At 46.6% G+C, this 60,948-nt stretch overlaps 4 protein-coding genes, 1 long non-coding RNA gene and 1 pseudogene across 9 annotated transcripts; 1 reads left to right on the forward strand and 5 right to left on the reverse strand.

Moving 5' to 3' along the window:
* Positions 1-9,499: 9,499 nt before the first annotated feature.
* LOC103634165 (serine carboxypeptidase 1-like) lies at positions 9,500-11,457 on the reverse strand (annotated as a pseudogene).
* A 1,909-nt stretch (positions 11,458-13,366) lies between these two features.
* Positions 13,367-14,804, forward strand: LOC109940948 (uncharacterized). Its single transcript, XR_002263733.1, has 2 exons — positions 13,367-13,656; positions 14,643-14,804. It is a non-coding gene; the product is annotated as an uncharacterized lncRNA (long non-coding RNA).
* A 25,181-nt stretch (positions 14,805-39,985) lies between these two features.
* LOC103632867 (serine carboxypeptidase 1) lies at positions 39,986-42,701 on the reverse strand. Its single transcript, XM_008654584.4, has 8 exons — positions 42,169-42,701; positions 41,947-42,054; positions 41,567-41,841; positions 41,093-41,338; positions 40,736-40,842; positions 40,544-40,630; positions 40,359-40,464; positions 39,986-40,272 (listed from the first exon to the last, which is right to left on the reverse strand). The coding sequence occupies exons 1-8, from the start codon at positions 42,548-42,550 to the stop codon at positions 40,120-40,122; spliced, it is 1,464 nt and encodes a 487-aa protein (XP_008652806.1). The 5' UTR covers positions 42,551-42,701; the 3' UTR covers positions 39,986-40,119.
* A 357-nt stretch (positions 42,702-43,058) lies between these two features.
* LOC100383183 (Serine carboxypeptidase-like 40) lies at positions 43,059-46,763 on the reverse strand. Of its 5 annotated transcripts, none has more exons than XM_008653478.4 (9): positions 46,238-46,763; positions 46,041-46,163; positions 45,658-45,938; positions 45,327-45,569; positions 45,080-45,186; positions 44,808-44,897; positions 44,588-44,696; positions 44,315-44,478; positions 43,059-43,532 (listed from the first exon to the last, which is right to left on the reverse strand). In XM_008653478.4, exons 1-8 carry the CDS (start codon positions 46,644-46,646, stop codon positions 44,320-44,322), a joined length of 1,521 nt encoding a protein of 506 aa, XP_008651700.1. In that variant the 5' UTR covers positions 46,647-46,763; the 3' UTR covers positions 43,059-43,532; positions 44,315-44,319. The 5 variants fall into 5 exon arrangements, 4 of the variants coding, with proteins under 4 accessions (XP_008651700.1, NP_001353741.1, NP_001353740.1 ...); NM_001366812.1 differs by having other exon boundaries at positions 43,221-43,532; positions 46,041-46,148; positions 46,238-46,739; NR_159463.1 differs by having other exon boundaries at positions 43,230-43,532; positions 45,658-45,945; positions 46,041-46,148; positions 46,238-46,679.
* Positions 46,764-54,373: 7,610 nt separating this feature from the next.
* Positions 54,374-54,866, reverse strand: LOC109940875 (serine carboxypeptidase-like 40). The gene is made up of 2 exons (XM_020541223.1): positions 54,765-54,866; positions 54,374-54,646 (listed from the first exon to the last, which is right to left on the reverse strand). The coding sequence occupies exons 1-2, from the start codon at positions 54,864-54,866 to the stop codon at positions 54,485-54,487; spliced, it is 264 nt and encodes an 87-aa protein (XP_020396812.1). The 3' UTR covers positions 54,374-54,484.
* Positions 54,867-57,860: 2,994 nt separating this feature from the next.
* Positions 57,861-60,165, reverse strand: LOC103632868 (serine carboxypeptidase 1). The gene is made up of 4 exons (XM_023300627.2): positions 59,611-60,165; positions 59,200-59,474; positions 58,093-59,102; positions 57,861-57,969 (listed from the first exon to the last, which is right to left on the reverse strand). The coding sequence occupies exons 1-3, from the start codon at positions 60,146-60,148 to the stop codon at positions 58,782-58,784; spliced, it is 1,134 nt and encodes a 377-aa protein (XP_023156395.1). The 5' UTR covers positions 60,149-60,165; the 3' UTR covers positions 57,861-57,969; positions 58,093-58,781.
* Between the last annotated feature and the right edge of the window lie 783 nt (positions 60,166-60,948).

Genomic DNA, 60,948 nt, shown 5'->3' on the forward strand with positions numbered 1-60,948 from the left:
ATGTTTGCGCTCGCATAGAGAACGATCCGGTCGAAGAGCCCGAGGAATTCGCAGGAGAAGCCCCTGAGCAGCAGTCGTTTGGTGGAGGCAAGTGTCCTTTGACCTATCTCTGTCCTATTCATTATTTAATTCACCTCCCGCATTACACCTTCATACCTAAGGATTGACTAGCTTTTGTTATCCATGTCCTTGTTTACCTATTTGGGTTGGATTATTACTGTTTAGCTTTATGCTATTGCTCAACTCTAATCAATGAACATGATGAGATTATCTATGATACGCTGTTTTCCCTTCTCTTATTATGATGTTGTACTTGTGACCTTCAAGGGGGCTCGAGCGGTTTCTCGAGTGCCTCTCCGTAAGGACCTGTTCTATGGATGACCGCCCGGGAAAACAGTGCAACCATGAGGGTGGAATGGGGTGCCCTTAGCTGAATAATTAGAGGATCCGGGGTGTAGTTCACTTAGCCGTCGTGCCGTCAATGGGGCTCGGTGTATGCGGCTCGCTCTGCCAAGTTTGGGTTCGCCCCTTGGGGAGGAGTGCGGTGCATTTAGGAAACCTAACGGGTGGCTACAGCCCCGGGGAATCTTTGTAAAGGCTACGTAGTGATGCCCTGCTAGGCCACCTAGGTAGTGGTCAATGGGGAGTAGCTCTCTCCGGGCAGAATGGGAATCACGGCTTGTGGGTAAAGTGCACAACCTCTGCAGAGTGTTTGAAAAACTGATATATCAGCCGTGCTCACGGTTATGAGCGGCCAAGGGAGCTCCAGTGATTAGTGGTACTTGATCAGAGATACTTTGGTACAGGTGGTTGTGAGAATCGATGGTTTTGGTTATGACTATGGTGCTGGTAAGTGGTATTCTTTCCGTTTGGAAAGGGTACATTGGGCTAATAACTTGGGTTAATGCTAAAACTTGGCTTTTTCTACTAGTAAATAATAATCTGACCAACTAAAAGCAACTGCTTGACTCATCCCCACATAAAGCTAGTCCACTACAGCCAAACAGGATACTTGCTGAGTATGTTGATGTGTACTCACCCTTGCTCTACACACCAACCCCCCCCCCCAGGTTGTCAGCATTGCAACCACTGCTCAGGCGAAGATGAAGCTGTGGAAGGAGACTTCCAGGAGTTCCAAGACTACGACGAGTTCTAGGTGTGGGTTAGCGGCAACCCCCAGTCGGCTGCCTGTGAAGGCCGCAGTTATCTACGTTTCTTTTCCGCACTTTGATTTATTGTAATAACTATATGGACGTCTCAGACGTAAGATGTAATCGACTATTATTCCCTTTTAATACTATTTTGAGCACTGTGTGATGATGTCCATATTATGTAACTGCTGTGTACGTGAATAACTGATCCTGGCACGTACATGGTTCGCATTCGGTTTGCCTTCTAAAACCGGGTGTGACATCCGCTCCGCCCGACCCCAGGGCTCGGACTCGGGCTAAGACCCGGAAGACGGCGAACTCCGCTCTGCCCGACCCCAGGGCTCGGACTCGGGCTAAGACCTGGAAGACGGCGAACTCCGCTCCGCCCGACCCCAGGGCTCGGACTCGGGCTAAGACCCGGAAGATGGCGAACTCCGCTCCGCCCGACCCCAGGGCTCGGACTCGGGCTAAGACCCGGAAGACGGCGAACTCCGCTCCGCCCGACCCCAGGGCTCGGACTCGGGCTCGGACCCGGAAGACGGCGAACTCCGCTCCGCCCGACCCCAGGGCTCGGACTCGGGCTAAGACCCGGAAGACGGCGAACTCCGCTCCGCCTGACCCCAGGGCTCGGACTCGGGCTCGGCCCCGGAAGACGACGAACTCCGCCTCGCCCAACCCCAGGGCTCGGACTCCGCCCTGGCCTCTGCCGAACGACTTCCGCCTCGCCCGACCCAGGGGCTCGGACTCGGCCTCGGCAACGGAAGACAGATTCGACCCCAGCTTCGGAGGAGCCCCCACGTCGCCCGGCCTCGGGCGCGGGCCCGCCACGTCAACAGGGAGCGCCATCACCACTCTACCCCGAGCCGACTCGGGCCTCAGAGAACAAGACCGGTGTCCCATCTGACCAGCTCCGCCAGATAGGCAATGATGGCGCCTCCCAAGCTCCATGACGGCGGCGGCTCTCAGCTCTCTTACGGAAGCAGGTGGACGTCAGCAAGGACTCGACTGCTCCGACAGCTGTCCTTCCGCCAAGCTCCGTTGCTCCTCCGACAGCCACGACATCACGCCAGCAGGGTGCCAAGATCTCTCCGGCTGCCACATTGGCATGTACTTAGGGCGCTAGCTCTCCCTCCGCTAGACACGTAGCACTCTGCTACACCCCTCATTGTACACCTGGATCCTCTCCTTATGACTATAAAAGGAAGGACCAGGGCCTTCTTAGAGAAGGTTGGCCGCGCGGGACCGAGGACGGGACAGGCGCTCTCTTGGGGCCGCTCGCTTCCCTCACCCGCGTGGACGCTTGTAACCCCCCTACTGCAAGCGCACCCGACCTGGGCGCGGGACAAACACGAAGGCCGCGGGACTTCCACCTCTCTCATGCCCGTCTCCGGCCACCTCGCCTCTCCCCCCTTCGCGCTCGCCCACGCGCTCGACCCATCTGGGCTGGGGCACGCAGCACACTCACTCGTCGGCTTAGGGACCCCCCGGTCTCGAAACGCCGACACCATTGCCATCTCTAAATGGCACAAGCAGCGTATCAAATATAGCTGATGTGAGTTCTTATTTATACGCTCAACACGCTCCAAATTGGGGGGCCTCGTCCATCATTAACAGTTGCTATTCTAGCAAAGGGAAGGTGTTTTTTTGGACCTTCGGCTTAAGGCCTTCGTCCATGTCGCAGTCTGAATTCGTTATCTTAAACAAATTAATACTGCGAGGGGCTACTGTTGGGGGCCTTCGTCCTCCGAAGGTCCTCAAAAACGTAATTTAACAATATCTTCCAAGTGTGACATATGAACAGGTACCTTCGGACTCGAGTTAAAAGCATATACGATGTAAAAAGCATAATTGTGACGAAGGTTGGAGTTGCTCCGAAGCTACACGCAAGGGAGCTTCGGCTAAATAGCGGAAAAAGGAACCGACTTAAAGGGGAAAAGGCTACCTAGTCCTCATAGATTTGTCTATAAGTCAATAGTAAATATAAAGGGCATGAATGTAATTTCTCACAGGCTGCGTCCTGTGCCTATAAATAGATGAACAGTACCCCCGTACTATTCACGCTGACTTGTATTCACTTGTGCGTCACGCTTGTACTTTTACCTTCTTTCAAGCCGAAGGTACATTTATAATTCAATATTGTTTCTACCTTTTCATGGTAATATGATGAGACTGAATTAATAATGTTATATGATTGTTTACGTTGTCTCTTATATTTTATATGCTTCTCCTTTTATTAACATATATCACAATCTACGAAGGTATGTCCTTCAAAACCTTCGTCTCAAGATCATTATGTCCTAAGGGAAATAATGATTTGAAGGACGAAGGGCATTAACGTTTAACATTTTGTGTTGCCTTGTTCTTAATTCATAGCATTTGAGAACAAGTCCCCAACACCCTGTCTTTCTCAAAATGAACATTGGTTAGTCCCAAAATGTGTTCTCCCTTTAGAAGCTTGTGAAGATTCTTCATTCCAACATGGGCTAGTCGGCGATGTCAGAGCCAACCCATATTAGTCTTAGCAATTAAGCAAGTATCGAGTTCAGCTCTATTGAAATCAACTAAGTATAGCTGACCCTCGAGTACTCCCTTAAATGCTACTGAATCATCACTTCTTCTAAAGACAGTAACACCTATATCCATAAAAAGACAATTGTAGCCCATTTTGCATAATTGAGAAACTGAAAGCAAGTTGTAATCTAAAGAATCTACAAGAAAAACATTGGAAATAGAATGGTTAGGTGATATAGAAATTTTACCAAGTCCCTTGACCAAACCTTGATTTCCATCCCCGAATGTGATAGCTCTTTGGGGATCATCGTTTTTCTCGTAGGAGGAGAACATTCTTTTCTCCCTTGTCATGTGGTTTGTGCACCCGCTATCAATGATCCAACTTGAGCCCTCGGATGCATAAACCTACAAAACAAGTTTAGGCCTTGTTCTTAGGTACCCAAACGGTCTTAGGTCCTTTGACATTAGAAACAAGCACCTTGGGTACCCAAACACAAGTCTTGGAGCCCTTGTGTTTTCCCCCAACATATTTGGCAACTACTTTGCCTGATTTGTTAGTAAGCACATAGGAAGCATCAAAAGTCTTAAATGAGACATTAGGTTCATTTGATGCAGTAGGAGTTTTCTTTTTAGGCAATTTAACATGGGTTGATTGCCTAGAGCTAGAAGCCTCATTTTTATACATAAAAGCATGATGTGAAATATTATGAGGTTTCCTAGCATGAATTCTCCTAATCTTATGCTCGGGATAACTAGCAGGATATAAAATATAGCCCTCATTATCCTGAGCCATGGGAGCCTTACCCTTAACAAAATTAGACAATTTCTTGGGGGCATTAAGCTTGACATTGTCTCCCTGTTGGAAGCCAATGCCATCCTTAATGTCAGGGCGTCTTCCATTATAAAGCATGCTACAAGCAAATTTAAATTTTTCATTTTCTAGTTCGTGCTCGGCAATTTTAGCATCTATTTTAGCTATATGATCATTTTGTTGTTTAATCATAGCAATGTGATCATGGATAGCATCAACATTAATGTCTCTACATCTAGTACAAATAGTAACATGATCAACACTAGATGTAGAGGGTTTGCAAGCATTTAATTCATCAATCTTAGCATGTAACATTGCATTTTCATTTCTAAGATTGGAAATAGAAACATTGCAAACATTTAAATCTTTAGCCTTAGAAATTAATTTTTCATTTTCATTTTTAAGGCTAGCAAATGATTCATTCAATTTGTCAATCTTAGCAATCAAACTAGCATTATCATTTTTAAGGTTGACAAAAGAATCATCACAAACATTTAATTTATCAAACTTAGCAATTAAATTAACATTCTCATTTATAAGATTAGAGATAGTGTCATGTCAAATGCTAAGCTCACTAGTTAATTTTTCACATTTCTCTACTTGCTGAGCATAAGCATTTTTTACTTTAACATGCTTTTTGTTTTCCTTAATAAGGAATTCCTCTTGGTTATCCAAGAGTTCATCCTTCTCATGAATAGCATCTAGATTTTACCTTCTTCTTTTTGTCGTCCTTTACCGTGAGGCACTTGTGGCCGACGTTGGGGAAGAGGAGGCCTTTGGTGACGACGATGTTGGCGGCATCCTCGTCGGAGGAGAAGTCGGTGGAGCTCTCATCGGAGTCCCATTCGCGACACACGTGGGCATCGCCGCCCTTTTTCTTGTAATACTTCTTCTTTTCCTTCCTCCTTCCCTTCTTGTCGTCGCCCCTATCACTATCACTTGATAATGGACATTTAGCAATAAAATGACCGGGCTTACCACACTTGTAGCATACTTTCTTGGAGCGGGGCTTGTAATCCTTCCCCCTCCTTTGCTTGAGGATTTGGCAGAAACTCTTGATGAAGAGCGTCATTTCCTTGTTGTCGAGCTTGGAGGCGTCGATGGGGAGCCTACTTGATGTAGACTCTTCTTTCTTCTCCTCCATCGTTTTAAATGCGACGGGTTGCACCTCGGGTGTGGAGGTGCCGCCTTACTCGACAATTTATTTGGAGCCTTTGATCATCAACCCAAAGCTCACAAACTTTCCTATAACCTCCTCGGGAGACATTAGCTTATATCTAGGATCACCACGAATTAATTGAACTTGTGTAGGATTACGAAAAACAAGTGATCTTAGAATAACCTTGACCATTTCATGGTCATCCCATTTGGTGCTCCCAAGGTTGCGCACTTGGTTGACCAAGGTCTTGAGCCGGTTGTACATGGCTTGTGGCTCCTCTCCTTGGTTGAGGATGAATCGACCGAGCTCCCCCTCGATCGTCTCCCGTTTGGTGATCTTGGTCACCTCATCCCCTTCATGCGCCGTCTTGAGGACGTCCCAAATTTCTTTGGCCGTCTTTAACCCTTGCACCTTATTATACTCCTCTCGACACAAGGAGGTGAGGAGTATAGTTGTGGCTTGGGAGTTAAAGTGCCAAATTTGGTCGGTCTCGTTCGAATCGTAGTTCTTGTCCCCTACCTTCGGTACCTGCGCTCCATACTCAACAATATCCCATATGCTTTTGTGGAGTAGGTGATGCCTCATTTTATCACTCCACATATAATAATCCTCACCATCAAAAAATGGTGGTTTGCCTAGGGGAACGAAAAGTAATGGAGTGCGTTTGGAGATGCGAGGATAGCAGAGGGGCATCTTACTATACTTCTTGCGCTTATGGTGCTTAGAAGTGACGGATGCCGATTCGGAGCCGGAGGTGGAGGGTGACGAAGATTCGGTCTCGTAGCAGACCATTTTCTTCATCTTCTTCTTCTTGTCACCTCTCCGTTGTGACTTGATGGAGGAAGAGGATTCCTCCTTGTGCTTGTGGCCGGACTCCCTCGAATGGGTTCTCCCCGAGCTTGCGGACTTGTCACCGCCGGTCACGATCTCCCTCTTGGCGTGATCTCCCGACATCACTTCGAGTGGTTAGACTCTAATGAAACATCGGGCTTTGATACCAATTGAAAGTCTCCTAGAGGGGGGTGGATAGGCGGAATCTGAAATTTACAAACTTAAGCACATACTACAAGCCAGGGTTAGCGTTAGAATTAAATCCGAGTTCGAAAGAGAGGGAAAACAAATCAACCAAGAAATAAAGCGGATGAACACGGTGATTTGTTTTACCGAGGTTCGGTTCCAAAGAACCTAATCCCCGTTGAGGTGGTCACAAAGACCGGGTCTCTTTCAACCATTTTCCTCTCTCAAACGGTCACTTAGACCGAGTGAGCTTTCTCCTTAATCAAACGGGTCACTTAGACCCTGCAAGGACCACCACACACTTGGTGTCTCTTGCTTTGATTACAAGTCACTTGAGAATAAGAATGGGGAAGAAGAAAGCCAACCAAGCAACAAGAGCAACAAAAGAACACAAGTCGATCTTCACACAAGTCCTAAAACTAGAGTTGAGTTGTGGACTTTGATTTGATCAGAGGCTTTGATTTGTGTCTTGGAGTATTGTATATTGCTCTTGTATTGAATGAGTAGTAGTGAATGCTTGGGTGTCTTGAATGGTGGTGGTTGGGGTATTTATAGCCCCAACCACCAAAACAGCCGTTGGGGAGGGCTGCTGTCGATGGGCGCACCGGACAGTCCAGTGCGCCACCGGACACTGTCCGGTGCGCCAGCCACGTCACCAAACCGTTGGGGTTCTGACGGTTTCGACCGTTGGAGCTCTGACATCTTGGGGCACCGGACAGTCTGGTGCCGCACCGGACAGGTACTGTTCACTGACCGGTGCGCCTTCTGGCGTTGCTCTGACTCTGCGCGAACTGTCCGCGCACTGTTCAGTTGTCAGTCGACCGTTGCGCTGACGAGCCGTTGCTCCACTGTCACACCGGACAGTCCGGTGACCCACCGGACAGTCCGGTGAATTATAGCGGAGCGCGGCCTCAGAAACCCGAAGGTGAAGAGTTTGAAGTCGATCCACCCTGGTGCACCGGACATTGTCCGGTGGTGCACCGGACAGTCCGGTGCGCCAGACCAGGCTTCTCTTCGGTTCCTTTTTCTCCTTTCTTTTGAACCCTAACCTTAATCTTTTTATTGGTTTGTGCTGAACCTTTGACACCTATAGAACATATAATATAGAGCAAACTAGTTAGTCCAATTATTTGTGTTGAGCATTTCAACCACTAAAATCATTTAGTAAAAGATTTGACCCTATTTCCCTTTCAAATACTATACTAAACTAGGGTATGGTTGGGTTCAATCACCCCATGTTCCAAGTTTAATCACTTTTATAGGAGCCCATGCATTCCCGGAGAAGGTAATGAGAGTACAGGTTGAATGGTTTCTCATAGGGTTTCTCGCCCTACGCTTCGGTCTTCTCTTGCATGGTGCCATGAGTCATCCTGTATCTTGTAGGTAGGATCCGACAATGTCGTTGCTAGTGTCTAACGACCAACAATCTTATTACGGGGTTACCCGGAGTAAGATTTGGTAGGTGTCGACGGAAAAGCAAACTCAATGATAAATGTGAGAATAATTTAGACATGTCTAAGGCATTGAATAGTGTAATACCTTGCATCTTGTATAACTATCAAAAAAACTATGTTCACTTATTTTAGAAATACTTCACTGTTATCGGAAATATTGTAGACAAAATTCACTATTTAAAAAAATAAATGAATTTGTGTCTAGCTATCGAAAAAACTACAAAATTAAATTACATATACCCCACTAAAATTTAAAAATACATAAAAATATAAGGCTCACATGACCAATTCAAGTCCTTATCTCAATTATTTTCTAGTACAGTTTGATCTTTTTATCTCAAAATTATCAACAAATAGTTTTTAATAAAACTTAGAGTTAGCTAGAAAAAAATCTAAAACTGGCATGGAAGCATATTTTGCATCTATACGGCTTTTTATAAAAAAATTTAAATGACTTTAATGAGGGGTTCTATACATCGTTCATAATGTGAGCACCTCGTTAGTTTTGAACTTAGGGCTAATTTAGAAACTTAAATCCATATGTGATCATTTTGCATCTATATGGTTTTTTATAAAAAAAAATTAAATGACTTTAATGAGGGGTTCTATACATCGTTCATAATGTGACTATGTGAGCACCTCGTTAGTTTTGAACTTAAGGCTAATTTAGAAACTCAAATCCCTATGTGATCTCTGTCTTTCTATAGGATGAGTAATTCTAGATAGTGTTATTTGAATAAAATATTTAGTTATTTATGGGAGGTTTTCCTTCCATCAGTTTGGCTGCCCTTGCTTTCAAACTAGCTCAAACTATGTATATTTAAACTAGTCCTAAGTTTAAAAGTGGTAAGGAACAATCTAAAAATTAGTTGAAGCATATTTTGTGTGTATATGCTTCCCATATATATTTTTTTTGAAATGACTTTATAACGGGGTCTATACATTGTTCAGAATATGGATACATCTTTATCAGTTTTGAACCTAAGCTTGATAACTAATTAACTCTATATGCTCCACATATACATCAGAAAATCAATTGTAAGGTTGGAAAATATGGAAGACCATCGTGCTTCATAATTCAATTATATATTTTTATTTGGTGGTGGAACCTTGAATCTGTCTCAAACTCTCAATACGGTCTGGGGAACACGGAGTAAATACACTTGAGATTACAATTGCCAATAGGGAGAACATGCTTTTATGAATTCACCTTTACTGTAAAATCATCGCATACAAAGACCTGTGTTGAGCATTTTTTGAAGCATCCAAGTATACAAATATAATAACCAGAATTGAGTTTAAAAGCGGTGCCACCCACACCATGCTCATGATATCCAGCTCCATTGTTGATTCATGCCCAAGCTTTCTTTCTATGGACTTGGGTACAAACTAGAAATCACTGTTCTTGTGTATAAGGAGGAATCACCCCTTTGAGGAAATAGTTGAGCAATATGAGTGCTCTCTCGGGCTGGAAAGACGGAACCATGTGGCCAGCGGCCCTCACAGTGATAAATGTGAAGCCTCCTGCGTACTGCTGAACATAGCCTCCCACCTGCAGCCATCGGCATAGTCCACCTATTAAGCAGAAACACCATGGAACGATGTTACTAATTAATCATGCATAGTCCACCTATTAATTACCTCCATTTTCGCTGTCCATGGACGCCATGGCGTCGTGACTGAGAGGCCCAGATCTTGGATCGAGTATCTCGTGGCGGTGAGCGGGCATATGGCGTCGAAATCGCCGCTGAAAATTTGTCGATCGTCCAAACAATTGTTATGACTCAACAGTCAGAACCGCATTGATTTTTTTTTGGATAATTTGGAGTTTTGGAGGCGCGTGAAGAGGATTTGATTACCTAAACAACCATACGGGCAGCCCATGCTTGATCAGCCACTGGAGGGTCGGCACCATGGAGTCTGGCGCATCTTTCCAATCCAGGCCCCTACTCTCCCAAACGAAGTCGCATCAGAAAACAGCCAACGTCGTCTCACACAGAAGAATGTAAAATGGTAGCTGGTTACAGCAGTAATTAAGGAATCTCACGAGCAGCCACTCCACTCTGTCTTTCTGGCGTGAAAGGCCTCTTGCACCACAGGGTCATTGAGATAGGTCACGGTAGGATAGTAGTCACACGCATTGTACCCCGGTAGCTGCATGCATACATAGGTATATACAGCAGCAGAGAGATCAATTTGGCTGCTTTAAAAAAAAATTATCAGTAGGGTTCTCTCTTACGTACGTAGCTGCTGGAGTTGTATGAGCCGTCAGGTTCGTCGACGCAAATGGGAGCGTAGATGTCGTAGGGATCAATGGGGCCGAAATCGTACCACCCGTATAAATCCGAGCAGAGTTTATCATCTGAAGGGCTGAAACTGCAGTGGTGGGTTATGTTGGCCATGTCCTCGTCGGAGAGCACCCCGTGGTTCCACAGGTACTCGAACCGCCCCTTCTGGTTCTTGTACCGGTCCAGGTATGGATTGCCAACCTGAAAGGAATTAATCAAACAAGACACAAAATTAATTACCGGCCGGCAAACGAACACATAGCAAAATACAAGGCATGCAGAGAGAAGAGAATTAATAGAACGCGGCGTTATATATTATTACCAAGATGCCTTGAAGGTTTACGATCGTTCTGTTGCTGTACAGGTTGTGGCTGAGGATGGTGGCGGCAAGCTGCGGGACGTAGTGGCCGGCATAGCTCTCGCCGGAGATGTAGAAGGCGCGCGTCTTGTACTCGGGGAACCTCTCAAGCCAGTTGACGAGGAAAGATGTAGGCGTCGTCGGCGGTCCTCGAGTCCCCGCTCTCCTCGTAGTCGGATGACGTGTTGGAGTAAGAAAACCCGACGCCGGCGGGCGACTCCAGGAAGATCACGTTAGCCTCTGTGGTTTTTTCATTGTTTTTTTTTAGGCATTTTTAGTATAAATTTCAAGTCAATGGGGGAGAATGAGCTTGTGCTACATACAGCGTGTGTACCTTTGTTCCAGGCGTACTCGTTTACTCTGAGTGTTGTGTTGTCGTTGTTCACGCGGAACGGGCCCAGCTCTAGCATGGCTCCGTACCCAAACGACGAGCACCCAGGCCCTGCAACAACAAAACAAGCTCAGAGGAACCGTCGGCCGTCGTCGCAACAAATGTAGTACAGTATATGGCATGCCAACGATGTTCGCTTCCAAACCTCCGTTGAGCCAGAGCAGGAGCGGCTTCGACGGCGCATCCTCCGGCGGCGCCTCCACCAGGTAGTAGAAGAGCGCGCGGCCCTTCTCCTCGTCGACGGTCACGTACCCGGCGTACTGGTCGAAGCCGACGCCGTCGTCCGGCTGCCCCGGCAGCGCCGCGATCTTGTCGGCCGCCTTCAGGGCGCTCTGGTCGGACTCGGAGCCCAGGTACGACCGTGCCTGGAGGCGCTGGAGGAGGCTGCTACTCGTCACTCCGACGCCAGGCTCGTGTGCGCTGGACTTGCTACTCCCGCTAGCAGCTCTGCCTTGCCGTGACAAGATGAATTTCTCGAGTTGAGCCTGCTGTGACGCGTGGCTGTGCAGCACGGGCACGGAGACGAGAAGCAGGAGCGTGAGGTGAGTGAGGCAAGCGTCGGTCCTCATCTTTTTGACGAGTAATAAAAAGACCATACTGTTCGATGTAAAATTAACGGTTTCTATACACACGTACATATAGGCACCAGGAGCTTTGAACGCGCAACTCCGGAACAAGCAACTCCGGCCGGAATGAGCATCTCCTGGGTAACAGTTTCAGAGTGACTGTATGAGCCGGCTCTTGTTGCTATTGTCGTACGCTTGTTCTTGCAAACTTTCGAACACACACACACACACACACACACACACACACACACACACACACACACAGAGAGAGAGAGAGAGAGAGAGAGAGAGAGAGAGAGAGAGAGAGAGAGTAGATGCTCTCTTGCAAACTTTCCAACACAGAGGCGCGATACGTTTGCTCGACCAGTTTGGCCGGCCGGCCGAATGGGGGTGAGGTTTGGCCATTTCGATATTTGCCGTTTACGAACATTTTATCCTTCATCGGCCGGTCTGAAATAGATTAGGCCATGGAACTGTTCCCAGAATTATTTCACATCACTGAAAAGTGCCCGTCGTGCAGCGAACAGATTTAGCTTTCACAGTTGATAGCACAAGCACTACTGTAGCGGTGGTCATGCCGTGCAGGTTTTTTTACATAAATGGACGGACTTTGTCATATTGCATTGGGACGGTATAACACTTCAAAATCTTATTTTAGGTAATGTAGTAAAATTTATTTTGTTACTCAAATAAATGTGTTCTCAAATAAGAGATTATATAAAAGATTCTTATTTGAATTTAATTACCCTTGGTTAACCTATATATTTAAGATCTATTCTCTAAAAAATAAGTTAAACTATCTTTTAAATAGAAATTTTACGTTAGGAGTTATATTATCTTAGAACAATTATGTGAAGTGTATTGATTTATTTTATTGTACTTATAGATTTGGCTACATATTTAAACTATTCTCCTAAATAAATACTGTGGTGAAGTTATTTCATGTGAATTATTACTTTCATGCATTATATACTTATAAGCATTTATCTAAATGAATATAGTTAATATAATATATATATATTAATAATAAGTATATATTGCATCATGTCAGGAATTTTTTTGTTTCCTGTATCTAATTTGAAATATGAAATTCGAAATCAATTTTGAATTTGAATTAAAATAGAAAACAAGAACTAGAAAAAGGGAAATAGAATAAGAAAAGAACAGACTCATGTTGGGCTAGATCCTCCCTGCCTCGGCCCAATACTCCCACAACACGAAGCCCACATCCCTTCCAATTTTTTAATTATTTATACAGTCGTCGCCGTCAGCATGACGCCTGGATTACGTCATCCCACTTCTTTTCTCTTCTTTCGTCGTCGTCGATGCTTGGACCCTTCCATCAGTATCAGCCCGACTTCCGATCGAAATTGTGCGCTTCTCGCTGAATGGCGGGGTCGCCTTGTTCTAGACGCCTTGTCGGAGTCGATCGCGACTAACAGAATCCTATCCGGATTTTACTCGCTAGCCGTTTTTTATTGCCCCGAGCTTTTTTCCTCCTTGACTAGTTTGGGAGCTACAAAACCGAATGGTATTGGAGGAGCAACAATCTCCTTATTCAATTTTGAATAAGAAGGTGATTCTAGTCCCTCCAATCCCCTTTGTTTTTCTGGCTCTTAAACTAGCCCTCGGGTTATATATAAACAGCCCCGGAGACCTCTAGCTCCCTTGAACCAAAACTTCGTGTGCTAGTCGAGGTTCCGAGCGCTCGTCGGTACCGAGCATAGGCCGAAAGAGAGAGGATAGGGAGAGGGACAACCACTCTAGCCATCTCATGATCATGCCATGGTTCAGACGTCGATTGGTGCCATAGAGAAGTCGTCGTCGCTTGAGAAGTTTGTGGGTAGCACTATGGGACGCGAGGGTCGACCAGAGTATGATGAGTTGCTTGCTGAAATTCGTCGAACCATGGTGCAACATCGCTGACACTCGTCGTTGGTTCAAACACCGGTGAGGATCCGTCGATCATTCTGTTTGCTTCTAAATCATATCTAGCGCGAGTAGTGCTTCGGATTTGTGTTTTGGGCACTGGGGATTGATCAGCGCTGTAGGCATGCCGCCAATCGATGGATCCGGACCATCGTCACTATTTAAGCCCCAAATAAAACCATAGGTAGTCAATTTTGGTGCACCGATAGTGGCAGCGGCCCTGCTGTGCGAAGAGGGGTCTCGGGTCGAGGGCAATTCCTCGTGTCGATCCAGCGCAGCTGCGGATCGGCCTTGCGCCATGGGCAGGGCTACATGTTGCACAAACCATCGGTTAGTCATCTCTGACGTGCTCTCCATGAGCCTCGCTACGTTTAGCGCCTTTAGTATCTGAGTTTTATGTGACGGAGCATCGGATGGTCGTACACCAGCGATGGCGCCGCCGTGAGCACCCTGTGCGCGGTTGGGATGAGGATGAAGGCGTGTGGCTGGTATGATCTCAAGTGAATGGTCTAGATTTTGTTATCGTATCCCTTCTCTGTATAAAATCTGGGACGTCTGAGCATAATATTGTCTACACGTTAATAACATTATTTTATCACGTAGCAAGTTTTCAAAATAATTAAATACTTGTTTAAACCTATGTTTATTAGGTTAACTTTTCTAATCTAAGTTATTTTAATATTTTAATTCAGTCCACGATACTAATTTGACTAAAATACTATTTCTAATCTCGTTATAATTCATATTAAAGTTAAATTAGTTATTTATTTGAGATATCTTTCTCACATTATTTATTTTAATCTAAATCAACTTAGAACATAGTTTTCCTGTTTAATCACGTAAATCTTCCGAAAATTATATCTTCGCAACCATAACTCCGTTTTACTGGTTTTCGAACCTACGGATTCATCTCGACGCGTAGAATATTATTACTCCATTTGTTTTCATGTTTAGTGTAATATTATTTTTATTTATTCTTTGTTTATATGTATGTATTGTTGAGATAGAAAAGCGAGGTTACGAGGAATCTGAAGTCCAAACTTGGAGAAGTGCTTGGAGTTAAGCCAAAAGGCAGTTGTGTCCTTTATCACATTCTTTGACCTTATAATATTACCTTTTATGTTCTCACCTAATTCACTGTTAAGTTAACTTGATGGGACCTTATGTTATTGAAAGGGAAATGTGCCCTTGGGCCATTTCTAAGTATTTTGGTGATTGAGTGCAAACACAAGGGCCTAAATGTGAATTTATGTACATGGATGAACAAGGTGAAAATCATGAAGTAAAGGTATGTTTCTAAGCCTTAGTACATTGGTTTTAAGTACTAATATATTTGTCTAAGTGTTAGAAACAGAAAGAAGAAGAATAGAGAAAAGGAGAAGGGACTTGGCTGTGTGCTGCCAAGACCCAGCTCGGTCTGGAGCACCGGACTGTCCGGTGTGCACCGGACAGTGTCCGGTGCGCCAGGCTGGCGCGACTCGAACTGGCCGCTCTCGGGAAATTGGCCGGCGGCGTACGGCTAAAATTCACCGGACTGTCCGGTGTGCACCGGACTGTCCGGTGAGCCAACGGTCGGCCAGGGCCAACGGTCGGCCGCGCAATCCGCGCGGGACACGTGGCCGAGCCAACGGTCGGAAGACGGCACCGGACTGTCCGGTGTGCACCGGACATGTCCGGTGCGCCAACAGCGCCAGATCTGCCAACGGTCTGCAACGGTCGTCTTCGCCGTTTAAGGAAACAAATCGGGCACCGGACAGTGTCCGGTGTGCACCGGACTGTCCGGTGCCCCCGACGACAGAAGGCAAGGATGGCCTTCTGGATTTGCTCTCAACGGCTCCTAGCTGCCTTGGGGCTATAAAAGGAGCCCCTAGGCGCATGGAGGAGACACACAAGCAACCTTTGAGCATTCTTGATCATCCACACTAAGTCTCTGCGCATTCGTTTGTGTTTCTAAGTGATTCGAGCTCTGTTCTAAGTGAGAACTCTGAGATAGTCTTGTGAGCTCGATTCTTGGCCGTGTGTGTGCGCTTTTGCTGTGGATTTGTGTGTTGCTTCCCTCCCTTACTCTGTGTTTCATTTGTGATCATATACTTGTAAGGGCAAGAGACTCCAATTTGTGGAGATTCCTTGCAAACGGGATAGTGAAAGGAAAACAAAACACCGTGGTATTCAAGTGGGTCTTTGGACCGCTTGAGAGGGGTTGATTGCAACCCTCGTCCGTTGGGACGCCACAACGTGGAGTAGGCAAGCGTTGGTCTTGGCCGAACCACGGGATAAAACCACTGTGTCACTCTGTGCTTGATTCTCTTGTGGTACTGTGTTTTGTTGAGATTGTTGAGACTTCACCTTAGCCACTTGGCAATAATCGTGCTAACACTTAACAAGTTTTTGTGGCTTAAGTTTGAAGTTTTTACAGGATCACCTATTCACCCCCCCCCCCCTCTAGGTGCTCTCAATTGGTATCGGAGCCGTTCTCTTCAAGAAAGGGACTAACCGCCCGAAGAGATGGATCCTAAGGGGAAGGGAATTGTGATCAACGACAAGGAGAAGGAGTCCTTCGTCAACGAGCCAAGGGATGACAAGTCCAATGACTCGGGCTCGGGCCACAAGCGAAGAGATGGGAAGAAGAAGAAGACAAGACGCATCAAGGAGATCGTCTACTACGACAGCGATGAGTCCTCTTCTTCCCAAAAGGACGACGACTACGACAAACAAAGGAAACCGGTTAATTCTAACTTTTCTTTTGACTACTCTCGTATTCCGCATAGTTCAAATTCACAATTGCTTTCCATTCCACTCGGCAAGCCCCCACACTTTGATGGAGAGGACTACGGATTTTGGAGCCACAAAATGCGTAGTCACCTATTCTCTCTCCATCCTAGTATATGGGAGATTGTAGAGAGTGGAATGCATTTTGATAGTTCGGATAGTCCCATGTTCATTAATGAACAAATTCATAAGAATGCACAAGCTACTACTGTTCTTCTAGCTTCCTTGTGCAGGAATGAATACCATAAGGTGAGCGGCTTGGATAACGCCAAGCAAATCTGGGACACCCTCAAGATTTCTCATGAGGGGAACGACGTCACCTTACTCACCAAGATGGAGTTGGTGGAGGGCGAGCTTGGACGGTTCGCAATGATAAGGGGCGAGGAGCCAACGCAAACATACAATCGGCTCAAGACCCTTATCAACAAGATAAGAAGCTACGGGAGCACGCGATGGACGGACCACGACGTCGTCCGCCTAATGCTAAGGTCATTTACCGTTCTTGATCCTCACTTGGTGAACAATATACGTGAAAATCCCAGGTACACCAAGATGTCGCCCGAAGAAGTTCTTGGGAAATTTGTTAGCGGGCGAATGATGATCAAGGAGGCGAGATATGTGGACGACGCCTTGAATGGTCCGATCAACGAGCCGCAACCTCTCGCTCTCAAGGCAACACGAAGCAAGGAGGCGCTACCTAGCAAGGTGGCACAAATTGAGGCGGCCGGACTCAACGATGAAGAGATGGCTCTCATCATCAAGAGATTCAAGACGGCGCTAAATGGTCGCAAGGGACAGCCAAGCAAGACCAAGACCAAGGGGAAGCGCTCATGCTTCAAATGCGGTAAGCTTGGTCATTTTATCGCTAACTGTCCCGATAATGAAAGTGACCAGGAAAAGGGGAACAAAAGAGAAAAGAAGAAGCAATACAAGAAGGCAAAGGGCGAGGCGCATCTAGGAAAGGAGTGGGACTCGGATTGCTCCTCCTCCGACTCCGACAACGAAGGACTCGCCGCCACTGCCTTCAACAAATCGGCTCTCTTCCCCAACGAGCGTCTCACATGTCTTATGGCAAGGGAGAAGAAGGTGAGTACTCAAGACTCCACTTATGCTTCTTCTAGTGATAGTGAGTCTAGTGATGATGACATAGATTATTCATGCTTGTTCAAGGGCTTAGATAGATCTAAGATAGATAAAATCAATGAATTGATTGATGCATTGAATGAAAAGGATAGGCTTTTAGAAAAGCAGGAGGATTTATTGTATGATGAACATGATAAATTTGTAGAGGCACAAAAATCATATGCTTTAGAAGTAAAAAGAAATGAAATGCTTTCTTATGAACTATCTACTTGTCATGAAACCATTTCTACTTTACAAGGTGTTAACAATGATTTAAATGCTAAGTTAGAAGTAGCAAATAAATCTAATTCTTGTGTAGAACATGTTAAGATTTGCACTAGGTGTAAGGATTTCGATGTTGATGCCTGTAGTGAACATCTAGTTTTAATTTCCAAATTAAATAAGGAAGTGGCTAGTCTTAATGCCCAACTTAAGACTAGCAAGAATGAAGTTGATAAAATAAAATTTGCAAGGGATGCCTATACGGTTGGTAGACACCCCTCAATTAAGGATGGTCTTGGCTTCAAGAGAGAGGCCAAGAACTTAACAAGCCATAAGGCTCCCATCTTCGTCAAGGAGAAAGGGAAGGCCCCTATGGCTAGTAATGCTAAAAAGAACCATGCTTTTATGTATTATGATAGGAGAAATGCTAGAAATGCTTATAATGATTTTGATTCACATGTTTATGATTCTCATACCATGTTTGCCTCTAGTTCTTCTTATAAGCATGATAGGGATATGCCTAGGAGAAATATTGCTCATGTGCCTAGAAAGAATGTTATTCATGCTCCTAGGAAAGTAGTGAATGAACCTTCTATAATTTATTGTGCTTTAAACACTTCCTTTGCTATTTGTAGAAAGGATAGGAAAATAGTTGCTAGGAAGTTAGGGGCAAAATGCAAGGGAGACAGGACTTGCATTTGGGTCCCTAAGGACATTTGTGCTAACCTTGTAGGACCCAACAAGAGTTGGGTACCTAAGTCCCAAGCCTAAATTTGCCTTGCAGGTTTATGCATCCGGGGGTTCAAGCTGGATTATCGACAGCGGATGCACAAACCATATGACGGGGGAGAAGAAGATGTTCACCTCCTACGTCAAGAATAAAGATTCCCAAGATTCAATTGTATTCGGTGATGGGAATCAAGGCAAGGTAAAAGGGTTAGGTAAAATTGCGATTTCTAATGAGCATTCTATCTCTAATGTATTTTTAGTAGAGAGTCTTGGATATAATTTGCTATCTGTTAGTCAATTATGTCATATGGGGTATAACTGTCTATTTACAAACGTAGATGTGTCTGTCTTTAGAAGGAGTGATGGTTCACTAGCTTTTAAGGGTGTATTAGACGGCAAACTTTATCTAGTTGATTTTGCAAAAGAAGAGGCCGGTCTAGATGCATGCTTAATGGCTAAGACTAGCATGGGCTGGCTGTGGCATCGCCGCTTAGCACATGTGGGGATGAAGAACCTTCACAAGCTTCTAAAGGGAGAACACGTGATAGGTTTGACTAACGTTCAATTCGAAAAAGATAGACCTTGTGCAGCTTGTCAAGCAGGGAAACAGGTGGGAGGAGCACATCACAGCAAGAATGTGATGACCACTTCAAGACCCCTGGAGCTGCTGCATATGGACCTCTTCGGACCCGTCGCCTATCTAAGCATAGGGGGAAGTAAGTATGGTTTAGTTATTGTTGATGATTTTTCCCGCTTCACTTGGGTGTTCTTTTTGCAGGATAAGTCTGAAACCCAAGGGACCCTCAAACGCTTCCTCAGGAGAGCTCAAAATGAGTTTGAGCTCAAAGTGAAAAAGATAAGAAGCGACAACGGGTCCGAGTTCAAAAACCTTCAAGTGGAGGAGTTCCTTGAAGAGGAAGGGATCAAGCACGAGTTCTCCGCTCCCTACACACCACAGCAAAATGGTGTGGTAGAGAGGAAGAACAGGACGCTCATCGACATGGCGAGGACGATGCTAGGAGAGTTCAAGACCCCCGAGTGCTTTTGGACGGAAGCCGTGAACACGGCGTGCCACGCCATCAACAGGGTCTACCTTCATCGCCTCCTCAAGAAGACGTCGTATGAGCTACTAACCGGTAACAAACCCAATGTATCGTACTTTCGTGTATTTGGGAGTAAATGCTACATTCTAGTGAAGAAGGGTAGAAATTCTAAGTTTGCTCCCAAAGCTGTAGAAGGGTTTTTGTTAGGTTATGACTCAAATACAAAGGCGTATAGAGTCTTCAACAAATCATCGGGTTTGGTTGAAGTCTCTAGCGACGTTGTATTTGATGAGACTAATGGCTCTCCAAGAGAGCAAGTTGTTGATTGTGATGATGTAGATGAAGAAGATGTTCCGACGGCCGCTATACGAACCATGACGATTGGAGAAGTGCGGCCACAGGAACAAGATGAGCAAGATCAACCCTCTTCCTCAATTATGGTGCATCCCCCGACTCAAGACGATGAACAGGTTCATCATAAGGAGGCGTGTGATCAAGGGGGAGCACAAGATGATCAAGTGATAGAGGAAGAAGCGCAACCGGCACCTCCAACTCAAGTTCGAGCGATGATTCAAAGGGATCATCCCGTCGACCAAATTCTGGGTGACATCAGCAAGGGAGTAACTACTCGATCTCGATTAGTTAATTTTTGTGAGCATTACTCCTTTGTCTCTTCTATTGAGCCTTTCAGGGTAGAAGAGGCCTTGCTAGATCCGGACTGGGTGTTGGCCATGCAAGAGGAGTTAAACAACTTTAAGCGCAATGAAGTTTGGACACTGGTGCCTCGTCCGAAGCAAAATGTTGTGGGAACCAAGTGGGTGTTCCGCAACAAACAGGACGAGCACGGGGTGGTGACGAGGAACAAGGCTCGACTTGTGGCAAAAGGTTATGCCCAAGTCGCAGGTTTGGATTTCGAGGAGACTTTTGCTCCTGTGGCTAGGCTAGAATCAATTCGTATCTTGCTAGCATATGCCGCTCACCATTCTTTCAGGTTGTTTCAAATGGATGTGAAGAGCGCCTTCCTCAACGGGCCAATCAAGGAGGAGGTGTACGTGGAGCAACCCCCTGGCTTCGAGGATGAACGGTACCCCGACCATGTGTGTAAGCTCTCTAAGGCGCTCTATGGACTTAAGCAAGCCCCAAGAGCATGGTATGAATGCCTTAGAGATTTCTTAATTGCTAATGCTTTCAAGGTTGGGAAAGCCGATCCAACTCTTTTTACTAAGACTTGTAATGGTGATTTGTTTGTGTGCCAAATTTATGTCGATGACATAATATTTGGTTCTACTAACCAAAAGTCTTGTGAAGAGTTTAGCAGGGTGATGACGCAGAAATTCGAGATGTCGATGATGGGCGAGTTGAACTACTTCCTTGGGTTCCAAGTGAAGCAACTCAAGGACGGCACCTTCATCTCCCAAACGAAGTACACGCAAGATCTGCTAAAGCGGTTTGGGATGAAGGACGCCAAGCCCGCAAAGACTCCGATGGGGACCGACGGACACACCGACCTCAACAAAGGAGGTAAGTCCGTTGATCAAAAAGCATACCGGTCAATGATAGGTTCTTTGCTTTACTTATGTGCTAGTAGACCGGATATTATGCTTAGCGTATGCATGTGTGCTAGATTTCAATCCGATCCTAAGGAGTGTCACTTAGTGGCGGTGAAGCGAATTCTTAGATATTTGGTTGCTACGCCTTGCTTCGGGCTCTGGTATCCAAAGGGGTCTACCTTTGACTTAGTTGGATACTCAGACTCCGACTATGCTGGATGTAAGGTCGATAGGAAGAGTACATCGGGGACGTGCCAATTCTTAGGAAGGTCCCTGGTGTCATGGAACTCTAAGAAACAAACTTCCGTAGCCCTATCCACCGCTGAGGCCGAGTATGTTGCCGCAGGACAGTGTTGCGCGCAACTACTTTGGATGAGGCAAACCCTCAGGGACTTTGGCTACAATCTGAGCAAAGTCCCACTCCTATGTGATAATGAGAGTGCTATCCGCATGGCGGAAAATCCTGTTGAACACAGCCGCACAAAGCACATAGACATCCGGCATCACTTTTTGAGAGACCACCAGCAAAAGGGAGATATCGAAGTGTTTCATGTTAGCACCGAGAACCAGCTAGCCGATATCTTTACCAAGCCTCTAGATGAGAAGACCTTTTGCAGGCTGCGTAGTGAGCTAAATGTCTTAGATTCGCGGAACTTGGATTGAATTGTAGCATACATGTGTTTATGCATTTGATCAGGTTCATTCTGCATTTTGTTGCTTATTGTGGTGCTCAAGTTGTACCAACACTCCCTGGACCTCACAAGTCCGTTGCAAAGTGATGCACATGTTTAGGGGGAGATATGTTACAACTTGACCCTTTGAGACTAACCATTTGCTTGAGTTTGCTTGATTTAGTCTCGAAGGAGGATTGAAAGGGAAAAGGTGGACTTGGACCATGAAAGACTTCCACTGCACTCCGATGAGAGGGTAACTAATTCCAAGTTCATCTCATGAAAGCTTATTGCCATTTGCTCTTAATTGAAGACTTTGGTGAGGCAATGGGGTTAAAAGGCCAAGATTGATCCCGTTTTGGTGCTTGATGCCAAAGGGGGAGAAAATAAAGGCCAAAGCGATAAATGGATCAGCTACCACTTGAGAGATTTTGAAAATAGTAGAATAGAGTTTTTGTTTTGTCAAAAGCTTTTATTGTCTCTTATTGTCTCTATTTTCAAAAGTTGGCTTCTTGTGGGGAGAAGTGTTGATTATGGAAAAAAAGGGGGAGTTTTTGAAATCCGTGGTCAAATTCTTTTGAAATGACTCTCTTTATGCTTCAATATGTGTGTTTGACTTATAGATAGAGATTTGAGTTTGATTTGCAAAAACAAACCAAGTGGTGGCAAAGGATGATCCATATATGCCAAAATTGAATCAAAACCAATTTGAGTTTTTATTTGAAGTGATTTTGCACTTGTTCCACTTGCTTTATGTTGTGTTGGCATAAATCACCAAAAAGGGGGAGATTGAAAGGGAAATGTGCCCTTGGGCCATTTCTAAGTATTTTGGTGATTGAGTGCAAACACAAGGGCCTAAATGTGAATTTATGTACATGGATGAACAAGGTGAAAATCATGAAGTAAAGGTATGTTTCTAAGCCTTAGTACATTGGTTTTAAGTACTAATATATTTGTCTAAGTGTTAGAAACAGAAAGAAGAAGAATAGAGAAAAGGAGAAGGGACTTGGCTGTGTGCTGCCAAGACCCAGCTCGGTCTGGAGCACCGGACTGTCCGGTGTGCACCGGACAGTGTCCGGTGCGCCAGGCTGGCGCGACTCGAACTGGCCGCTCTCGGGAAATTGGCCGGCGGCGTACGGCTAAAATTCACCGGACTGTCCGGTGTGCACCGGACTGTCCGGTGAGCCAACGGTCGGCCAGGGCCAACGGTCGGCCGCGCAATCCGCGCGGGACACGTGGCCGAGCCAACGGTCGGAAGACGGCACCGGACTGTCCGGTGTGCACCGGACATGTCCGGTGCGCCAACAGCGCCAGATCTGCCAACGGTCTGCAACGGTCGTCTTCGCCGTTTAAGGAAACAAATCGGGCACCGGACAGTGTCCGGTGTGCACCGGACTGTCCGGTGCCCCCGACGACAGAAGGCAAGGATGGCCTTCTGGATTTGCTCTCAACGGCTCCTAGCTGCCTTGGGGCTATAAAAGGAGCCCCTAGGCGCATGGAGGAGACACACAAGCAACCTTTGAGCATTCTTGATCATCCACACTAAGTCTCTGCGCATTCGTTTGTGTTTCTAAGTGATTCGAGCTCTGTTCTAAGTGAGAACTCTGAGATAGTCTTGTGAGCTCGATTCTTGGCCGTGTGTGTGCGCTTTTGCTGTGGATTTGTGTGTGTTGCTTCCCTCCCTTACTCTGTGTTTCATTTGTGATCATATACTTGTAAGGGCAAGAGACTCCAATTTGTGGAGATTCCTTGCAAACGGGATAGTGAAAGGAAAACAAAACACCGTGGTATTCAAGTGGGTCTTTGGACCGCTTGAGAGGGGTTGATTGCAACCCTCGTCCGTTGGGACGCCACAACGTGGAGTAGGCAAGCGTTGGTCTTGGCCGAACCACGGGATAAAACCACTGTGTCACTCTGTGCTTGATTCTCTTGTGGTACTGTGTTTTGTTGAGATTGTTGAGACTTCACCTTAGCCACTTGGCAATAATCGTGCTAACACTTAACAAGTTTTTGTGGCTTAAGTTTGAAGTTTTTACAGGATCACCTATTCACCCCCCCCTCTAGGTGCTCTCAGTTATCTAGTCTTGTCAACCCTACACCTTGCTTATAAATGAATTATTAATTTTTTGGTAATCTTGCTAGTGCTCTAGCTGATTTCTGGGTTAATGATACATATGAATTATGAAAGGGAAATAGGCTTATACCTTTTCCTAAATTGATTTTGGTGGTTGAATTGCCCAACACAAATAATTGGACTAACTAGTTTGCTCTAGTCTATAAGTTTTACAGGTGCCAAAGGTTCACAACAAGCCAATAAAAAGACCAAAGATGGGTTCAAATAAAGAGAGCTAAAGACATCCCAAAAGGCATCCTGGTCTGGCGCACCGGACAGTGTCCGGTGCACCAGGGAACTTGACGCTGAACTAGCTACCTTCAGGAAAATGGGAGGCTGCTCCGCTATAATTCACCGGACTGTCCGGTGAAGCACCGGACAGTGTCCGGTGTCACACCGGACTGTCCGGTGTGCCAGCGGAGCAACAGCTACTTCGCACGCAACGGTCGACTGCAACGCATTTAATGCGCGCCTGCACGCACAGAGGACAGAGCACGCGCAGAAGGCGCACCGGACAGTCTACAGGACCTGTCCGGTGCACCACCGGACAGCCCTGTCACACCCGGGTTTTGGGGCACCAAGACCCGGGCGCGAACATAATCACCAGGTGTGCTGGGACCAAGTCTCACACATATGATGAATCATGGCATAGGATCGAATGTCACATCTTTACTACATAACAGGAATTCTGTACAAAAAAAATAATTACATTATAAGGAGACAACGGTCCAGCAACCCAAAGTTGACTGGGGGACGACGGCCTAGATCTCTCACGAACTCATCACAGCATCCTCCATGTGCCTCATCCTGCGGTACCTGTTCTTGACCTGTGGGGGGTGTGAGACAGCAAGAGTGAGCTCACATACGTTCATCGCTCAACAAGTTGTGGGGAATAATGTGTATGAACTCGCCAAAGGTGGGAGCTCACGTGAAGTGTAAGGCTTACCAAAGAGGATGGTTAGAGCTGAGCATTGCTTTTAAAGTTGGTCAAAATTTTATTAGCAATTACTAAGTATAAGTAAATACCAACCCAATTAAGAAAAGTAATAACATCACCTGCGATGCAATGCATATGACAAATTGAATTTAGTTCCATAAATTAATCATGTGAGGGTCCGAGCTGCTCATGACCGTGAGCACGGCTAGTATACCAGTTTTACACTCTGCAGAGGTTGCACATCTTTACCCACAAGTCATGTTACCCATCTGCCAAGGGATCGCGACTTCCCATACACCTCTACCGAGGAGGCGAGGCAGGGTAACACTACGAGGCCTTTACAAAGTTCCACTAGCTTCAGAAAACCCGCTACAGTTTATAGGAAGCTCCAATGCAGGGTTCTTGCCTGACCGCCATCGCAGCAAAATCAACCAAGGACCTCCCTACACTGACCACTCCCCTACTGCCCTTGCCCCTTTCGAGTAAGGTAGTCCTCCACTAGCTTTCCTAATTAATCAGCCAAGGGCGTCCATAAACCCTTGTGGTAGCACTGTTTTCCCGGGTGGTCGCTCCATGTTCCAATTAACATAATGGTCTTATCATGAACAGTAAATAACAACGGATAACAAAAGTATAATCATGAATAATGTATCTTCATACCCAAAACCACATAAAGCACTAGCAAGTACTACCCAAAAAGTTCAGTGGTAAACAAGGTATAAAGATAATCAAACTAGGGTAACCTATTGGGTCCCATCAAAATTAACCTATGCAGATCATTATGATTAATTAGAACATGAGTGGGTAAAAAGAAGTGATCAAGGGCACAACTTGCCTAGGACTTGAGATTCTAGGTACCAGGATGATCCTCAGGTGACACGTGTCCTCACGCTAGTCGTAGCAATATAAACAAACATGATATAGATAAAATTAACATCACACCAAACATAATAACAAACTGAATAATAATAATCTACGTGTTGCTACGAGACTAACGCAACTTGAACGAATCAAATCGGAGTTAAAACGGAGGAGTTATGATTTTCTGAAGATTCCATATGTTTTGTACAAGATTAAATGGGATATAAATTTTAATGTGACTTTCATGTCAAAACAGTGGTACTAATTGATAAACAATAATCTTACAAAATTATAGGAACTGAAATGGACTCATTTGGACTTAGTATGAATTTCCTATGGATTTCACAAAATTCTGGAATTGTTTTTATATAAGAAATTCATTTTATAAATCAATTTCCCTGATTTTCTATTTCCCTGGATTGCGCCCTTAAATCTATGAAGTGCATGGGTCTCGGTGTAATAATTCCGAGACACAGGATATAACCTAGGTGGACGGCGGGTTAATAACTCAGAACTCCGAGGGCGCTTAAGTAAAAATGCCCCCACGAAGAGGTATCGACCATAATGGGCCGCTGGATCACGCACGGACGGCGTGGATTAGACCGAGCCACCAGCGAAGCGCAACGCGGCGTAGACCGTCCAATCCACGATCGACGATGCAGATTTAATTATTCCGGTGTCGCTCTGCTCCGCCCGATCTGAAATCAAGCGCCCAGATTTAATCTCTATTAACTCGAACCGGTACGCAGCGTGAGATGTCTGATCTGAGATCGACGGATAAGGATCCATCTACCCTAACTCGGTTGTGGGCCGTCCGATTAAAATCCACGGTCTCAATTGATCTGATTGAATCGGTACACAGTGTGCCAATCCCCGTCGTCCATTCTCAGATCAACGGCTACCGCACTGTCAACGCGAGGAAACGCATATGCTAATCCTATCCGTCCCTCAGGACATCGACGGTCCTCGGACATCTTCTATCTCCGGCACGCAGACGGCAACGCGCAGACTCACTCCACGGCGGAGCGGCCAGCGGCGCCACCGATTTCCGGCCCCTGGTGCCCCACAGCCTAATCTAGTACTAGTTACGCGATGTGGACAATGCAGTGAACTGGGTCGTGGCAAACTTACCGCCGGTGCGGCGAGGTTGTGGCCAGCAGCGAGGACGGCGGTCGTGGCCACCGATGACCAACCCCGATCAGGAATCGGCGGAGTTCCACCAGCGCACCAGGGTGTTTTCGGACATGATCTTCGTCGCAAGCATAGGGCTATCCTCCCACGGCCACCAGAGGACTCCAAACTGGCACAAGCGCCCGAACTTCAATGGCGGTGAGGAGCTCAGCCGCCCTGGTGTTGTGGCTTCCGCAGTCGACTCGAGGAGGTGGCGAGGGAAGGGAGATGTAGGAAGGAGAGGCTTCGGCCGCGTTTTCCTAAATAGGCAGGGAGAAATAGTCCGCGTGCTGCAACCGATCATGCGGACGGCGCTAAAATCGGATCTCCGCGGCTGCTGTTCCGAGCTTCACGGGTAGACGAAGACGATCTGGCGCGCTAGGCCCATCTGCCAATGAAACAGACGCAAGGTGCACGCGCGAGTCACTGACGGGAGAGGCCCACTTGTCGGCGCCCGGTTACTGAGTGGCTGCCCGCGCGCGGAGAGATTAACGGGCGGGGCCCGTGCGTCAGTGGTGGAACATGTGTGCGGAAGGCGGTTGGGCCTGCACGCTGGAAAGACCTAGTGGGCCGAATGGCGTGTAGTTGGCCCAACTGCGACAGCTTTCTCTTTTCTTTTAATTTTCCATTTTCTTTTTCCCATTTCAAATTCATTCTTCAATAAAAGTTTAAATTCAAACTTTGTGAATAACTTGTCCTCAGTTTGAAATGTATTGTTTAATAATATCAGTGTTAAAGGTATTTATTCTGATTTTTATTTTATTTTATGTAGTATTTTTCTCAGTTCTTCTCTTCTCTTAATTCAAACCCTAATTCTCGATTTAGGATTCAAGCTTCTAGTAATTATTATCTTATTATTATTACCCTTGTTATTTTATTTAATGCACAAACATATAAAACTCTAACGAGATGCACTTTGTTTTATTTAGTATCATTCGTTCTAATTAATCACTCTTAATTATATGTATGCTCTTTTTTATGATGCAAATATGGCACATACAATAGGGAATTCATTATTTATTCCTTGTATACAATTTTGAGTGTTACAAGCCCAGAGGCCCACCAGTCAGAGCTCCAACGGTCAGAACCCAACGACCGGCTGACGTGGCTGGCGCACCGGACAGTGTCTGGTGGCACACCGGACTGTCTGGTGCGCCATGCGACAGCAGCCTTCCAACGGCCACTTTTTGATGGTTGGAGCTATAAATACCCCAACCACCCCACATTCAATGGCATCCAAGTTTTCCACCTTCAACACATTACAAGAGCTATAGCATTCAATTCTAGACACAACCAAAGAGATCAAATCCTCTCCCAAGTCTGAAATCACTCCAAACCAAATAGTGACTAGAGAGAGCGACATTTGTGTTCATTTGAGCTCTTGCGCTTGGATTGCTTCTTTTCTTTCTCATTCTTCTTGTGATCAAACTCAATTGTAACCAAGGCAAGAGACACCAATTGTGTGGTGGTCCTTGCGGGAACTTTGTGTTCCATTTGATTGAGAAGAGAAGCTCACTCGGTCTAAGTGACCGTTTGAGAGAGGGAAAGGGTTGAAAGAGACCCGGTCTTTGTGACCACCTAAACGGGGAGTAGGTTTTCAAGAACCGAACCTCGGTAAAACAAATCCTTGTGTCTCACTCTTTATTTGCTTGCAATTTGTTTTTCCACCCTCTCTCTCGGACTTGTTTATATTCTAACGCTAACCCGGCTTGTAGTTGTGCTTAAGTTTATAAATTTCAGATTCGCCCTATTCACCCCCCTCGAGGCGACTTTCAAATTACGATCATGCTTCATTATTATTGTTGGCTTTATTTTTATGCATGGTAAGATCATTTTGTTTAATTGGAACATGGAGAACCACCCAAGCAAATAGTGCAACCACAAGTAGGGGTGGTAATGGATCATGATCCAAATAGTTCTTCACAAAATGTCAAGGCCCTAAATAAATTATAGTTCAAAAATGACTAGAAATAAAGCTCGATCCTAACCCGCTTCGATCCTTAAATCTTATAGTGCAAAAATTATAGCCCATTGTCAGCCCTAACCACAAGAACTACTATGGCTCTTTTCGTGACCAATTAATTAGGAAAGCTAGTGTGAGAAAATCTTTACCCGAAAGGGGCAAGTGGGGAGTGAGTCATGTAAGCATAGTGCTAGCTGTAATTATTGCGATGGGGTTACAACCATGGAAAAATGTCTATGCCCCTTCTGCCTGTATCTGTAACGGGTTCTCTCATACTAGTGGAACTTTATAAATGCATGTAGCACCCCTATGCAATCACAACTCGGTAGTGTTGTATTGTGCTTGGCCAGCACATGTGTGGTCAGTGGCGGACCTAGGGTTTTTATATAGGGTGTGCCACAACAAAATTTTCACGTAGAATTCTATCTAATGTACATATAATTTTATAGTAAATTTGGTAAAAAAAATTGATATATAAATATAAAGTTTTACACTCAACAAATAAATATGAAAGTTATATACATTAAACATAAAGATTGCAATAATACTACTTATCTGGCCTGCCGTCTGCGCTTCCTAAACACCATAAAAGTTTTAATTATATCTTCTCCATTCACTTCGAAGAAAATATCCTCTCCATGTATGTAACAAGCAAAGACTGGGAGCAGGGAATTTGTATGTCTGGGAAAAGCCAAGGAGCACAACGGATGAATGGCGGTCGGCGGTCAACGGAGGTACGACGAGGGGAACAGACAAAATTACTTCAAAAAATCCCTAGATACAGATCAGGTGTCTGACTGGTGCTTCGATTTATAGCTTGTTGCCTTGTTGGAGATAATCAGCGTGAGGAGCTTCCAAAGTTACCTCCTCTGAGGGCGTGAGGCTCAAGTCTGGGCAGGGCAGCAGTCAGCTGGGCAGGGCGCAGCCGCGCAGGGCACTACCGTTGGCGTTGTACCGAATGCTGGGTGCAGACGCTTCTATGCGCATGAAGCCAGGAGCAGATACGTCGTCTCATCTGGTGGGGAAGCTGAACGATCGGAAGTTAGAACAGTCGAACGGAGTGGTCGGGTGGGGTCCCTGGTAGGCCTGGCTTAGGGTGTGCCAGGGCCCACCTGGACCCCCTGTGGGTCCGCCCCTGTGCGTGGTTGGGTGCAAAGTCCTCTAAACTTTTACGTGACTTGTAGGTAAAGACGTGCCACCTCTGTAGAGTGTAAAACTGATATATCGATCGTGCTCACGGTTATGAGCGGCTCGGACACTCACATGATTAAATGATAGAACTAAAGTTAACTTGACATGCATTGCATTGTGGGATTTCATTTATGATCTATTAGTTAATTGGGTTGGTATTCACTTATACTTAGTAATTACTAATTAAATTTTGACCAACAAAATTAAAAGTTATCTTCAGCCTCAGCATTTTCCTTGGTAAGCCTTGCACTACACTTTTTTCCCACAGTTGCTGAGGTTGTTAACCGGTACCGCAGAAGAAAGGCTAATATGAAGAGTTCGAAGAGGTTTAGGTCGTCGTCTCCCAGTAAATTGTGATTGTGGAGGATCTCGTTGCCATATGGTGTATTATATTTAGTTATTTTGTACCAAAATTCCATTATGTAATAAAGATTGTGACATTGATTTCTATACACTGAGTCATCATATGTGTTAGACTTAATTCTAGCATACATGTGAGATGCATCTGGATTTATCCTTAAATCCGGATGTGACAGACTGAGAGCACCTAGAGGGGGGGTGAATAGGTGATCCTGTTAGATATGAAAACTTAAGCCACAAAACTTGGTTAATCGTTAGCACAATAATTGCCAAGTGGCTAGATCGGAATCCTCAACAAAACACAATAACCAACAAGGATCAATCACAGAGATGACACGGTGGTTATCCCGTGGTTCGGCCAAGACCAACGCTTGCCTACTCCACGTTGTGGCGTCCCAGCGGACGAGGGTTGCAATCAACCCCTCTCAAGCGGTCCAAAGACCCACTTGAATACCACGGTGTTTTGCTTTGCTTATCTTTATCCCACTTACGAGGAATCTCCACAAATTGGAGTCTCTCGCCCTTACACTTAAAGTTCACAAAGAAGCACGGAGTAAGGGAGGGAAGCAACACACACAAATCCACAGCAAAATGCGCACACACACGGCCAAGAATCGAGCTCAAAAGACTATCTCAAAGTTCTCACTAGAACGGAGCTCGAATCACTGAGAATGACAAACGAATGCGCAAAGACTGAGTGTGGATGATCAAGAATGCTCTAAGGTTGCTTGGTGTATTCCTCCATGCGCCTAGGGGTCCCTTTTATAGCCCCAAGGCAGCTAGGAGCCGTTGAGAGCAAATCTGGAAGGCCATTCTTGCCTTCTGTCGTTTGGCGCACCGGACAGTCCGGTGCCCGATTTCCTTCCTTAAATAGCGAAGCCGACCGTTGGCGGCCTTGGAGCCGTTGGCGCACCGGACATGTCCGGTGCACACCGGACAGTCCGGTGCCCCCTTCCGACCGTTGGCTCGGCCACGTGTCGCGCGCGGATTCCGCGGCCGACCGTTGGCCCGGCCGAACGATGGCTCACCGGACAGTCCGGTGCACACCGGACAGTCCGGTGAATTATAGCCGTACGTCGCCGGTGAATTCCCGAGAGCAGCTACTTCACGCAAGCCAGCCTGGCGCACCGGACACTGTCCGGTGCACCACCGGACAGTCCGGTGCTCCCAGACTGGGCAGGTTCTTGGCTGCTCGAGCCAACTCATTTCCGATCCGATTTTTCCTGTTTCCAGCACTTAGACACAATACATTAGTCCATAAAACAATGTACTAAGCCTGAGAAACATACCTTTAACCTTGATTTGTACTTTGTCCATCCATGGGCATAGATTCACATTTAAGCACTTGTGTTGGCACTCAATCACCAAAATACTTAGAAAAGGCCCAAGGGCACATTTCCCTTTCAATCTCCCCCTTTTTGGTGATTTATGCCAACACAACATAAAGCAACTAGAACAAGTGCAAAATCACTTCAAATAAAAACTCAAATTTGTTTTGGTCCAATTTTGGCATATATGGATCATCCGTTGCCACCACTTGGTTTGTTTTTGCGAATCAACCTCAAATTTCTATCTCTAAGTCAAACACACATGTTAAGGCATAAAGAGAGTCATTCCAAGAGTATTTGATTCAAGATTTCAAAAACTCCCCCTTTTTCCCATAATCAACATTTCTCCCCACAAGAAGCCAACTTTTGACAAGAGAGACAATAAAAGAGTTTTGACAAAACAAAAAAACTCTATTCTACTATTTTCAAAATCTCTCAAGTGGTAGCTGATCCATTTATCGCTTTGGCCTTTATTTTCTCCCCCTTTGGCATCAAGCACCAAAACGGGATCAATCTTGGCCCTTTAACCCCATTGCCTCACCAAAATCTTCAATAAGAATACAAAGGCAATAAGAGTACATGAGATGAACTTGGAATAAGTTACCCTCTCATCGGAGTGCAGTGGAAGTCTTTCATGGTCCAAGTCCACCTGTTCCCTTTCAATCCTTCTTTGAGACTAAAGCATCAAACTCAAGCACATGGTTAGTCTCAAAGGGTCAAGTTGTAACACATCTCCCCCTAAACATGTGCATCACTTTGCAACGGACTTGTGAGGTCCAGGGAGTGTTTGGACAACTTGAGCACCATTACTGAGCAACAAAATGCATAAGGAACATGATCAAAGGCATAAACACATGTATGCTATAAATCAATCCAAGTTCCGCAAATCTAAGATATTGAGCTCACTACGCAACCTGCAAAAGGTCTTCTCATCTAGAGGCTTGGTAAAGATATCGGCTAGCTGGTTCTCGGTGCTAACATGAAACACTTCGATATCTCCCTTTTGCTGGTGGTCTCTCAAAAAGTGATGCCGGATGTCAATGTGCTTTGTGCGGCTGTGTTCAACAGGATTTTCCGCCATGCGGATGGCACTCTCATTATCACATAGGAGTGGGACTTTGCTCAGATTGTAGCCAAAGTCCCGGAGGGTTTGCCTCATCCAAAGTAGTTGCACGCAACACTGTCCTGTGGCAACATACTCGGCCTCAGCGGTGGATAGGGCAACGGAAGTTTGTTTCTTAGAGTTCCACGACACCAGGGACCTTCCTAAGAATTGGCACGTCCCCGATGTACTCTTCCTATCGACCTTACATCCAGCATAGTCGGAATCTGAGTATCCAATTAAGTCAAAGTTAGACCCCTTAGGATACCAGATCCCGAAGCAAGGCGTAGCGACTAAATATCTAAGAATTCGCTTCACCGTCACTAAGTGACACTCCTTAGGATCGGATTGAAATCTAGCACACATGCATACGCTAAGCATAATATCCGGTCTACTAGCACATAAATAAAAGCAAAGAACCTATCATGGACCGGTATGCTTTTTGATCAACGGACTTACCTCCTTTGTTGAGGTCGGTGTGTCCGTCGGTTCCCATTGGAGTCTTTGCGGGCTTGGCGTCCTTCATCCCAAACCGCTTTAGCAAGTCTTGCGTGTACTTCGTTTGGGAGATGAAGGTGCCGTCCTTGAGTTGCTTCACTTGGAACCCAAGGAAGTAGTTCAACTCGCCCATCATTGACATCTCGAATTTCTGCGTCATTACCCTGCTAAACTTTTCACAAGACTTTTGATTAGTATAACCAAATATTATGTCATCGACATAAATTTGGCACACAAAAAGATCACCATCGCAAGTCTTAGTGAAAAGAGTTGGATCGGCTTTCCCAACCTTGAAAGCATTAGCAATTAAAAAGTCTCTAAGGCATTCATACCATGCTCTTGGGGCTTGCTTAAGTCCATAGAGCGCCTTAGAGAGCTTACACACGTGGTCGGGGTACCGTTCATCCTCGAAGCCAGGGGGTTGCTCCACGTACACCTCCTCCTTGATCGGCCCATTGAGGAAAGCGCTCTTCACATCCATTTGATACAACCTGAAAGAATGGTGAGCGGCATATGCTAGCAAGATACGAATGGACTCTAGCCTAGCCACAGGAGCAAAAGTCTCCTCAAAGTCCAAACCTGCGACTTGGGCATAACCTTTTGCCACAAGTCGAGCCTTGTTCCTCGTCACCACTCCGTGCTCGTCTTGTTTGTTGCGAAACACCCACTTGGTTCCCACAACATTTTGCTTAGGACGAGGCACCAGTGACCAAACTTCATTCCTTTTGAAGTTGTTGAGCTCCTCCTGCATGGCCAACACCCAGTCCGGATCTAGCAAGGCCTCTTCTACCCTGAAAGGCTCAATAGAAGAGACAAAAGAGTAATGCTCACAAAAATTAACTAATCGAGATCGAGTAGTTACTCCCTTGCTAATATCACCCAGAATTTGGTCGACGGGATGATCCCTTTGAATCATCGCTCGAACTTGGGTTGGAGGTGTCGGTTGTGCTTCTTCCTCCATCACATGATCAACTTGTGCTCCCCCTTGATCACACTCCTCTTGATGAACCTGTTCATCGTTTTGAGTTGGGGGATGCACCATTGTTGAGGAAGAAGGTTGATCTTGCTCCAATTGTTCCAGTGGTCGCACATTACCAATCGCCATGGTGCGCATAGCGGCCGTTGGAACGTCTTCTTCATCTACATCATCAAGATCAACAACTTGCTCTCTTGGAGAGCCATTAGTCTCATCAAATACAACGTCGCTAGAGACTTCAACCAAACCTGATGATTTGTTGAAGACTCTATACGCCTTTGTATTTGAGTCATAACCTAACAAAAACCCTTCTACAGCTTTGGGAGCAAATTTGGAATTCCTACCTTTCTTCACTAGAATGTAGCATTTACTCCCAAATACACGAAAGTACGATACATTGGGTTTGTTACCGGTTAGAAGCTCATACGAAGTCTTCTTGAGGAGGCGGTGAAGGTAGACCCTGTTGATGGCGTGGCAAGCTGTGTTCACGGCTTCCGACCAAAAGCACTCGGGGGTCTTGAACTCTCCAAGCATCGTCCTCGCCATATCAATGAGTGTCCTGTTCTTCCTCTCTACCACACCATTTTGTTGTGGTGTGTAGGGAGCGGAGAACTCGTACTTGATCCCCTCCTCCTCAAGAAATTCCTCCACTTGAAGGTTCTTGAACTCGGACCCGTTGTCGCTCCTTATCTTTTTCACTTTGAGCTCAAACTCATTTTGAGCTCTCCTTAGGAAGCGCTTGAGGGTCCCTTGGGTTTCAGACTTATCCTGCAAAAAGAACACCCAAGTGAAGCGGGAAAAGTCATCAACAATAACTAGACCATACTTACTTCCTCCTATGCTCAGATAGGCGACGGGTCCGAAGAGGTCCATATGCATCAGCTCCAGAGGTCTTGACGTGGTCATCACATTCTTGCTGTGATGTGCTCTTCCCACTTGTTTACCTGCTTGACAAGTTGCACAAGGTCTATCTTTTTCGAAATGAACATTGGTTAGACCTATCACGTGTTCTCCCTTTAGAAGCTTGTGGAGGTTCTTCATCCCCACATGTGCTAAGCGGCGATGCCACAACCAGCCCATGCAAGTCTTAGCCATTAAGCATGCATCTAGACCGGCCTCTTCTTTTGCAAAATCAACTAAGTAAAGTTTGCCGTCTAGTACACCCTTAAAAGCTAGTGAACCATCATATCTTCTAAAGACAGACACATCTACATTTGTAAATAAACAGTTATATCCCATATTGCATAATTGACTAATAGATAGTAAATTATATCCAAGACTCTCAACTAAAAACACATTAGAAATAGAGTGCTCATTTGAGATTGCAATTTTACCTAACCCTTTTACCTTGCCTTGATTCCCATCACCGAATATTATTGAATCTTGGGAATCTTTGTTCTTGACGTAGGAGGTGAACATCTTCTTCTCCCCCGTTATATGGTTTGTGCATCCGCTGTCGATAATCCAGCTTGAACCCCCGGATGCATAAATCTGCAAGGCAAATTTAGGCTTGGGTCTTAGGTACCCAACTCATGTTGGGTCCTACAAGGTTAGTGCAAATATCCTTAGGGACCCAGATGCAAGTTTTGTCTCCCTTGCATCTTGCCCCTAACTTCCTAGCAACTATTTTCCTATCCTTTCTACAAATAGCAAAGGAAGCATTTAAAGCATGATAAATTTTAGAAGGTTCATTAACTTTCCTAGGAACATTAACAACATTTATCCTAGGCATATTATGAACAATATTTCTCCTACCAACATTTCTATCATGCACATAAGAAGAACTAGAAGCAGACATGGCATGAGAATCAAAGGCATTATATGCATTACAACTCCTATAAGCATTTCTAGATTGTCTCCTATCATGGTACATAAAGGCATGGTTCTTTTGCACACTACTAGCCATAGGGGCCTTCCCTTTTTCCTTTGCGGAGATGGGAGCCTTATGGCTTGTCAAGTTCTTGGCTTCCTTCTTGTAGCCAAGTCCATCCTTAATTGAGGGGTGTCTACCAATTGTGTAGGCATCCCTTGCAAATTTTATCTTATCAAAATTACTCTTGCTAGTCTTAAGTTGAGCATTAAGACTAGCCAATTCATCATTAAGTTTGGAAATTGAAACTAGGTGTTCACTACAAGCATCAATGTCAAAATCTTTACACCTATTGCAAGTTTCAACAATTTCTACACAAGATGTTGATTTACTAGCTATTTCTAACTTAGCATTCAAATCATCATTAACACCTTTTAATTTAGAGATGGACTCATGACAAGTAGATAATTCACTAGAGAGCATTTCATTCCTTTTAATTTCTAGAGCAAGAGAATTTTGTGCACTAACAAATTTATCATGCTCCTCATATAAAAGATCCTCTTGTTTTTCTAGTAATCTATTCTTGTCATTCAAAGCATCAATCAACTCATTAATCTTATTAATTTTAGATCTATCTAATCCCTTGAATAAGCATGAGTAATCTATCTCATCATCATCACTAGACTCATCCTCACTTGAAGAAGCATAAGTACTTGTATCATGAGTGCTTACTTTCTTCTCCCTTGCCATGAGGCAAGTGTGACGCTCGTTGGGGAAGAGGGATGACTTGTTGAAGGCGGTGGCGGCGAGTCCTTCATTGTCGGAGTCGGAGGAGGAGCAATCCGAATCCCACTCCTTTCCGATATGTGCCTCACCCTTGGTCTTCTTGTAATGCTTCTTCTTTTCCCTCTTGCTCCCGTGTTCCTGGTCACTATCATTTTCGGGACAGTTAGCAATGAAATGACCAAGCTTACCGCATTTGAAGCATGAGCGCTTTCCCTTGGTCTTGGTCTTGCTTGGCTGTCCCTTGCGACCCTTTAGCGCCGTCTTGAATCTTTTGATGATGAGGGCCATCTCTTCATCATTAAGTCCGGCCGCCTCAATTTGTGCCACCTTGTTAGGTAGCGTTTCCTTGCTTCTTGTGGCCTTGAGAGCAAGGGGTTGCAGCTCGTTGATCGGACCATTCAAAGCGTCGTCCACGTATCTCGCCTCCTTGATCATCATTCACCCGCTTACGAATTTTCCTAGAACTTCTTCGGGCGACATTTTGGTGTACCTGGGATTCTCACGAATATTATTCACCAAATGAGGATCAAGAACGGTAAAGGACCTTAGCATCAGTCGGACGACGTCGTGGTCCGTCCATCGCGTGCTTCCGTAGCTCCTTATTTTGTTGATAAGGGTCTTGAGCCGGTTGTATGTTTGAGTTGGCTCCTTGCCCCTTATCATTGCGAACCGTCCAAGCTCGCCCTCCACTAATTCCATCTTGGTGAGCAAGGTGACATCATTCCCCTCATGAGAGATCTTGAGGGTGTCCCAGATCTGCTTGGCATTGTCCAAGCCGCTCACCTTATGGTACTCGTCCCTGCACAAAGAGGCTAGCAACACAGTAGTAGCTTGTGCATTTTTATGAATCTATTCATTAATAAACATGGGACTATCCGTACTATCAAAGTGCATTCCACTCTCTACAATCTCCCATATGCTAGGATGGAGAGAGAACAAGTGACTACGCATTTTGTGACTCCAAAATCCGTAGTCCTCTCCATCAAAATGAGGAGGTTTACCAAGTGGAATAGATAATAAATGAGCATTAGTACTTTGAGGAATACGAGAGTAATCAAAAGAAAAGTTCGAATTAACCGTTTTCTTTCTCTCGTATTCGTTGTGGTCGTCGTCCTTTTGGGAGGAAGTAGACTCATCGCTGTCGTAGTAGACGATCTCCTTGATGCGTCTTGTCTTCTTCTTCTTCCCATCTTTGCGTCTGTGGCCCGAGCCCGAGTCGTTGGACTTGTCATCCCTTGGCTCGTTGACGAAGGACTCCTTCTTCTTGTCGTTGATTACGATTCCCTTCCCTTTAGGATCCATCTCTTCGGGCGGTTAGTCCCTTTGTGAAGAGAACGGCTCTGATACCAATTGAGAGCACCTAGAGGGGGGGGTGAATAGGTGATCCTGTTAGATATGAAAACTTAAGCCACAAAACTTGGTTAATCGTTAGCACAATAATTGCCAAGTGGCTAGATCGGAATCCTCAACAAAACACAATAACCAACAAGGATCAATCACAGAGATGACACGGTGGTTATCCCGTGGTTCGGCCAAGACCAACGCTTGCCTACTCCACGTTGTGGCGGACGAGGGTTGCAATCAACCCATCTCAAGCGGTCCAAAGACCCACTTGAATACCACGGTGTTTTGCTTTGCTTATCTTTATCCCACTTGCGAGGAATCTCCACAAATTGGAGTCTCTCGCCCTTACACTTAAAGTTCACAAAGAAGCACGGAGTAAGGGAGGGAAGCAGCACACACAAATCCACAGCAAAATGCGCACACACACGACCAAGAATCGAGCTCAAAAGACTATCTCAAAGTTCTCACTAGAACGGAGCTCGAATCACTGAGAATGACAAACGAATGCGCAAAGACTGAGTGTGGATGATCAAGAATGCTCTAAGGTTGCTTGGTGTATTCCTCCATGCGCCTAGGGGTCCCTTTTATAGCCCCAAGGCAGCTAGGAGCCGTTGAGAGCAAATCTGGAAGGCCATTCTTGCCTTCTGTCGTTTGGCGCACCGGACAGTCCGGTGCCCGATTTCCTTCCTTAAATAGCGAAGCCGACCGTTGGCGGCCTTGGAGCCGTTGGCGCACCGGACATGTCCGGTGCACACCGGACAGTCCGGTGCCCCCTTCCGACCGTTGGCTCGGCCACGTGTCGCGCGTGGATTCCGCGGCCGACCGTTGGCCCGGCCGAACGATGGCTCACCGGACAGTCCGGTGCACACCGGACAGTCCGGTGAATTATAGCCGTACGTCGCCGGTGAATTCCCGAGAGCAGCTACTTCACGCAAGCCAGCCTGGCGCACCGGACACTGTCCGGTGCACCACCGGACAGTCCGGTGCTCCCAGACTGGGCAGGTTCTTGGCTGCTCGAGCCAACTCATTTCCGATCCGATTTTTCCTGTTTCCAGCACTTAGACACAATACATTAGTCCATAAAACAATGTACTAAGCCTGAGAAACATACCTTTAACCTTGATTTGTACTTTGTCCATCCATGGGCATAGATTCACATTTAAGCACTTGTGTTGGCACTCAATCACCAAAATACTTAGAAAAGGCCCAAGGGCACATTTCCCTTTCACAGACAGGAAAAGTTAAGAGTCGTGGCTTTGTTGTGGTAAAAAACCGGTATAAGCTCTTCATTTATTTTGAACGTACGGTTATGGTCAGTTGCGGGTCCATGAATGAGTTAAAAGGGGAGGAGGCTAACTTCTCATTGATGAGTGATAGAGACAACACAAGTTTCTTTTTTCTCTATTCTCTTCTATTTTTCACCTCTTTTTCTAATGAAGTTTTATAGATATAGGAAGCTACGAACTGATAGGGAGACTTATTTTTCTCTCTTCTTCTTTCTCCTCTATTTTTCTCAACACTTCACCTCAATCTCTCAGAGTTTTATGGCTGTAGGGGGGCTAGAGCCCCCTTTACATCCGTCACTAGTTATGGTCATCTATTATATTGTTTTAAGATCTTAATTTGTAATATATATATATATATATATTATAAAATATAATAACAAAAATATTTAATACAAATTGAAACCATAGTTACATGAAACAGGTTCGATGTCTTCGACCTTTGATCCGGATTCATTGACCTCGACCTAGATTCGTGAGTTTATTTTCGATCTGGTGTAAAATCCTCATTCAAGTACTGCATAATTTAAGTCTACCATGTTTTCTGACCCCGTACTTGTCGACCGGAAAACATTGTGACTGTCTGAATTCTGAAATTAATGTCAAACAAGCATCAACACTAGGAGCTTCCTACGGGGTTACATAATAAAAATTTACTAGTCCACTACATAAGGTGGGAGCGTTCCTTTCAAGAAGGATCTGAGCAGCACCAGTGCTCTCTCAGGCCGGAAATAAGGAACTTGATGACCAGCTCCCCTCACTGAAATAAGCACAAGACCTCCCGTGTACTGCTGAACATAGCCTCCAACCTGCTAGGATCCGCACAAGTTTGTCAAAGTTCGAATAAAAAAAATGATAGAAACAAGTTCAGGACAGGATTTGGGTTGTTATTTACCTCTCTGGTTGCTGTCCACGGGCGCCATGGCTCCATGACCGAGAGCTCGAGGTCAGCGATGGAGTACCTTGTGGCGGTGAGTGGGCAGACGGCATCAAAGTCTCCACTGAAAACGTATTCCCTCCATTACATCTCTCTCATTGCAGTTTGCGGTTGTTCAAAGAAATATGCGACGTTCAAGGTACCTGTATAGCCACACCGGTAGGCCAAGTCCCAGAAGCCATTTGATGGTCGGCGTCATGGACACTGGAGCATCTTTCCAGTGCAAGTTTCTGGACAGGGAACACCAATTGAGAAGAACTGGTAGTAAAGTAATAGGCGGAAAGAGTTTAGTTTCTTGTTTGGATATTTTGCTTCCCACTTAAAAGCAATCTTACGTGCAGCCTGACCACTCTGTCGTTCTTGCGTGGAAAGCCATCTGCACCAAGGGATTGTTCATGTAAGCCTGAATGTAGTAGTTGCTGCATGGGTCAATTCCCGGAACCTGCATAAGTAGTTACAACTTAGAACAGAAATATGGTTCTCGCGATATCTTGAAAAAAAAAGGAAGGGAAATACTTTCCAGAAAGGAAACATACGTGTAAAGCTTCCACGTACAGAAAGTGACTTGGATTCAATATAGATAAAACAAACAGGCTTCAAATAGCATCTCAACAACAGCATGTCCAAAAAAAAAATACCTCGTATTCTTTCGCAGGGAAGAGAAAGGAGGAGAAAGAAATAAACGCTCTTACATTGCTGCTGGGGTAGTAGTTTCCATTGGGTTGGTCGATGCAAACAGGAGCATATATATTGTATCCACTAATATACCCAGAATCATATGCTGCCATGGCATCGGAGCACGCGTCACCGTCCGCAAGACTGAACTTGCAGTTCTTTGTAATGTTGGCCCACACCTCATCTGATATCACTCCGTGGCTCCACAAGTAGTCAATCTGTCCCTTCGTGTTCTTGTTGTCGTCCAGGTACGCATTGCCAACCTGAAAATTTTGTTTTGAGATTCTTCAACTGTTGCAATGAAACATGTCTATCAGGATATTCACTAAGGGCAGCCAGTTTGCGTGGGATTATAATCTGCCCAAATTATATAATCTAACTTATTTATTTTAAAATAAGTGTTAGTTCAAAATAAGTTGAATTATATAATCTGAGCAGATTATAATTCCAAACAAACAGACCCTAAGCATCAATTATGAGTGTTCACTCACCAATATAGCCCGAAGGTTTATGATGCCGCTTTCACTCTTTATACTGTGACTAAGGATGGCTGTTGCGAGCTGCGGAACGTAGTGTCCGGCATAGCTCTCCCCGGAGATGTAAAAGGCGCGTGCTTTGTACTCAGGGAACCTCTCGAGCCAATTGATGAGGAAAACGAATGCATCGTCCGCGGTCCTTTGGTCACCGCTCTTGCCATAGTCTGAAGACGTGTTGGAGTAGGAGAATCCAACACCGGCAGGTGACTCCAGGAACAGCACGTTGGCCTCTGCAAAGTTTCACAGCGGAATACCCGCGCGTCAAAGTTTTACTAGAACAAGAGCACTGCCACTGTCCACTAGTGACGATGTTCGCTATAGCTAGCTAGTCTCACCGCTGTTCCAGGCGTTCTCGTTTCTGCTCAGGGTTTTGTTGTCGCTGGTTATGCGGAACGGGCCGATTTCTATCATTGCTCCATAGCCTACCGACGAGCAACCAGGGCCTGTGGCACACACAAAGAGGGCATCAACGTGTGCTAGCTAGTGTTTATGCTGTTCTTGTCTACTCTACTGCATGCATGTTTCAGAAGAGACGTCAGACGTGTTATCGCCCTAACCTCCGTTAAGCCACAGGAGCAACGGCTTTGCCGGGGCGTCGTGCGCCGCTTCCACGAAGTAGTAGAAGAGCGCACGGCCGCTCTCCTCGTCGACGGTCACGTACCCGCTGTACTGGTCGAAGCCGACGCCGCCCGGCTGCCCGGGCAGCTCTGTGATCTTGTCGGCCGCCTTCTGCGCGCTCTGGTCCGTACCGGAGTACTCTGATCTGAGGCGGCTAGTGGCCGTGGAGGCCGACTCGTCGTGTGCGCTGAACGCGCTGCCACTGCTCCTTCTGGACAGGATAAATTCTCTTAGCCTAGCCTCCTGCGACGAATTTGCGTGCGATCCCAACAAGCAGACGATGAGAAGAACGAAGAAGAAGCAGGCGGAGATGCTCCTCATATTTTTTTTTATCTGAGGATTGTAAACTGATAGAGCATAATATAGTTGCAAAGATAACCAAGATCTTGCAGCTGTTTATATAGGTCCGGCCGGCCGTCCAGGGTATAATACCGGGAATGCTTGAAAGTGTTGAGCGTAAAGAATTGACCATTAGCAGTTTTTAGATCTGGAGAAGGTTTCGTCTGCCTGCCCATGCTGAATTAACTACACCATTCGGCGGCTGATCCTTGTCGAGTTCCTTTTTGTACACAAGCTTACCGAAGCATATAGAATTCAGAATAAAACAAATATTATTGGCTTGTAGTACTAGTTCCTTGTAAAGTTATCCACGGTTTATCTGTTTGTTAGAATAGTTGTCCCAGAAGGCTTCGGTTTGACGTGTAGTGGAATAATTCTTATTTCTTGATGAGCAGCATCAGTCTCTAGTCCCTACTACTACTGAAAAAAAACACGATTAGTCTTAACTTTCGAGAGAAGACGACGGTCATCACATGATTGCACTCCATAATCAACCATAAACTAGTTTGGTAATATCGTAAACTTGAGATCCAAATCAAAAGATTCGCGTCACCAAGTCCTGAACAGTTTTGTACTTTATCATTGTCCTTTGAACAATTCCAAGACAGCTGATAAAACAACCACAAAACGTTTTTTTTTTTAGAAAAGGGCGTCATCTCCTCTCCAACATACTGCCGTTGTTTCCCTATTTTTTGCTTTCCGCCCTCGCGCGGCCTTTTCTTCGTGGAGGCAAGGCGGGAGGCTGCGGCGGGAGATCCATCGTCGTCGTCGTCGGTGTTGGAGGTTGCGACGGCAGCGTCGACGCAACGAATTCGGGAAGGAGAGCTACATCGGATCTGCAGGCCGCAACTCGCCGCGACAACCCGAGGACGCGGGAGATGATGTCCGGCGGCGGAAGTTTTCCCCAATGGCAGATGGTCGTGGATGGAGACAACTATCCCGACGACGGACTGACGGAGTGCACCTGAAAGGTGGAGGTCCGATTCAAAAAAAAAAAGGCTAAAACAAATACTTGGGTTTCTTTTGAGTTGGCCCAGTTTTGATTTTAGTCTTCTATTTGGGGAATTTGGGGAACTGTTGGTGTAAATAGGGCAATCCACCTCTAAAAAAAGTAGTTCGTCCCTAATAATCAATTTTTGGGGAAGTTTTTAGTATCCTTTTGGAGTTGTCTTACGAGAACATATTCCCAAGATATATGTATTTGGTTTTTTAAACAATATGTGCAAATTTATATAGACAGTTCATTTGATGAGACAGTTCGTATGAATACAAGATTGATAGTACTTTGAATTTGTGATGAGACAGTTCATCGGATCTAGTGTTTGATTATCCAGTCGTCTCTCTAATTCTATCTAGTGTTTGGTTTTGAGGCTTTCTTTTCTCCCTAGACTGCCATTGAGATTCATAGACTAATTTAATTTGTAAATTTTAGGATCTGGGATGTGTGGCTCTTATCACGGTGGTTCATGGTGAAGTGAAATTCATTCTTGTGCTACTCTAAATTTTTGAAGTTATCGATATTAATTTTACCTTCCTGGTCCCTTCCGTTTTGATCTAGGATGTGTGGCTCACTACACTACCTGATGAACGGCACTACCTCTCGATTTTTTGATTGTCAACGAGTGCTGTTCCGAACAAATGTACACTGTACGTCTATGCTAGTGTTGGAATAGGTAGAGCTAGACACTGAAGACTTCGACCACAACGCCCTTGTTCACAAAGTGGAAAATGTGAAGGCTTTCGTACGTTCTTCAGTTCGTGACGATGTCAGCCGGCGGGAGCGTGTTTCTCAGGAAAGCCCTGAGCAGAACAAGTGCTCTCTCCGGCTGGAACGTAGGGACCATATGACCAGCCGCCCTCACCGACGCCAGCGTGAAACCTCCTTGGTACTGCTGAACAAAGCCTCCAACCTGCATCCAGCACCCCGTCCCAACTCCCAAGTCAAGGTCTTCGAAATCGCATACGAATCTGAACACGCATGTCTCTCTCTATCTATAAGAGGCTGTAACAGTGGTTTACCTCGCCGTTAGGGGTGTACCAGGGACCCCACTTTTTGGTGACTGCTAGATTGAGATCCTTGACGGAGTACCTTGTCGCGGTAAGCGAGCATATGGAATCGAAATCGCCACTGCAAGACATTCATTCAGAGGGAAAGAATTTGTCTGAAGCTCTGTGAAACAATCTGTTCAGATCTCACTGTGCATGGTGGAAGGCTTCAAGTCAAGCACACGCACAGTACCTATAGATCCATACTCTGAGCCCACAATCGACCAGGTATCTGATGGTTGGCACCATGAAAGCAGGGGAATCGTTCCAGACCAAGTTCGGCCTGAATGAAACAGAGAGAGAAAAGCATAAATACCATATATCAACTTTAAGTCATTAGACATTCATTATCTAAAAAAAGGTCATTAGACATTCGGGGCAGAAAAAAAACAAGAATAGTATCAGTAGGGTGAGTGAGAATGCAGATTGCAGAGTAGAGGAACCAAAGGCAGCAGATGAACTTACATGCAGGCTGACCAGTTTCTGATCCGAGCGTGCAGGGCCTCTTGCACCTCGACGCTATTGAGGTAAGATCTGACGTAATGGTCGCTGCACGGATCGTAGCCAGGTAACTGACAAACCGGAATTAATTGCAACACTTCAGTATCTGTGTACTGCAAGATACTACGTGCACGTTTTTCATCTGACAAGAAGAAGAGCGGCTGGAGTTCCATGGACACGGCATATGGCGGGCGCTAGGTACGTAACGTACGTGGCTGCTGGAGTAGTAGGTTCCGTTGGGCGACTGGAGGCAGACCGGAGCGTAGAGGTTGAAGCAGTCCATCCTCCCTCCCTCGAACGTGTGCTCCGATGCGTTGGAGGAGCACAGGTCGTGGAGGAAGCTGCAGTTGTGGAGGGTGCTCGCCCACACCTCGTCGGAGATCACGCCGTGGCTCCACATGAACTCCAGCTTCCCCTTCTCGTAAAGGTACAGATCCAGCAACGGGTTGCCAAGCTAAATATATCGTAAAGGCACAGCAGAGTTGGATAGATTGGACAGTGGACACCCTATGATCGATCGAAAGATTGTTAGGCGCACTCACGAAGATGCCGCGGAGGTTGATGGGCGTCTGCCGGGCGGGGAGGCGGCGGTTCATCAGCGTGACGACGGTGGCGGCCTGCGGGACGAAGTGGCCGCCGTAGCTCTCCCCCGCCACGTACAGCTCGCGGCCCTTGTAGTCGGGGAACCTCTCCAGCCAATTCACCAGGAAGATGTACGTGTCCTCGGCGGTCCTCCTGTCGCCGGCGGTCTTGTAGTCGGCGGCGTCCCTCGAGAAGGAGAACCCGACGCCCGCCGGCGACTCCAGGAAGATCACGTTTGCCACTGCACACTTACAGATATATATCTGATCAGTTCAGTTGCCAAGCTACGGAGGAGGCAGCATATGTGATTAAGGTTACAAGCTGCGGCTTCCACTCCACGTACGACTGTTCCAGGCGTGCTTGTTCTCGCTCAGCGTCTCGCCGTCGGGGTTGACACGGAACGGGCCGAGCTCCATCATCGCCCCGTATCCCAGCGACGAGCACCCCGGCCCTGCGCCAGAAAAAACTGTCGGCCGTGAGACGACTCCTCGCGTCGAGATTGACGACCGTGTGTGTGTGTGTGTGTGTTCAGTCAGTTACCTCCATTGAGCCACAGGATGAGCGGCTTGGAGGCCGCGTCGGCGGGAGACTCGACGAAGTAGTAGAAGAGCTCGCGACCGCGCTCCTCGTTCACCGTCACGTACCCGGAGTACTGGCCGAACCTGGCGCGCGGCGGCTGGCCGGGCAGCTCCTTGATCCTGTCCGCCTCCTTCCCACCGCTCGGCGGGCGCTTGCAGCGCTCGGGCAGTGGCGCGTAGGTGCCGGAGTCTGAGCATGTGTCGGTCTCGGCAGGCCCGTTTGGGCTGAGGCTGAGCCTGAGCCTGCTTCTTCCGGACGCCATGAGCTTGCTGAGCTGAGCCTCCTGCGACGAAGCAACGACGTGGGACGTGCCCTGCAGTAGGATTGCGACGGAGAGGAGGACGAAGGTGGTGGTGTTGCTCCTCCTCATCTTTGCAGGTGCAGTGCAGGGAGAAGATCCCAGCTAGCTGCGAGGGTGTAAACAGAACTCAGAAACGTGAGCACTGAGCACACCAAAATAAAGTGGTAACTTGTCAACCAACCGTCCAAAAACCCAGATAGGTACTCGACGTAGAGGAACAAGGCAAAGGGTAACTCCATCCAACACTCGAGAAACGACAGGACTGGCAAAAAGGTCACATCGTGACTCAGGATCGGCCGATTCCATTGATCCATTCCCTGATGTGGACACTTCCATCCTGGCACTTTCCTCTTCCTGGCTTTGGAAGTTTTCGAACGCCAGAGCACACACTCCAGCTCTAGCTCTGGATCCAATAGATGTGCAGGGTTGGGCCGTTTGGCTAGAGGACACTTCAAATTTGTGGCGATTGCGAAAACTTTTTAACAATTTTAGTATGTTTGTGGAGCTAGCTGGTCCATTTCGTATCGGTATTGCGTTCAGTCCTGCATGGCTGCATATGTCACGTATTGAGAACGGCGTTTCTTGTATTCCTGTTTCCAGACATGCTTGTCCTAAATACGGTCCAACCACTATTCTACATTTTAACATTATCATTCTAGCGAACCTTCTTTCAAATTTCCTAGGTGGGCATGACGCAAGGTTAATGACATGCATGTTTTACTATATCGACGCGCTCTTTTTCTGCTGTGTTGCACGTTTCGTAAAAACAGTCAATTGGGCAGCTAGGGTAGGGATTCAGTTTCCGGGACTCTGACGCTTGATGACTGAAGGAGACGGCGGTGTCACCCTGTCACGGGCTCTTCTGTCTGGTTTTTTTGGGCCCCCGTATCGTACTCTTTCTTCTTCCAACAGTGGATGATTTGGCTGTCCTGTGTACAGTTTTTTTCAACTTGAGCGCCTTTAATCTTATGATCCAAGGACCCAGGTTTTCTCTACCACGCGCCGTTCATGACCGCACCTAGCGGACTCCGAGTCTACCGCGCGGCTCACGAACCAGATTAGCTAGGAGTCTAGGACTAGGAATTAGAGGGGCGTTTGGGAGGGCTCCTGGCCAGCTCCAATATCGGCTCCTCGCTGAAGCCGTCCCAAACGCCACCTCCCAAACGCTCTTGGGCAGGAGCAGAAGCCAAAATACGGCTGAGAGCCGGAGCTAAAAATTTTGGCTCTGTGCATGGCTCTGCGTACACAGACCTAGCTACTTCTCATGGCAGGACGCACAACCTGCCTTTGGCCGGCGCCCCGTCCTTGGCTGCTGCCCAGGCTACGACACTAGGCGCCCCGATGGGTCGAGGCCTAGCTGTTGCCCACGGCACGACGCGACACTAGGCGCCCCGGTGGGTCGAGGCCTAGCCGCTGCCCACGGCACGACACACGGTCTGTCCATGGCTGGCACTCGGTTCTTGGCCGGCGCAACAGAGAAGCACGGTAGAGAGCACGGTGAGCAAGGTCCACTGAAAGGCGCTGTCCACTGGTGGCGATGTCGACTCTGCAGTCTGCACAGTTTGCAGAGGAGCTGGAGCTATCTGCTGTTCAGTGTGGTGCTATTTGGAGGAGCCGTTTTGCCAAACAATTTGCAAAAAGTATAGGCTTCTGCGAATAAGCTATTTTTTTATGGGACCCCGAGTCGGAGCCATTTTTAGAGGAGCCGGAGCCCTCCCAAACGGGCCCTAGGTCCGAGTCCGTACGTAATCGTCTCAAATCGTGTCGCCGTCAAATAAATAGGACTAGGAATTAGGTTTGAGTGACGTCCCAAACAATCATTATAAATACAAATCGAGTGTGCTGTTGTATTGTCAATATCAAACCTATCAACGCTACTACACACGACAGAGGGCCGCCGTACCCTCCGAACACCATCATCGTCCACGCCGTGATACGTGCGTCGACGAGAAGGAGCGGCGGCGGCGGTGGCTACGGCGACCGCAAAGGGCATAGGCATGAGAAGAAGGTCGGTCGTCCACTGAGGCGCTGGCAATGGCGGACGTCGACGTACTGGGCGCGGTACTTCTTATATTCTGATCTCAATACCCCTCATGTACAAGCACATATCTGTGTGTGTATCGTGTTTGATCATTAATAAAGTAGAGAAAGATTTGTCTCTAAACAAAATCGACCTCAATGGGCAACGCAAAGCTCGCTTTTTCCCTTTCCCCGCCCCGCTCGCCGGCGACAGGAGGTCGCCCCGAGCGCCACCAGCCTTCACCCTCCCGCTCCCCCACCACCCCAAATGACCTTGAAACGCTCGACCTCTACTACTCCTCAAGCCTAGGTGAACCGTCCTCCGCCCCTGCTAGCAGATCTAACGCGGCTCGGGTTACCCCCAAATCCGTGGATGAAGCACTGGCTGCTCGTCTACTTGCGCACGTGAAGGACAAGGAGCCGGCTGCCCCGCGTCTCCGTTCGGTGCTGGTTGACAACCGGGGTCTCTCCTTCAAGGATGTGGCTGCTGGTGCTCCTTCCGGCAGTAATGGCGGCCAACAGCCCCTGCGGCCTCCGCCCCGGGGCGGCGGCGCTACCTGGCACGAGGTCAGGCCGCGTTACTAGTGGAGGAAGAAGCGTCTTCCCGTGCACTCTCGGCTTGGTCCGCTGGAGCCTCCTGCTGCACGGCGGGCCACGCCAGTCCGGGACCGCCTGGGTCCCCGCTTTGTAGACTTCAACGCCCTGCTCAAGTCAAAGGCTGTCGGGAGATGCTTCAACTGCTTCGCCCGTGACCACCGCATCTCTGGTTGTCGTGACCCGCCGCGCTGCCTCCTGCGCGGCCGATCTGGCCACAAAGCTCGCTACTGCGCCCGTCCTCCATTTCAATCCGATTTTCCCTTGTCGCCGCAACCTAGCCACCCGCCACCGCGCTCCTCCTCCGCCTTGCCTCGCTCAGATTCGTCGTCGCCCCCACCTCCCTGCACATCTCCGCCTTGCTCTCCTCCACGCATTTCGCCGCACTGCCGGCCTGCATCTCCCCAGCTTGCGCCTCCCCTCACCACCTCCCCATTGGAGGACCCCGAGCTTGCGTCAGGAGCGGCCGGTTTCCGCACGAAGGGCGTGAAGGCCCGCGTCCTGTGCACCGCTGCTATGACGGTTTATGAGCATGATCTGCTCAGTAGTGCAGATCATTGCGAAGTCTGTATTGAGCATGATCTGCTCAGACGTGCTATCATCGCTGCTATGATGAAGGTGCTTCAATCGTGCAATCTTCGCAGGGCTGCAGAACATACTGATAACAAGTCAAGCTTGGTCCTCCAACACGACCCTATCCTGCTCTCTTTTTCAAGCACTCCGGTAATCTGGGATTCACCTTGCGACCCCATGTTGGACGAGGTGCGGGGTGCTGCACTGGCCCCTGCCCATGTTTCCATGGTTACAGCTGTGGTTGACAATGCTCCCCCACATTCTGAGTCCGGGCCTTCTAATGATGCTGGTGTTATTGTTGTTGATATTGCTGGTGCGGTGGCAGTTCAAGGGGACAGGGATGTGCTTGCCTCTTTACTCTCCCCCGTACCATCGGCGGTCCTGCCCACCCCTCTGCCCCCTGTCAACAAAACTAAGCGTGCCTCGACTTTGAAAAAGATGGCAACACGTTCCAGTGCCAGAATCGCCAGCAAGCCTAAATCCAACCTCACAATGGAGGAGCAGGCCACTGCTTTGCTGATGAAGCGCAGTGGCACTATTCCTGATCATGCTGAACCAAATGAACAAGATCATGCGAGGTTCAGAGCACAGTTTGTGGATCATCTGAATGTAGAAGTTGTTGCTGGCTATCAGTCACTTTTCAGCTTGGGAGAGGAAGATTCAATTGACTCTGACCCGCTTGCGCCGTTAGCCGTCCTGGGGACGGTCTAATCTGATCGGTTGTGTACCTGTGTAATAATCTTTCCCTATGTGCCCCCCCTCAGTACTTGCTTTTGTGATATCTTTACTTTTGGTGTGCCCTGCTTGGGCAAGGTGGACAGCTTTGTTCGGCTGTTTGTGGTGGTCCCTGGTTTTCCGTTTGTTGTGTTGTGTTTGTTCTGGTTCTCATGGATGCACAAAACTGCTCAATCCTTAACTGGAACGTCCGAGGTTTAAATAACAGTGCCAGGAGGAAGGTGGTTTTAGATATGGTCAGGGATACGAGGTGCACTATTGCCTGTTTACAAGAGACCAAACTGCAGCAGGTTGACAGCGTCGTGGTGTCCGAGACGCTTGGACCCGATTTCTTTCAGAATTTTGCTTTTCTCCCCGCAGATGGCACGAGGGGCGGCATTCTGCTAGCTGTGCATGCCAGTTACTTCCGGATCCTCTCGACAGCCTGTACAAGCAACACTATTTCTGCCTTGATTCAGTCCAACTGTGTACCTAGCGAGTGGTGGATTACTGTTGTTTATGGGCCGCAGCTCGACGCTCATAAGTTAGAGTTTTTGCATGAGCTTAGGCAGCTGGGTAGCATCTCCACAGAGAAGTGGTTAATTATTGGAGACTTCAATTTAATCATCAGTGCCGAGGACAAGAGCAACAACAATTTAAATAAGAGGTTAATGGGGGCCTTTAGATCTGTGTTGAATGATCTAGAACTGAAGGAGCTGCCCCTAAGAGGGAGGAGGTTTACTTGGACTAATTCTAGGACTCACACTAGAATCGACAGAGCTTTCTGCTCTAATGACTGGGACCTCATGTTCCCTAGCTGCTCCGTTCAGGCTCTATCCTCCTTAGTATCTGATCACTATCCACTGTTTTTATCTGGTTACACCTTGAGGCGCCCATACAAGGGATTTCGTTTTGAATCTTTTTGGCCAAAGCTTAGTGGCTACAGCAATGTGGTGGAAAATGCGTGGAACAGGCAGCTCACAATTTTTAATCCTTTCTTAAGATTGCACACAAAGCTGCAGAGGACTGCTAAAGCGCTCAGGAAGTGGTCCAAGGCTCTTATTGGGAATAATAAATTACTGATGCTTGCGGCTAAGCAACTGATTTGGATCTTTGATGTGGTCCAAGATTACAGACCCCTAAGCAACCTTGAGCTTACGTTACATAAGCAACTCAAAAACTGATTTTTGGGACTCGCAGCGGTAGAAAAACTCAGGGCGCGACAAGCGTCCAGGTTGACAATGATCAAAGCAGGCCACACAAATTCTAGGCTATTCTTTCTCAGAATAAATGGCAGGCGCAGGAGGAATTTCATTCAGCATTTTGTAACTGAGACAGGGAATGTTTACTCTCAGGAAGATAAAGCGCAGCTCGCTTTCAATCATTATAGCAATTTATTGGGCACTTCTCCTATGCGGGCGAACTCTTTGAACTGGGAATTTCTTGGGCTACAGGCTGCTGACCTGTCCCACTTGGAGGCTCCTTTTGATGAAGAGGAAGTTCTAGCAGCGATAAATGATCTTCATGCTGAGAAGGCGCCTGGACCAGACGGCTTTATTGGAGTGTTTTTTCGGTCTGCTTGGGCAATTGTCAAAGAGGATTTATTGCTGGCTGTGAATTATTTCTATCATATGCATGACCAACACTTCAACAAACTTAACTCTGCACATATTTGTCTGATCCCGAAGAACAGCGAGGCATCACTTATTTCTGACTTCAGACCCGTTGGCTAACCACCTGGCACCCTGTCTTGATCAACTAGTATCTAGAAGCCAGAGTGCTTTCATCCGGAAGCGGAGCATACATGATAATTTCCTGTTCACGCAAAATTTAATTAAAGAGCTGAATAGAGCAAAAATCCCTACTTTGTTCCTGAAATTGGATATTGCTAAGGCCTTTGACAGCGTGAGATGGGACTACCTTCTTGAGGTCCTGCATCATTTGGGGTTTGGAAATAGATGGAAAGCTTGGGTGTCCATCCTGCTCAGATCAGCTAGCTCTGCAGTAATGATTAATGGAGTCAGAGGGAATTTCTTCAACCATGGAAAGAGCTTGAGGCAGGGGGGACCCGTTGTCTCCCTTGCTGTTCATTCTTGCCATCGACCCTGTTCAGAGGTTGTTTGACATTGCTTCTCGGGAGGGTCTGCTCAGCCCTATTCTTCACCGCTCTGCTAGATTGAGAGTCAGCCTCTATGTTGATGATGCCGCCATATTCATCAACCCGATCAGAGAAGAAGTTCAAGTCACTAATCAGATCCTATCAGCTTTTAGTGAAGCCTCAAGTTTATCTGTCAATCTGAGTAAATGTGTTGTCTATCCTATCCGCTGCGACTCGCTGCAGCTAGAGCATATCATGCAGCCTTTCCCGTGTGCCATCAAAGCTTTTCCGTGCAAGTACCTTGGGCTGCCTTTAACTTGCCGACCATTGCGTCAAGTGGATTTCCAGCCGCTGCTTGACAAATTGGCTGGTAAATTATCGGCATGGAAAGGGAAGCTGCTTGATAAAGCTGGAAGACTGACTCTGGTAAATTCAATGATCACGGCTGTCCCGGTGCATTTTTTGACAGTTTTCCCTTTGAAGAAGTGGGCCATTAAGAAGATTGATAAAATTATGAGGTCTTTCCTTTGGAGAGGTGCTGAAAATGCTAATGGTGGGCACTGTCTAGTGAATTGGACCAAGTCTGCCAGACCGAAATCCTTGGGTGGCCTTGGCATCTTGGATCTAGAGTGTTTCACCCGTGCTTTGTGCCTCAGGTGGCTTTGGCTCAACTGGACTGATTCTAATAGGTCGTGGGCTGGTTCTCAGATACCCTGTGATAAAATAGATGCAGCTTTGTTCCGGGCATCAACATCTGTAACGGTTGGCAACGGGTTGAAGACAAATTTTTGGCTTGACGCTTGGCTCTCAGGCAAAGCTCCGATTGACATTGCACCTAGCTTGTACCCCCTGGCATGGCGCAAAAATAGATCGGTGGCTGAACAATTGGTTAACCTCAATTGGACGAGAGGTCTCTGGAGAATGGAAAATGTTCAACATATGGCTGAATTCATACAATTGTGGAACCATATTGAGGGGGTGCAGCTCAATGACCAGGAAGATTGCATTCGGTGGATATGGACCGAGAATGGAGTGTACTCTTCCAAATCAGCTTATCTTGCACAATTCAAGGGCTCTTACAGTGCTTTCAAAGCAAAATCTATCTGGAAGGCGCACGCCGAAGGGAAACATAAGTTCTTTGTGTGGCTGCTCATTCAAGCAAAGATCCTCACAGCAGATAAACTAAGTCAAAGAAATTGGCCATGCAATCCTGTGTGTGTCCTTTGCGATCAAGAGCCGGAGACTGCGATTCACCTTTGTCTCAAGTGCCCTTTTGCTTTGGAAGTGTGGGAGTTAGTCAGGTCGTGGACCAATAATCTGATCATGCCGCCCAGCTCAGATATTCAGAGCTTCGATTCGTGGTGGACTGTTGTGCTCCAAAACAAATCGAAAGAAGATCAACTCACTGTTTCGGGTTTGCTTATGTACTTCACCTGTAATATTTGGAAGGAGCGGAATCGGCGTATTTTTTAGGGCAAGCAAGCATCGACATAAGTGGTCTTTCATCTGGCCAAACAAGAAATGGCGTTGAGACGAGCTGCAGTTGGGCATCCATGTGTAGTGTAATGTCTTCTCTTTTTTGGATTGTGTTTGAGTGTTTTTCGTTATATGTAATAGCAACTTTTTAAGACTCTTGTTTCCCTTCTCTCCTTAAATGAAATAGCAGAGCTCCTGCACTAAGTTTTCAAAAAAAAAAGTATATATTTGTTTTAACAAGAAACTGTAATATACAGCCATACTTCGGGCCAATTTTGCTTGAAAAAAGTATATATAACTCATCGAGGACTTGTTGGAAGCCTCACGCGCGTGACTTGCTCGCGTGCATCATGTGCAGGTTATTTGTGTCTATAGTAAAGACTCCATCATGGGCTATATATATATTTAGACTTGGAGTAGTTCCTGGATGCCGTCACGGTTGCCACAGTGAAACGGCAGGCGGAAGCACGCCTTTCAGAAACGAGTAGAAGAGGAGCAGCGACCTCTTGGGCTGGAAACTGGGCACCAGGTGACCAGCTCCCCTCACGGAAGCGAACGTGAATCCTCCACTGTACTGCTGGATGTAGCCTCCAACCTGTACATGTGTGCATACAAACCGTCGCAATTTAGCGTCTGTAAATTAACCCTATATTATTCCATGCATATCTTCTTCGTTTTCAGGGGTTGAGAGTTCGTGCATATATATGTATTACCTCGTTGGCAGGAGTGTACCAGGGGCGCCATGGCTCTGTGATGCTTAGATTGAGGTCCTTGACGGAGTACCTCGTCGCGGTAATGGGGCACACGTCATCCATATCGCACTACCGGAATCCGAGACTTTGCCGAGTGTTGGCTTCTTTGCCGAGTGCCTTTTGTCGGGCACTCGGCAAAGAAAGCTTTGCCGAGTGTCGTACTCGGTAACGTTAGGCACTCGGCAAAACTAGCTTTGCCGAGCGCTGAACACTCGGCACAGAACGGCACTCGGCAAAGACAACTTTGCCGAGAGTCAAACACTCGGCAAAGGAGGCTCTCGGCAAACGGCCGTCAGTGGCCGTCCCAAAGCTGACGGCCGTTAGTCTTTGCCGAGTGTCATCCGTTGGCTCTCGGCAAAGAGGTTCTGTACCGAGTGCCACATAGTAGGCACTCGGCAAAGCATACTTTGCCGAGTGTCATCTCTGGACACTCGGCAAAGTATATTTTTATTTTTTTATTTTGTCTCTCAAAATTTTTGTGGTATGTTTCTACACTATGTAGACCTACATGTACCATTTTGGGATAATTATAACAGTTTTTTCTATAGCTAGTACATTTAGTTTGTTTATTTGAATTTCTTCGGAAAATTCAGATTTGAACTGCAGGTCACTCGAAACTTGGAAAACCGTGAATGCAAAAATGATATCCATGCTACATAGCACAAGTTATGACCGATTTCAGGAGCGAACCGGAAACTTCGAGCACCATGCTCACTCAACATGACCGTAAACTTGCCATACAGGTGTTTAAAAATTGTATAAAACAGAAACAAAGTCAGAAAATCATGAACCCTGTCCACGTGTCATGATATCATATGTAGAGGCTGTGATAAAAATTTGAAAAAGTTTCGAGAAAGCTGTAACGCACTATGTGTACAAACCTAAGAGATCCACATTGAAACTCTATGATTTCATGTGTGGTTCTCTTAGGTTTCTACACATAGTGTCTCACAACTTTCTCCAAACATTCTAAATTTTTTATCACAGACTGTACATATGATATCATGACATGTGGACAAGTTTCATGATTTTCTAAGTTTGTTTGTGTTTTATAAATTTTTTAAACAGTTGTGTGGCAAGTTCACGGCCATGTTGAGTGAGCATGGTGCTCGAAGTTTCCGGTCCGCTCCTGAAATCGGTCGTAACTTGTGCTATGTAGCATGGATATCATTTTTGCATTCACGGTTTTCCAAGTTTCGAGTGACCTGCAGTTCAAATCTGAATTTTCCGAAGAAATTCAAATAAACAAACTAAATGTACTAGCTATAGAAAAAACTGTTATAATTGTCCTAAAATGGTACATGTAGGTCTACATAGTGTAGGAACATACCACAAAAATTTTGGTTGGCAAAATAAAAAAAATAAAAATGTACTTTGCCGAGTGTCCAAGGAAGACACTCGGCAAAGACTTCTTTGCCGAGTGCCCCCAGGGTGGCACTCGGCAAAGATGTGTAAGGTAATATTTGCCGAGTGTCAGATGGTAGACACTCGGCAAAGGATCCTTTACCGAGTGCCACCGATCTGGCACTCTGGCTCAACTGGACTGATTCTAATAGGTCGTGGGCTGGTTCTCAGATACCCTGTGATAAAATAGATGCAGCTTTGTTCCGGGCATCAACATCTGTAACGGTTGGCAACGGGTTGAAGACAAATTTTTGGCTTGACGCTTGGCTCTCAGGCAAAGCTCCGATTGACATTGCACCTAGCTTGTACCCCCTGGCATGGCGCAAAAATAGATCGGTGGCTGAACAATTGGTTAACCTCAATTGGACGAGAGGTCTCTGGAGAATGGAAAATGTTCAACATATGGCTGAATTCATACAATTGTGGAACCATATTGAGGGGGTGCAGCTCAATGACCAGGAAGATTGCATTCGGTGGATATGGACCGAGAATGAAGTGTACTCTTCCAAATCAGCTTATCTTGCACAATTCAAGGGCTCTTACAGTGCTTTCAAAGCAAAATCTATCTGGAAGGCGCACGCCGAAGGGAAACATAAGTTCTTTGTGTGGCTGCTCATTCAAGCAAAGATCCTCACAGCAGATAAACTAAGTCAAAGAAATTGGCCATGCAATCCTGTGTGTGTCCTTTGCGATCAAGAGCCGGAGACTGCGATTCACCTTTGTCTCAAGTGCCCTTTTGCTTTGGAAGTGTGGGAGTTAGTCAGGTCGTGGACCAATAATCTGATCATGCCGCCCAGCTCAGATATTCAGAGCTTCGATTCGTGGTGGACTGTTGTGCTCCAAAACAAATCGAAAGAAGATCAACTCACTGTTTCGGGTTTGCTTATGTACTTCACCTGTAATATTTGGAAGGAGCGGAATCGGCGTATTTTTTAGGGCAAGCAAGCATCGACATAAGTGGTCTTTCATCTGGCCAAACAAGAAATGGCGTTGAGACGAGCTGTAGTTGGGCATCCATGTGTAGTGTAATGTCTTCTCTTTTTTGGATTGTGTTTGAGTGTTTTTCGTTATATGTAATAGCAACTTTTTAAGACTCTTGTTTCCCTTCTCTCCTTAAATGAAATAGCAGAGCTCCTGCACTAAGTTTTCAAAAAAAAAAAGTATATATTTGTTTTAACAAGAAACTGTAATATACAGCCATACTTCGGGCCAATTTTGCTTGAAAAAAGTATATATAACTCATCGAGGACTTGTTGGAAGCCTCACGCGCGTGACTTGCTCGCGTGCATCATGTGCAGGTTATTTGTGTCTATAGTAAAGACTCCATCATGGGCTATATATATATTTAGACTTGGAGTAGTTCCTGGATGCCGTCACGGTTGCCACAGTGAAACGGCAGGCGGAAGCACGCCTTTCAGAAACGAGTAGAAGAGGAGCAGCGACCTCTTGGGCTGGAAACTGGGCACCAGGTGACCAGCTCCCCTCACGGAAGCGAACGTGAATCCTCCACTGTACTGCTGGATGTAGCCTCCAACCTGTACATGTGTGCATACAAACCGTCGCAATTTAGCGTCTGTAAATTAACCCTATATTATTCCATGCATATCTTCTTCGTTTTCAGGGGTTGAGAGTTCGTGCATATATATGTATTACCTCGTTGGCAGGAGTGTACCAGGGGCGCCATGGCTCTGTGATGCTTAGATTGAGGTCCTTGACGGAGTACCTCGTCGCGGTAATGGGGCACACGTCATCCATATCGCCGCTGGCAGGGTTATGCATACATGCATGACCGTTATATATAATTAATTGCCGATTAACTGTTTTTTTTCACTTTTCAGACTGCATTAATTTGATGGGGATAATGTGGCCATGGGTATGTCACTACCTGTACAGCCAAACTCTTAGTCCGGTGTCGATAAGCCATGAGAGCGTCGGCACCATGCTTGACGGGCTGTCGTTCCATGGCAATCCCCTGAACCAGTAATGACAGAAGGTCGAATCCGCAATGGGTTTGCATGACAAGAGCAAACAGTTTGCTGTGGGGGCACGTAGTACTTGCCCACACTAGCTACTTACGCGCAGCCTGACCAATCGGTGTTCACCCGAGCATGGAGGGCCTCCTGCACCTTAGGGTTGTTCAAGTAGACGTCGACGTAGTTGCCTATGCACGGGTCGTAGCCAGGCAACTGTGTCACAATCATACATCAGTGTGATTAATTCACCAATCACAAGTGACTGCTGCATGCATGCATTTCAAGGGATGAGTATTTGGTGCACGTATTGTGTTTATGAACTAAAAAGGTTTATAAACAATTCTGAAAAAAATCATACATATTATTTCCATTCTACTCCTATTATATACAAAATTTCAAGTCCAAATTCTTTATATTTTAGCTGTACTAAAAAAGAGAAGATTTTATCCGATTTTCTAATTTAAACTTCTCAGAAATTTTCTCTTTTTTTATTACAGCTAAACTATAACAAATTTGAACTTGAAATGTTGCATGCAATTAGAGTAACATTGAAAGAATATGTATGATTTTTTTTTCAGAATTTGTTATGAACTTTGTTAGTTTATGCGCACCGGATATATATGTTCCCTTTAGGATTATTCAGGAACTTATTAATTCTCTTGTAATATATAACAATGTAGTACTGCGGATTAAAGAAGTTGATATAAATGTTGTACGGGTTTATGTTGCCGGCGTTCTTGACGAAGTTCGGCCTGAAGTCGAAGGCCGACTTGGCCTCCTCGCACGAAACGCCGTCGGACGGGCCGAAGCTGCAGTGCGCGGTGATGTTAGCCCATATCTCGTCGGACATCACCCCGTGGTTCCACAAGAACTCGAGCGAGCCCTTGTCGTTCTTGTAGTCATCGAGCACCGGGTTGCCAACCTGAAACCGAGCGAGCGAGGGAACGAACGCAGTTATATAGCCTGAAATCGTGTACGTGCTGCTGTGTGCGTACATGCATGGAGCTCGATCGACTCACGAAGATTCCCTTGAGGTTCGTCGGGTTCTGCCCGGTGAGCTCGCGGACGGCCACGATGACGGCGGCCAGCTCCGGGACGTAGTGGCCGGCGTAGCTCTCGCCGGAGATGTACAGGTCGCGGCCCTTGTACTCGGGGAACCGCTCCAGCCAGTGGAGGAGGAAGGTGTACGAGTCCACTGCGGTCCTCGTGTCACCGCTCTCGTCGTAGTCCGACGACGTGTTGGAGTAGGAGAAGCCGACTCCGGCCGGCGACTCGAGGAAGATGACGTTGGCCACTGCAAACAAACGTAAAGTCACCACCACCAACGTCTCGTCGATCAGCAACCAGTGGTCTCGCGTACGTCGTCGTTTTCTTTGGCGACAAAAGCAAGCTAGTAGAGCGCCGTCGTCACGACCTACGCGTCTACGCACCGTTGTTCCAGGAGTGGCGGTTCCTGCTCAGGGTCTTGCCGTCGGGGTTGACGCGGAACGGGCCGAGCTCCTGCATCGCGCCGGCTCCAAGCGACGAGCACCCTGGCCCTCCGTTGAGCCAGAGGACGAGGGGCTTGGCGGCCGCGTCGTAGGGGGACTCCACGAAGTAGTAGAAGAGCGCGCGGCCGTGCTCCTCGTCCACCGTCACGTACCCCGCGTACTGCTCGAAGTTCACGCGCCGCGGCTGCCCCGGCAGCGCCGCGATCCTGTCCGCCTCCTTGCTGCCCTGCTGCTCGGGCGACTCGCAGTACGTGGGCAGCTTGCCGAAGCTGCTGACCGGGTCGGTCCACGTGCCGCCGTCGGTCTCGTCGGACACGCCCACGCTCCGCCGTGCTGATCGTCGAGACTCCATGAGCTGCCTCAGCAGCGCCGGTTGGTCCAGGGCGGCGTTCGTCGTCAGCGGTAGTAGGGCGAGTAGGATCGCCAGCAGGGGAATGCAATGCGAGATCTGGTTCCTCGCCATTTTTGTCTTAGACATGTGGCGATCGAGCTCGATGCTCCACCATCATAATGCAAAGATCATCTCGCGCGCGTTTATAACTTATATAGATAGAGTAGACTGTGTGTATTTCGGGACTTCGATGTCTCCCAAGCACGAACGCCATGAGCTAGCTGTAATGGTTTGGCAACACTTGCACGACGAGAAATAACCTGTAGTTTCTTATACAGGATATCCTAGCGTCTTCGCTTATAACACCCCAGTTGTCTGGCGTACGTAGTCGGCGACGATGGAGTTTTGGATCTTGACGGCACTTTGTTTCTCCCGGCGACGCCATCGATGCCGAGGTGACACCTCTCCGCAAGGACCCATACGATCGGATCGATGACGTAGAGACCAAGGTGACATTTCTATCAACGCGTACATACGTGCAGAGCCCAATATAAAAGCCGTTAATAATGCCAGCTGCACACTTCGGATAGTATTACTACAACGCATGGTCGATCTTGTACTAGCTTCAGCACGCGGCGCGCGCGGGTATAAACAGATAAATTGTTTTGAAAAGTTTTACGAATTTTAGAACTGTTGGATTAATTTTAAGTCTATAATATAATAATAGTATAATACATGTGTTTTCCGGCAACACGCCAATCATATTACGACACCGAGACACCAGTGGAGTGGCAAGACACTGTGATGTACCATCTCCACAAAATTTAAATTTAAAGTTAAAGTGTGCCATCTTTATAAAAAAATAAATTTATAGTACCTAACTATAAGAAGCAACTGACAAACTTAGTGGGTGTTTGTTTTCTTGGGACTAATTATTAGTTCCTCTA

Source organism: Zea mays, chromosome 7, assembly GCF_902167145.1.
Source record: "Zea mays cultivar B73 chromosome 7, Zm-B73-REFERENCE-NAM-5.0, whole genome shotgun sequence".
Classification (NCBI taxonomy): Eukaryota; Viridiplantae; Streptophyta; class Magnoliopsida; order Poales; family Poaceae; genus Zea; species Zea mays.

Bases quoted from the DNA above. Each gene is read 5' to 3' on its own strand.
- LOC103632867 (XM_008654584.4), bottom strand. From the start codon at position 42,550: ATGAGGAGCATCTCCGCCTGCTTCTTCTTCGTTCTTCTCATCGTCTGC. The intron at 41,842-41,946 runs GTGAGACTAGCT...GAAACTTTGCAG, and splicing joins CGAGAACGCCTGGAACAGCG to AGGCCAACGTGCTGTTCCTG. The intron at 41,339-41,566 runs GTGAGTGAACAC...CAAAATTTTCAG, and splicing joins TAAACCTTCGGGCTATATTG to GTTGGCAATGCGTACCTGGA.
- LOC100383183 (XM_008653478.4), bottom strand. From the start codon at position 46,646: ATGAGGAGGAGCAACACCACCACCTTCGTCCTCCTCTCCGTCGCAATC. The intron at 45,187-45,326 runs GTACGTTACGTA...CCGGTTTGTCAG, and splicing joins CCTACTACTCCAGCAGCCAC to TTACCTGGCTACGATCCGTG. The intron at 44,697-44,807 runs GTACTGTGCGTG...AATGTCTTGCAG, and splicing joins CTCAGAGTATGGATCTATAG to TGGCGATTTCGATTCCATAT.
- LOC109940875 (XM_020541223.1), bottom strand. From the start codon at position 54,866: ATGGATGACGTGTGCCCCATTACCGCGACGAGGTACTCCGTCAAGGAC. The intron at 54,647-54,764 runs GTAATACATATA...ACACATGTACAG, and splicing joins GGTACACTCCTGCCAACGAG to GTTGGAGGCTACATCCAGCA.
- LOC103632868 (XM_023300627.2), bottom strand. From the start codon at position 60,148: ATGTCTAAGACAAAAATGGCGAGGAACCAGATCTCGCATTGCATTCCC. The intron at 59,475-59,610 runs GTGCGTAGACGC...GTTTGTTTGCAG, and splicing joins CCGCCACTCCTGGAACAACG to TGGCCAACGTCATCTTCCTC. The intron at 59,103-59,199 runs GTGAGTCGATCG...GCTCGGTTTCAG, and splicing joins CGAACCTCAAGGGAATCTTC to GTTGGCAACCCGGTGCTCGA.